The 60948-nt window shown below is 56.0% G+C and overlaps 7 protein-coding genes across 25 annotated transcripts in view; all 7 read right to left on the reverse strand.

Annotated features, from left to right (window-relative positions):
* S100A8 (S100 calcium binding protein A8) overlaps positions 1-1507 on the reverse strand; it is a 1517-nt gene extending 10 nt beyond the window's left edge. The window contains exons 1-3 of the mRNA XM_080825209.1: positions 913-1507; positions 322-484; positions 1-180 (exon numbers count right to left, since the gene is read on the reverse strand). The exon at positions 1-180 is cut by the window's left edge and continues 10 nt beyond it. Coding sequence (XP_080681335.1) covers positions 52-180; positions 322-462 — 270 coding nt within the window. The 5' untranslated portion in view covers positions 463-484; positions 913-1507 and the 3' untranslated portion in view covers positions 1-51. The remainder of the gene's footprint in view (positions 181-321; positions 485-912) is intronic.
* A 5626-nt stretch (positions 1508-7133) lies between these two features.
* LOC308356329 (protein S100-A15A-like) lies at positions 7134-11647 on the reverse strand. 8 transcript variants are annotated; one of them, XM_080825210.1, is made up of 4 exons: positions 11503-11629; positions 9600-9843; positions 8024-8139; positions 7134-7584 (listed from the first exon to the last, which is right to left on the reverse strand). In XM_080825210.1, exons 2-4 carry the CDS (start codon positions 9765-9767, stop codon positions 7476-7478), a joined length of 393 nt encoding a protein of 130 aa, XP_080681336.1. In that variant the 5' UTR covers positions 9768-9843; positions 11503-11629; the 3' UTR covers positions 7134-7475. The 8 variants fall into 8 exon arrangements, with proteins under 8 accessions (XP_080681336.1, XP_080681338.1, XP_080681337.1 ...); XM_080825212.1 differs by having other exon boundaries at positions 9600-9825; positions 11503-11579; XM_080825211.1 differs by lacking the exon at positions 11503-11629 and adding an exon at positions 11080-11184 and having other exon boundaries at positions 9600-9825.
* A 19112-nt stretch (positions 11648-30759) lies between these two features.
* On the reverse strand, positions 30760-31894 carry S100A6 (S100 calcium binding protein A6). Of its 2 annotated transcripts, none has more exons than XM_080824744.1 (3): positions 31810-31894; positions 31306-31464; positions 30760-30985 (listed from the first exon to the last, which is right to left on the reverse strand). In XM_080824744.1, exons 2-3 carry the CDS (start codon positions 31441-31443, stop codon positions 30851-30853), a joined length of 273 nt encoding a protein of 90 aa, XP_080680870.1. In that variant the 5' UTR covers positions 31444-31464; positions 31810-31894; the 3' UTR covers positions 30760-30850. The 2 variants fall into 2 exon arrangements, with proteins under 2 accessions (XP_080680870.1, XP_080680871.1); XM_080824745.1 differs by having other exon boundaries at positions 31608-31838.
* A 948-nt stretch (positions 31895-32842) lies between these two features.
* On the reverse strand, positions 32843-35132 carry S100A5 (S100 calcium binding protein A5). The gene is made up of 3 exons (XM_080824789.1): positions 35102-35132; positions 34674-34827; positions 32843-33134 (listed from the first exon to the last, which is right to left on the reverse strand). The coding sequence occupies exons 2-3, from the start codon at positions 34809-34811 to the stop codon at positions 32991-32993; spliced, it is 282 nt and encodes a 93-aa protein (XP_080680915.1). The 5' UTR covers positions 34812-34827; positions 35102-35132; the 3' UTR covers positions 32843-32990.
* Positions 35133-37898: 2766 nt separating this feature from the next.
* Positions 37899-40109, reverse strand: S100A4 (S100 calcium binding protein A4). The gene is made up of 3 exons (XM_080824945.1): positions 39949-40109; positions 38921-39076; positions 37899-38184 (listed from the first exon to the last, which is right to left on the reverse strand). Exons 2-3 carry the CDS (start codon positions 39059-39061, stop codon positions 38020-38022), a joined length of 306 nt encoding a protein of 101 aa, XP_080681071.1. The 5' UTR covers positions 39062-39076; positions 39949-40109; the 3' UTR covers positions 37899-38019.
* Positions 40110-41404: 1295 nt separating this feature from the next.
* Positions 41405-44622, reverse strand: S100A3 (S100 calcium binding protein A3). 2 transcript variants are annotated; one of them, XM_080824946.1, is made up of 3 exons: positions 44570-44622; positions 42203-42348; positions 41405-41757 (listed from the first exon to the last, which is right to left on the reverse strand). In XM_080824946.1, exons 2-3 carry the CDS (start codon positions 42341-42343, stop codon positions 41593-41595), a joined length of 306 nt encoding a protein of 101 aa, XP_080681072.1. In that variant the 5' UTR covers positions 42344-42348; positions 44570-44622; the 3' UTR covers positions 41405-41592. The 2 variants fall into 2 exon arrangements, with proteins under 2 accessions (XP_080681072.1, XP_080681073.1); XM_080824947.1 differs by lacking the exon at positions 44570-44622 and adding an exon at positions 43694-43711.
* A 5734-nt stretch (positions 44623-50356) lies between these two features.
* On the reverse strand, positions 50357-59959 carry S100A2 (S100 calcium binding protein A2). Of its 10 annotated transcripts, XR_013968060.1 has the most exons (5): positions 54948-55092; positions 53847-54014; positions 52446-52849; positions 51921-52022; positions 50357-51231 (listed from the first exon to the last, which is right to left on the reverse strand). XR_013968060.1 is itself a non-coding variant. In XM_080825035.1 (4 exons), exons 3-4 carry the CDS (start codon positions 53985-53987, stop codon positions 52697-52699), a joined length of 294 nt encoding a protein of 97 aa, XP_080681161.1. In that variant the 5' UTR covers positions 53988-54014; positions 58456-58630; positions 59055-59238; the 3' UTR covers positions 52380-52696. The 10 variants fall into 10 exon arrangements, 9 of the variants coding, with proteins under 9 accessions (XP_080681161.1, XP_080681160.1, XP_080681162.1 ...); XM_080825035.1 differs by lacking the exons at positions 50357-51231; positions 51921-52022; positions 54948-55092 and adding exons at positions 58456-58630; positions 59055-59238 and having other exon boundaries at positions 52380-52849; XM_080825034.1 differs by lacking the exons at positions 50357-51231; positions 51921-52022; positions 54948-55092 and adding an exon at positions 59699-59959 and having other exon boundaries at positions 52380-52849.
* Between the last annotated feature and the right edge of the window lie 989 nt (positions 59960-60948).

Genomic DNA, 60948 nt, shown 5'->3' on the forward strand with positions numbered 1-60948 from the left:
TCAACGTGACTTTATTATTTGGCAGGGCCAGCCCCAGGGCCCAGGGCCCCGCTACTCCCGGTGAATGTCTTCATGGCTGGCCACGCCCACCTTGATCACGAGTATGAGGAACTCCTCGAAGTTAATTGCACCATCACTATTGATATCCAACTCTTTGAACCAGGTATCTGCATCCTTTTTCTGTCGAATGAAGGAGAAAGAAGCCGAGTGTGAGACCTCGGAAGAACCTAGGCAGGGCTGTCTACACAGGGGGGCCCTGGGGACCAGGGGCTGGGGACTTTGTCAGCCAGAGAACCCCGCCCACACCCAGCCCTTCCTCACCTTCAGGTACCGAGGGCACTCTGTCTCTAACAATTTCTTCAAGTCATCCCTGTAGACGGCGTGGTAGTTCCCCTTCTCCAGGGAGTACTTGTGGTAAACGTCAATGAGGCAGTTCATGGCACTCTCCAGTTCTGTCAGCATGGCGCCCAAGAGTCTGCCCCACCTGGAACAGGGAGCACATTGGGAATCCCAAGATGGGGACAGTGCCTCTGCCCCCAGCAGAGTGAAGACTGAAGGGAGACTCAGTACCCCAAGTAAGGGCCTCATCCTGGCCTGCACCATTCAAATAACTAAACCCAGCGGGTGGCTGTGGCTGCGAGGGGAAGGGGTGTGGGAGGGGGAGGGTCCACACACACACACACACACACACACTCACACAGTGCCTGCCTTCTCTCCCTGTGTCCTCAACCAACCAACAGTGCCAGAGGACCCGGCTCTGTCTTTATCCCTGTCTCACTGACATCCTCCAGGAGCTCTGCGTCTTGCTCCAGACCTCCCTGAGCTTTCTCTCCCCTTCTCTTCGCCACCTCCGGCCCTCCCCGTGGGGGCCCAGCCCCAAAGCATGGGGCAGACTGAAGCCGTCTTACTTACCAGGTCACCCCGAGACTGAGTTGGCAGAAGACGTGCAGGGCTCAGTGTCCGCTCCCTTTTATAGCAGGCCGGCTTTGGCCCGCTGCCAGGACTCTGGGCCCTGCCGAGAGAGCCCCTCCCTTCCCAAGTTGCCACAGCCTCTGGTTTCCCAACCAGGTGAGTGGGGAAATCACTGCACAGAGCGAAATTTTCTGATGGGACATCGGGGAGCAGGGAAAGCGGAAAGAGGAAGGCCTCTGCCAGGCCGTCGTGCCCAGCAGGAGAAGCAAGCAAGGGGCCTCGGGGAAGACTGCTTCGGAGAGCCATTGGCATCATCTGGCTCGGCCCGCCGGGACGCCCGCCCTTGAGCCCTCCTTACTGTTGCTGCCACCGACCCCGTGCGCCGAAGGCGGTCTGTCATCTCTGAAATGCAGCCGGAGCCAAAAGCATCATTTGGGGCGTTTGCGTAAATAAGCACTTTCCTGCACAGCTTTCTTCAGATTCCTGGAAGGGTCCAAAGACCCATAAAGGTTAAGAAGACTTGTCCTAGCTGCTGGATTTTAGTAGAGAAAGCTGGCCTGTTTCTACAATTGGTTTTGTTTGTGTGGTTGGACTCCGTGGGATGTGTGCTGGTCTGTCAGGCTCTCTCCTGCCGCCCACACCCCTTCCCAGCTCTCTTGCTCTGGAAGCTGGGGGGGTGTATGGTACCCCGGGACACGGAGGCTGGGTTGGGGTCCCTGTGCATGCGGGAGGCCCTGAGTTCTGCATAAACATGGCAGGGACCCTTGAGCCCTCCCTGGGGTGACTGTGTGCCTCTGACCCCAGAAGCCTGGGCTGAAGAGGAACCCAAGTCTGTGGGGATCAGCTGGAGGGAAGGGGTTCTTTGGAGAAGCCAAAAGTACTCTGTGCCCAAGGGGAGAAGAGAAGGTGGCCAATTCCCCCAGGATTTCAGGAGGAACAAGTCCCCCAACAAGATGCCGCTCAGATTGACTGGCTTCCAGTACTCACGTCTCTGGTGCATCTCTCTTCGTTACAAAGCACAGAGAGCCCCAGAACGTGCCTATCAGGAAGGCAGAGCACAGAACCCGCCCAGTCTGCAGCCAGGGAGGCTGATGCCCGGGAACCTGAAGCAGCTCACCCAGAGCCTCCCAGTGCACATGTGTCAGGGCACCGAGCATCATGAGCCAGAACATGACCCAACAAGAACATGACTCTGCCGAGAAAGCTCTCCTCTCTTCTTCCTTCCTGCCTTCAGCAGATAGTTACCCTGTGCCTCTCCGGGACGTAAGCCATCATCGCCTCCTGGAGCAAGTAGATGGGATTAGCTTCCCTCTCCTTCCTGTTTCCACAGCCCTTCAGGCTTCACTGTATCATTAACTTTATAGCTGTGTGACTTTGGGCCAATTACCCTCTCTGTGCCTTAGTTACCACAATTATTAAAAAGAGATTAAAATAGAGTCTACCTGAAACCTACAGGATGGGAGAAGATATTTGTAAATCATACATCTGATAATGGGTTAGTATCCGGAACACATAAAGAACACCTACGACTCAACCACAAAATTACCCCAATTGAAAAATGGGCAAAGGACTTCAATAGACATTCCTCCAAAGAGGACATGCAAATAAGTACATGAAAAGATGCTCCACATCTCTAATCATTAAGGAAATCAAATCAAAACCACAATGAGATATCACCTCAGACTCATGCGATTGGCTGCTATCGACAAAAACAGAATGACAGGGGTGCCTGGGTGGCTCAGTGGGTTGGGGCCTCTGCCTTCGGCTCAGGTCGTGATCTCGGGGTCCTGGGATCGAGCCCCGCATCGGGCTCTCTGCTCAGCGGGGAGCCTGCTTCCCCCCTCTCTCTGCCTGCCTCTCCGCCTACTTGTGATCTCTGGCAAATAAATAAATAAAATCTTCAAAAAAAAAAAAAAGAAAGAAAGAAAACCAGAATGACAATTGCTGGGGGATTGTTGCAGAAATTGGGACCCTTAACACTGTTGGTGGGAATATAAAATGGTGCCACTGCTGTGGAAAACAGTGTGGTGGTTCCTCAAAAAGTTAGAAACAGAATTACTATATGACCCCGTCATTCCCCTTCTGGGTCTACATCCACAATAATTGACAGCAGGGCCTCAAAGAGATATTCATACAGCCGTGTTCACAGCAGCATTATTCACAGAAGCTGAAATGGAGAAACCAACCAAGTGTCCATCCAAGGATGAAGGAATAAACAAAATGCGGCATATTCACATAATGGAATATTATCGGCCTCAAAGAGGAAGTTCAGACACTTACTACAACACGAATGAACCTTGAGGCCATCACGCTACATGAAATAGAACTGTCACAAAAAGACAAGTATGATTTGATGCCACTTACATGACATCCCTAGGGTAGCAAATTCGTAGAGACAGAGAGTAGAATGGTGGGTGTCAGGGCCTGAAGGAGGGATAATGGAGACTTAGTGCCTATTGGGTCTAGGGTTTCAGTTGCAAGATGAAAGCGTTCTGGAGATTGGTTGCACAACAAAGTGAACGTACTTTGCCACTTCTGGTCGGCGAACGGGAGAAGAATTAGGCACAAACAAGTCAGCGGCAAGAGACTGGGAGCAGGGGACAACAGTCGAGAAGACGGCTGCCCGAGCAACTCCAGAGTCCCACTTTTTTTTTTTAACTGTAGGTGATCTTTTTTTTTTTTAAAGATTTTATTTATTTATTTATTTGACAGAGAGAGAGAGAGATCACAAGTAGGCAGAGAGGCAGGCAGAGAGAGGGGGAAGCAGGCTCCCTGCTGAGCAGAGAGCCCGATGTGGGGCTCGATCCCAGGACCCTGAGATCATGACCTGAGCCGAAGGCAGAGGCTTAACCCACTGAGCCACCCAGGTGCCCCCAAAGTCCCACTTGTATTAGATAGAAACAATAACCAACAGAAGAACCGATGAAGGTCAAACATGAGTCACATGTCTCGGGGACAAGCAAGAAGGAGGATAAAGTTTATAGTTAATCAGGCACATTCAAAGGACTCATCTAACTAACAATGGGCGCTTCTGGGAAGAGAAAGGAGCGATAATGGAAAAGGGAAGCAGGCGGTATTTCGTTCCACCCTGAGCTGACCGGGCGTTCCTGGCTGCCCGGCTTCGGTGAAGGGGCGGCGGTCCGCCCTGAGCAAGCCGGGTATCCCCAGCCGCCCAGCTTCACGGTCGTATATCGTCCTTCTCCCCAAAGACCTGTTGCCAGTGTATGTTTTTCTTAAGGCCATATCTGAATGTGCTTGGTAACTAGTAAAATCCTCCAGGGGCTATAGTTTAAGTAACATACTGTTCTGAGGGGCAGTAGCAGTACTTAACACAACTGAACACTTAGGTGGTAAATCTTATATTATACGTATTTGCCACAATTAAACATTTAAAACTTTTGGGGACGCCTGAGTGGCTCAGTGGGTTAAGCCGCTGCCTTCGGCTCAGGCAGATCATGATCCCAGGGTCCTGGGATCGAGCCCCACATCGGGCTCTCTGCTCAACAGGGAGTCTGCTTCCCTCCCCACCCCCTGCCTCTCTGCCTACGTGTAACCTCTGTCTGTCAAATAAACAAATAAAATCTTAAAAAAGATATTGATGATTTGTGAAATTTTCTTATTATGTATGATACTTGGATAAAAAGTGTCCACGAAGAATGTGTGAAGTACTTGGGGCAGTGCAGTGCCAGTGAGCGCTGGTGGGCATGTCCTCTGGCAACTGTCCAGCCAGACTGTGAGCCATCAAGGACCCAGACTGGACCTCCCGTCTCTGTCTCCCCAGGACCCAGCACAGTGCCTGGCAAACACAGTAACAGCAGCAACAATCAATAATAAGAACAAGTAATAGCAAAAAAACACTGGATAGGCTTCCACCATGTGCCAGGAACTGTTGTAAGGGCTGTCCCTACGTCAGCCCACTTAATACACACTATAAACTATGAGGTAGGTACTATCATAATCCCCATTTTACAGACGAGGAACTGAGGCCCACAGAGAGACACAACAAAGTGGCTTTTCTGAGGCTCTCCTTAGGATTAGTTCATGAGCTTGGGTTGGGGCTCACGCTGACCTGTCTTGTGGGGGTGAGGATGAGGTTGATGTAGATGATGTCATCCCAGACCCCTGACCCTTCAAGAGATGCCTCCCTTGGGACACTTGGCTCATTCAGTCAGTGAAGCATCTGCTTTCGGCTCAGGTCATGATCCCAGGATCTTGAGATAGAGCCCTGCATCGGGCCCCCTGCTCAGTGGGGAGCCCGCTTCTCCCTCTCCCTCTGCTGCTCCCCCCGCTTGTGCTCTCTCCCCCTCTCTCTGACAAATAAATAAGTCTTTTTTATAAAGAGAGAGAGAGAGAGATGTCTCCCTAGAAGTTAGTCCCCTGAGAACAGTCCCAGTGGAGACAGTTTTCTTTATCCAGAAATTAAGAACACAAGACCCCAGGTCCAGTGGCGGAGACCCAAGGCAGACAGAAGCCATGACCTCCTCCCAGCATCATGTGCTTATCAGTAGAACTTGCTGACCAGCAAGACCCTGAAAGTTGCCCCAGAGATGCTCCCCCTGGACCACCGGGTAGAGCAGGAGACAGGCTGAGTGACCTGGCAGAAGACGGCATCAAGAATTGGGTAAGCACTTCAGGGGAAAAGACAGAACCTGTAATCAGACCGGCGGACATGGGGCAACCCAGGGGGAACGGAACCTGTTCCTACCTACAGGAAAGAGTTCAGTCCTGGGTATGTGTCCCAATAGCCCAACCAACCCTGTGCCCAAGACTGAGGAAAAGAGAACACAGCGTTAGAGCCCGTGTAGAAACCCCTGCCCCCACCCCGGGAAAGGGCAGGAGATCTAGGCTGAGCCGCCCCTTTGCAAGCAGAGGTCTGCGGAACCCAGCAGTCGGGTGAGACAGGTCGGAAGGCTCTTCCCCTGGGCCTGGGGCAAGTGGGCAGCCTGGCTCACCGGCCACCTGTGCCTCTGGTCGTGACTCAGAGGCCCATGGGAGGCAGCGCTGACTCGGGAACTCGCTTCCAATGCACAGGGCCCAACCCCCAGGTACAGCAGGACACGCACCTCTGAGGGGCAGTGCAGACCCCAGGGAGCGTGCAGGAAGGTTGGGAGGGGGACAGCTGGGGCCCAGGCGAGTCCTGAGCGTCGGCACTGGCAGACAGCAAGTGTGCAAAGGGGATCAGTGGCAGGCCCGGCCCAGGAGCCGTGGTGCAACACGGTGCTTCAGAGCTCGACTGGCCAGAAACAAAGGCCCCAGCCCAGGCCACAGAGCGCTGCCCTGCTGCGGCACAAAGACCCAGCTGGGGAAGGGTACCCAGCCACGCCCTGTAAATGACACCCGCCCCCCAGATCTGGCACAGGGGCAACGGTGACTGCCCACCATTCTTGGAAAACTCCTCATTGCTGTCACAATACTCTGAGCACAGGGATTCCCAGACCACCCTCTGAGAAGAAACCTGCCCAGGGCCTAAAGGCAGAGCAGACTGACGCAGAGAGATTTGGCATCAGATCCCTGGATGCCCAGGGAGAGAGAGAAAAATAAACAGAAAGATGGGCAGGGGCAGGTCCCTGCTGGGAGGGGTCAGAGACCATAAGAGGACTTGGATGGTGAGTCACAATAGCCCCGAGTGGAGTAATGCCCACATCAGCCTTTATTAGTAAAACCCAGACCCAACCCTTCTCTCCTCCAGGAAGACTTCCCTGATTGACAGTAGCCTAGGTTCCACTCACGTCTCTTCACAATACAGGCTGGCGTGTTGCCCTTTGCCCTAGTCCCTGTCTCTGACTCAGCATGTTCGAAACCCACCTCACAATCTCTGCTCTCAGAGCACCGATGCCACCCGGCCCGTGCCAATTACCCACATCACCCTCCGGTCCTGCCTGGTACCTTCGCACCCACGCCGCTCCTCCTTTGCACCCATCCTACCCTGATTCCTTGGGTCTCCTCCAGAGCAAGGAGACCCTCCCAGAGGGTCTTTGTCCAGTGTCCCTTTGCCCTCCTGGCTCCTGTCCCGTTGTGTATGAGAGGTCAGCAGAGTACCGGTGAGGCCTGTCAGAGAGCCGGTTCCCCAAGAGAAGAGAGGCCCCCCCTCAGACTGGAGCTCTGGAGGCGGGGGGCTGTGTCCCCCGCTCAGACAGGGGCTGGAGGCGATGACCCCCAAGGGAGCAGCCAACCTCCCCTCTGGACCCACAGCAGATACCCAGAACTATGACCACGGAATTCCCAGCACGTTTGTGGGATGGCTTTATTCTCTTCCCTCACAGCTATGCATTGCACACGCGTGTGCACAGGGGCGTGCCCGTTCAGGCACATGTCAACAAGAGGGGCAGAGCTCTGCAGTGGCTCCGGCTCCAACTCCTGGGCAGCACCTGCGGGCTGGGCAGGCAGGTGCGTCTCTATCAGTGCAGGCTGGGCAGGCAGGTGCGTCTCTATCTAGTGCAGGCTGGGCCGGCGCGTCTCTATCTAGTACAGGCTGGGCAGGTGCGCGCATCTCTGTTAGTGCAGGCTGTGCTGGGCACAGTAGCAGGCGCACAGCCGCCGGTGGTACAGCAGGTGGTAGTCCGTCAGCAGGCGGCCCAGGACGAACAGGAACTCGTCGAAGCAGATCTGCTTGTCCTTGTTCTTGTCTGCAGCGCGGAACAACTCCGAGAGGTAGTAGGGCTCCTTCCGGCCCTGGGGAAGGGCACGGGGGTCAATGCCTGCCTGGCACTCCCCCCAACCCGCCCCACAGCCATTGGCCGTGCCTCCACCACCCTGCAGGGCCCAGCCGCTCCCAGCCCCGCCCCACCCCCCTCAGGCAGAGGCCAGGACAGCATGTGGGGCAGCATCAGACTCCAAGGAAGAGAGGGGACAGGGCCTCTGCAGGCTCCACGTGGGGCTGTGCGAGCGGACCGTGGGGCCTGGGCACCACTGGCCCGCTGCTCGGCCATTGCTGCGCTGTGCTGAGTGACCTCGGGCCTCCTGACGCCCCCGACCACCACTGGTGGCTGCTTAAGCCTGTCTCCTCAGCTGCCCTGGGAGCCGCCCAGCAGCGACAGCCTGGCCTAGGGGCTTCGGGATGGAAGGCAGTGCCCCCTCCTTCACGCAGGGAGCTCCCCAGGGCACGGCCCACCTGCCCCTCATGTCTGCATCTCCAGGACTACTGCAGGGAAACCAAGGGGTGGGATCAGATGTCTGCATGCTGGGGCATCTGCCCAGGAATTGTTTATGACACCGAGCCTGCGTCGCCTGTGGAAAGTGCTGCGTGAGGGAAATTCGAAGCCCTGGGTCCTGGGGCTGGCCAGCGCGTCCCAGAGCGGGCGGGCGGGAGGGCTGAGGGTCGGGAATGCTAGGGGGAGGAGCAAAAGCACTTGAGATGGAAGGGACAGCGGGAAGGAAGGTGGGGTTCGGCAGGCAGGCGGCCCGGGGAGGAGGAGGAGCCCCAGGCAGGGCCTCCGAGCTGGTTCCGGCAGGATTTGGCTGGGGGGTGTGGGGACCCAGAGTGGAGTCCTCTGGAAGCCTCTGGGGGAGGGAGTTGTTGCTGGGGGGGCCTGGAGGGGGGCCCTATCCCCGTGGGCAGGTTTGCACATCTATTCCCCCCCCACCGCCCACCACCATCTAACTCACCTAATCTTATCCCCTCTGCTAAACTGGTTGAACTGAGCCCCTGGGGCCTCCTGCGTGGGCGGGCTCTCCCTGGCTCCCCTCAGCTCAGCGCCCCCACCACCTCAGGCCCAGGCTGCTGTCTGTCTGCCCTGTGCCCTGTGCTTCTGTCTGTCCCCGAGGGCCCTGTTCCCTGGGCGGGGCTGTGAGCCCCAGGTGAGAGGGTCTGGCCGTCCTTGCCCAGCCCCACGGTACAGGTAGTTGGCCCTGGAAAGAAAGTTACGCTAGTCCCCTCTGTGACCCTCACAACGACACTCCAATAAACCCAGGGCAAGACCCTCCTCTGATGTTTCCCAGAGGTAGGTAAGGGACCATGCCAAGGAGACAGTGCTCCTTCTGGAAGGTGGTGGCCTCCAGTCGGGGCCCGGACCTGAAGTCCTCTGGAGAGGACGGTCCAGAGACCTCTGAGGCATGACACCGAGGGCAGAGGGCAGCAACCCAGACACTCCTGCCAGCCCTACAGCCTCCAAGGCGCCTGATAATATAGGGCCTGATCAGGGAGACGATGCGCAGGCCTGACAAGGTTTCCGAGTTCCCGAGCTGATGCAAGAGCCTCCGCTCGCCCTCCGGACAGCAGCTGGAAGGAAACGCTACATTTCCTCCCCTAGCTGGCTTCTGCCCAAACTGTCCTCACCCAGGCACGGTGACGGGGAGGTCTGTACTAGTCCCAGGAGAGGGGGCCTGGGGCGAAAAGGGCAGGTTTGGGACAGGATCGCTGACTGAAGGAGGCTGAGGCCAGACGGGAGACTTCAGACCCATTCTCTCAGGAAACTGGATGAGCAGAGGAATAAGCAGGTTGGAGTCGGGACTAAGTCTCACGGATCGACCACGTCTGGGCTGCAGTGGGGCCGGCAGGGAGTTTCAGGAGAGGGAGGAGGAGAAATAAAGCTGGGCCACATCCACCCTCCCTCTGCCAGGGACCCTGCCCTCCCAACTCCCTCACCGCTCCTCACCTAAGGAGGAATTCTCCTGGGAGACAGCTCCCCACACCTCTACCCTCACCACTGGCTTCCAACCCCACCACCCACCCTACACGTCATGCCCACCTGACCCCAGACCCCACACACCAGGCTCTCCATGAAGTGGGGTACATTGTCCATAAGCAGAGCCTTCAGCTCCTCCAAGGACAGGGTCTCCACATCCCCCTCCCGGGCGGCGTACTCATGGTAGCAAGCGATGATTTGGAAGAGGGATTCCTCCACCGGCGTGTGCATCACGGCGGCTGGGCCCTGGCCGGTACAGGAAGTGGCTCTGGAGATGTAGCCTGGAGCCCTGGGGACAGTGGTGGAGCTGAGGGGAGAGCAGCACGTTGGCCAGGCCAGCCCAGGGAAGATGGGTGCTTCCTCTCGCTCTGCCCACCTTCCTGCACCGTGTCCCAGGTGCCCTCCCTGCACTCCCTCCGCCCCCCTGCACACTCTGCAAGCGCGCAGCACAGGGCCCTGTCCCTCCCCTAGACCCTACTCGCAACCTAACAGTCACCAGAAATCAAGAAGGATAGGAACGCGGACTCCTTGGTGCAAGACAGCGCTTTCCAGTGGAAATATCGGTAAGCCCTTGAGAAGCCGAGGTCCCTGCTCCCAGACCACCTCGCACCACAAATGAAATACTCAAGTACGGACGCCGCCCTGCGCAACTGCTCTTTTCCTTCCTGCGCTGAGCGTACCGACAACCCAAGGCTGCCCACCTTTGCCGCGGCCACTGCCTTGCTGCGCGACCCTCAAAAGAGGTCTACTTGCCATTCGCTCGGTCCCCCACCCCCGAGTCGGGCCGGCCGACGTTGGGGCAAACAGCGGCACCTGCAACCTCTTGGGGTCGCCCGCAGCACCAACCCCGGGGCCCCACACGCAGATGGGGTCCTGACGCCCACCCTCCTCCTCGCCACACCCTGCGCAGCCGAGATCCCAGTTGTCAGGGGGCAGGGCTAGCCCGTCAGCTCGCCAGGCCCCTCCGGATTCCGTGCAGCCGCTGGTTCTGAGCCCCCCGGAAGCGCTGGGCAAAGCCCGTCAGGCGGGGCATCCAGGCCTAGAACGGGGTCCCCACAGTGACCTCAGGAGGGGTGGCCCAGCCGGAGCCAGACTCAAACCAACCGGGGGGCCACAACTACCCCACTGGGACAGCCGCGCACGGCAGGCGCCCCCCCACAGGCTTCCCGGGACCGGCCCCCACCCCCGCCGCTCTCGGGAGCGCTGACCTGGGCCGAGCGGACGAGGCTGCTCCGCCCCGCGGTGCCGGCCTGGGATCTGTCCCGGAGACGCCGCGGAGCTCAGCAGGAGCCGCTGCTGCACGCGGGGGGCCGGCCGGCAGGTCCTACCTCCCGCCCGTCCCGGGCGCTTCTAACGACGGCCGCCCGCGTCCGGACCCCTCCCGCGCGCCGGCAGCTCCCGAGCCCCGACCGCATTCCTGAGATGACGTCACAAGACACCTGCTTCCCGCGATTAACTCGGCCCGTTTCAGGGACCCGCCTTCCCTCGGAGCGCGACCCGAAGCGGCTCGGAACCGCGGGGCGTCTCGCTGGCCTCCCCGCACCTCCGAGCGGGTCCTCCCGGCTCCGGGGCGTGGCGGGGCCGGACACACGCAGCCCGCACGCCGTCCTCCCCCGGCCTCCGGTCCCCACGCGCCGTCGCCCGTCCCGCAGCCGTTCCGGAGCCCCGCAGGGCGCGGCCGCCTCGGCCGGGGCCGGGGGACGGCGTGGGGCCCGCTCGCGGGCTGAGGATCCGCGGAGCGGACGGCGTCGCGCACCGCACGACGCCCCGCGAGCGCCCCCAGCCCGGAGGCGGGACGGGGCGCCCGGGAAGGACGGCTCCAGCCGGGAGAGGAGCCGACGAACGTCTCCTCGGGGAGACGCGTCTGAGCCGGACTCGGCGGAAGGGCTCCCGGCAGGGAGAGGCGCGGCGGCGGCCGCCGACCCGGGTGCCCCCCGACCCGGGTGCCCCCCGGGCTGCACTTCACCCCTGCGCGGAAGGAGGCTCGGGGAGGGTGTTCCGCGGGCGCGGCGGCGGCGGGCGGTGAGGGACACGCGGCGGGAAAACCACCGCCCGCGGGGCGGAAGTGACCCTCCCGCGGGGCGCCGTGCGCCGGGGCCGCCGCCCGGGCGTCTCCCGGAAGGGGGCGCCAGAGGACAGGGGACGGCGCCCGGGCGGCCTGAGGGGCGTCGGCGGGAAAGACTCGGTCCTCTCCAGCCCGCAGGGGGCGCCCTCCCCCGCCCGCCGCCGCGCCTGCGCCTGCGCCTGCGCCTGCGCCGGCCGCGCGCGTTTCCGCTCCCAGAACGGAGGCTCGTTTCTGAGACGTGGAACGACGGGGCGGGGCCGCCCTACAGCGCCTGGTGCGGCGCGTTTCCTGGGCGGAGGGGCGGGGCGGACGAGCAGGCGGCGGAGAGAGGGAGAGGAGGCCCTCGGCTGAGCGGGGAGCTCGATGCGGGCTCGACCCCAGGACCCCGGGATCATGACCTGAGCCGGAGGCAGACCCCGCGCCGCCCAGGCGCCCCAGTCAGATATTTTCGTCGAACGCCTTTAATTTAGCCATAACTGCCCTGGGAATTTATCCCAAGAAAGCAATTAAACGGGTATTAAAAAGCAATACGGGGCGCCTGGGGGGCTCCGCTGGCTGCACCACTGCCTTCGGCTCCGGCCGTGATCCCGGAGTCCCGCCATCGAGTCCCGCCTCGGGCTCCCGGCTCTGCGGGGAGTTTGCTTCTCCCTCTGACCTTCTCCCCTCTCGCTCGCTCGCTCTCAAATAAATAAATGAAATCTTAAAAAAAAAAAAAAAAAAAAAAAAAGGCAGTACGTAGTAAAATGTTCACCACTGCCTTTTCTGTAGCCAAGAAACAAAAATAAAAACAAAAACCTTGAAACCACCTAAGTAATGGGTTTGGCAGACCGACACCTCCTCGGACCCTCACAGGGTGGTGACCTGTCGCTCAGAAGGAACTCCATTTCTACCCATAGGTTGTTCTGGGGGAGGAGGTCATGCTGCTCCCCGCTTCACCCTGGCGTTTCCTCAACCAGGACAAAAAGAGACCCTACATCATCCCGACGCACAGTGATGACCTCCTTCCTCAACTCTGCTATAACCACCCTTTTCACCTAATGCTAGACTGTGGGCGTCTTCCCACCCACCTAATCAAGCTTGGCCTGATTTCTAAGGAATGCCTAGTGATTATTTGTCTCTGATTTCTAAGGAATGCCTAGTGATTATTTGTCTGCATATATCGAAATATGTTTGATTAGTCCATTATCCGTAGACATTTAAATTAGTTTAAATTTATACATTTCAACCAACTCTTCCTTAATATTGATATTTCTTAAGAATTTTGCCATGTGTGTTAGGTGCTGGAGAGAAGGGGGATAGAAATGGACTTACATCCCCTTCCCCAGCCAGAGCTTCCCCTGGTGTGCCCTGAACCCCAACCCCCAACCAGAGCTGTCACCCACCTCCCAAATGCAAGCCCCTGAATGCCCAGCGCCATAGCTGCCCCCCACACACCCACACACAGGTGCCCCTGCTGTCTACTACTGCCATATGCAGACCCATGAGAGACCCTCTTAGCCATGACTTCCTTCTGCGGGGGGAAAGAACAGGGATACCCCAACAAATTTCCCCACCCTAATACAAAAGTCAATAGGTGCCTTCACATATGCATTAACCTGTATATGTCCATATATTTACCTTTACCTGTGAGACATGCTTTCCTGTGCTTTCACATTGCTGTTTAGTGAGTTTTCATTTCAATATTAAGAACTATCTTAAGCATTTCTTGTAAGTCTAGTGATGAGCTCCCTGTTTTGTCTAGAAAGCAAAAGAGGAAAAACCAGGACCTATGGCTTCATGGGTGAGTGCTACCAAACATTGAAAGAAGAATTAATGCCAATGCTTCTTAAACTCTTCCCAAAAAATAGAAGGAACACTTCCAAACTCATTTAATGAGGCCAACATCACCAGATACCAAAACTAGGCACAGACACTACAAAGAGGGCAGCTGGGTGTCTCAGTTGGTTAAGCTACTGCCTTCAGCTCAGGTCATGATCCTGGAGTCAGATCAAGTCCCACATCCGGCTCCCTGCTCCATGGGAAGTCTGCTTCTCCTCTGACCTCCCTTCTCATGCTCTCTCTCTCTCACTCTGTCTCTCTCTCTCTCTCTCAAATAAGTAGATAAAATCTTTAAAAAAAAAAAAAAAAGATCCTACAAAGAAAGAACTACAGGCCGATATCCTCGAGGAACATACATACAAAAATCCGTAATAAAATCCTAGCAAAGTGAACTCGGCAGCACATTAAAAGGGTCACGCCCCGTGACTAAGTGGGGTTTATCCCAGCAATTCAAGGGTAGTTCAGCATTCAGCATATGTAAAGTGAAGTTATAGCCCGTCAACATAATGAAAAAAAAATACATCATTATCTGAGTAGATGCAGAAAAGGCAGTTGACAAAGTTTAAAGTCGCTTCACGATTAAAACTCAACAAAATAGGTACAGAAGGACCTTAACACCACATATGAAAAACTTACAGGTAACTTCATAATCAATGGTGGAAACAAACTAAACGTTTCCTTCCAGGATCTAGCACAAGGCAAAGACGTCTACTCTTGCCACTTCTTTTAAACATGATACTGAAAGTCCTGGTACAGAAATTAGACAAGAAAAGGAAATAATGGCATCCATATAGAAGAAGAAGAAATAAAATTATCTCTATTTGCAGATGACATGATCATATATAGAAAACTCTAAAAACTAAACAATAATAAACCTGTTATAAATAATAAACAAATTCAATAAGGTTGTGTGATACAAAATAAACATACAAAATCAATGTATTTTACACAAACAACAAACTATCCAAAAGAGAAATATTTTTAAAAAGCAATCTCATTGGGACACGTGGGTGGCTCAGTTGGTTAAGCCGCTGCCTTCGGCTCAGGTGATGATCCCAGAGTCCTGGGATCAAGTCCCGCATCGGGCTCCTTGCTCAGCAGGGAACCTGCTTCTCTCGCTGCCTCTGCCTGCCTCTCTGCCTGTTTGTGTGCACTCTCTCTCTCTCTCTCTGGAAAATAAATAAAAAATCTTTAAAAAAAAAAAAAAGGCAATCTCATTCACAATAACAAGAAAAAGAACAAAATGTATAGTAAATAACTTACTCAAAATGTTCAAAGAACTTCACATGAAAATTATGAAAATATTGATGAAGAGAATTTAAAAAGACATAGACAAATAGAAAAACATCCTGTGTCCATAGATTGGAAGAATTAATATTGTTAAAGTGTCCATACCTCCCAGAGTTATCTATAGATTCAATGCAGTCCTTATCAAAATCCCAACGGCATTTCTTATGGAAATAGAAAACAATCCTAAAATTCATATGGACCCACAAAAGACTCAGAATACTCAAAGCAATTGTGGGCAAAAAGAACAACGTTAGGGGTATCACACTTGCTGATTTCACAATTCATTACAAAACTATGGTAAACAACAGTATGGTATTGGCATAAAAGCAGAAATGAAGACCAATAGAACAGACTAGAGAACCCAGAAATAAGTCTACAAGTAGGTCAACTGATCTTAGACAAGAATGCTAAAATGAGGAAAAGGTAGTCTCCTCAGTAAATGGTGTTGGGAAAACTGGATGCAGAAGAATGTGGAAGAACGAAGTTGGACCCTGATCTCACATCGTACACAAATATCAACTCAAAATGGAGTAAAGACTTGAATATAAGACCTGAAACCGTAAAATTACTAGGGAAGAACATAGGAAAGAGCTTCTTGACATTGGTCAGGGCAATAATTTTTTGGATGTGGAGACCAAAATCACAGCCAACAAAAGCAAAAATAGACAAATGGGATTACATTAAATTAGAAGCTCTGCACAGCAAAGGAAGCAATCAACAGAGTGAAAAGGCAACCAACAGAATGGGAGAAAATATTTACAACCATATATTTGATATCCAAAATACGTAAGGAAGTCATACAACTCAATAACAAAGCAAAAAAAATTTTTTTTTAATAATCCAACATTGGTGGGAATGTAAATTGGTAAAGCATTATGGAAAATAGTATGGAGGTTCCTCAGAAATTTAAAAATAGAATCACCTGATGATCCCGCAATCCCACTTCTGGATATACGTCCAAAAGAAATGAAATCAGGATCTCAAAGAAATAATCACTCCTATGTTCATTTCAACATTATTTAATAATAGCCAAGGTAATGGAAACAACCTAAATGTCCATTAAAGAATGAAGGAAGAAAGAAAATGTGGCATGTATATACAATGGAATGTCATTAGCCAAAAAGAAGGAAATCCTGCCGTTTTCAGCATGGGTGGACCTGAAGGACATTGTGCGAAGTGAAATAAGGCAGACGCAGAAAGAGAGACACTGCCTGATCTCACTGTACGGGGAACCTAAAGAAGTTGAACTCACAGAAATCCTAGATAAGTGCTTACCAGGGGCTGGTGGGGGGGGGGGATGGGGAAATGTTGGTCAAGGGATACAAAGTTTCAGTTGTGCAAATGAATAAATTCTGAAGATGTTATGTAAAACCAAGTGATCATAGTTAATACTTTATTGTGTACTTGAAATTTGCTAAAGGAGTAGATCATAAGTGTTCCCACCACCTTCAAAATGTAATTATATAAGGTGACTAATATGTTAATTAGCTTAATTGTGGCCATTATTTCACAATGTATTATGTATATCAAATCATCAAATTGTGCACCTTAAATATATACAGTTATTAACTGTCAAATATTTCTCAACTTAAAAGAAGAACAACACCCTATCTTCTAGAAGATTATAGTCTGGGGAAGCAGATACCTAGACAGTGTGCTTAGAGAAGAACCACAGGCTCGGTACCAAACAGACATCCCCACAGCCACCAAGGCACAGTCCTAGCCTTCACCGCCGTCCACTTGTGAAGACCAGTCCTGAAAGCAACACCTTGCAGCACCCACAAGCTACTACAGCAAAGGACTCGCTCTCTAGTTAGCTTGAGAACGACTCACTCAGAACTGGCCCTGAGACCCAAGACCTCAAGAGAATATGAGGCTGGGGGGAGGGGGTAGATTTCGAACAATTATTTTAAAAAGTAAAGAAATATGGCCACTTTGACAGAAAGATAATAAATCAGGCTGTGATGGTTAAATATTGAGGCTCCATTTGGGATTTTTACCAGTTCTCATCAGTGTTTATCTACTGTCTATTTTATGGGCCCATTTTCTCTTTACAGTTGGAACCAACTGGTATTGTAGTCAGTGGCCTCACTGGGATCTGGAACCACCAGTGATGGTCTGTGCTCCAGAGGCGTTAATAGATGCTTTAGAGCACTTGAGGGAATGTTTGACATGAAAGGGAGACAGTGATATTATTGCATTTTCTGAGTAACTTAATTTTTTTTGCCGTGTGGAAAATTAGAAGAGTTTTGGGGTATGGAGAGTGCCTGGCTGCTTCTGTAGGAACTGAGGAGATTCCTAAATATATAGGAATAACTACACGAGCACCTCCTGTGTGTGGAGCACAGACTGCACACCCACCCGGTCATCTCGCCTGTGTAAGGGTCGCTGACAAAGAGCCAGTGAACAACGTGAGGAACATTCTCCAGGCAACAGAGCTACTAATTGTGCAGAGGCGCAAGTCATACCTAGACTGTCTGGCTCCACGGCCCCTGTTTCTCTTCTCCTTTTTTAACAGTTTTATTGAGATATAATATCACTGACATGTATTTCAGGTGTACAACTTGAAGGTGTGATACATGTGAAATTATCACCACAGCTGAGCCAACTAACACACCCGTCACTTCCCATCATTACCATTGCATGTGCGTTTGTGTGGAAGATGCAGGCCTCATCGTCTGAGCAGATGACAAGTGTGCAATAGAGCTTGTTAACTATCAGCGCCGTGCCCGGCATCAACCGTGTCACCTTGCCTCTGCGTAACAGCATCCAGCAGGGGGAGGGGTCCTGCTGTTTTGGAAAATTGCTGCTACCAGGGCACACTCAGGAGGAAGCCACCCCGGTAAGGATAAGTTCAAGAGACGGAAGGAAGACAGCCGGAAAAATGTCAGTGAAGAGCAGAGAGAGAGGGAGGGAAGGGGGGGGTATCTCTGCGAGGGAAGCGGAGGCCAGACCAAGAAAGACTTTGCAAATTTGGAGTTTACTCTACATGGGATGGGAAGCCAATAAAAGATACACCATGTTCGTGGACCAGAAGACTGGTATTGTGAAGCTGTCATCTCTTCCAAAAGTCACCCATAGTTTCAGTACAATCCCTATCAAAATCCTAGTCGGGACTTTTGTGGAAATTGACAAGCTCATTCTGAAAAGCGGATGGAATTCAAAAGGCTGAGAATAGCATAGACGATTGTGCCGAGGAGGTGGAGGGGTCACAGGAGTAGATTAACCTAATGGCTTTATGACCATGGCTACCACAGCGGCTGAGGGGAGGCCACAGAGACAAGATCATCACGCAGCTTGGCGCCCCACTGCCCACTAAATGAGGTGCTCAAATCTCTGGTCTGCAGTGGATGGCCCAAGTTCTGGTCAGAACAGAACCAGAATCCTGGGAGCCCTCACCCCCCAACCACCGCCACTTGGGCTGATTGCAAGGGTGCAGTGGCGTCCAAGGCTCCACAATGAACAGGACATAATGTCAGGGACCTGCTCTGCCCAGACCGCCGTACGAAAACGAACACGTCACTGGACTGAAGTGACCGGTTTTAACAGAAAGCCAACAGGCAGCGGCACCCTCCTCTCAGTCCAATCCCTGGATACAAAGTTTCAAGATGGAAGAGAGAGACAAGAATGATCAGCTGGAGACCAGTGGCAGCAGCTGACATCTGACATCTGGACACTCAGCAGATGAGCTGAAAGCAAAGGGGCTTTGGCATAGGGTGTTACTATCAGCCTGAGCAAAAGCACTTGAAGGACAGGACAGGCGGCCTTCGCTTTGGGGACTTAAATGAAAACACAGAATAAAAAGGCAACCTATGGAGTGGGAGAAGATATTTGCAAATGACATATCTGATAAAGGGTTAGTATCCAAATATACAAAGAACTTACACAACTCTACACTCAAAAAACAAATAATCCAATTTAAAAATAGGCAGAAGAAATAAACAGTCATTTCTCTAATGAAGACCTCCAGATGGCCAACAGACACATGAAAACATGCTCAGCATCACTCAGCGTCAGGGAAATGCAAACCAAAACTACAATGAGAGTTCCCCTCACACCGGTCAGAATGGCTAAAATCAAAAACACAAGAAACAAGTGTTGGCGAGGATGTGGAGAGAAAGGAACCCTCGTGTGCTATTGGTGGGGAGGCAAACTGGTGCGATCACTGTGGAAAACAGCACGGAGTTTCCTCAAAAAGTTAAAAATAGAGCTACCCGGCGATCTAATAATCACAGTATTGGGTATGTACCCAAAGAACATGAAGACACTAATTCAAAGGGATCCATGCACCCCGAGGTTTATAGCAGCGCTATTTACAATAGCACAATTATGGAAGCAGTCCGAGTGCCCGTCCGCTGAAGAACAGATAAAGAAGGTGTGGTGTGTGCACACACAGGAGTGTTACTCAGCCGCACAAAAAATGAAAGCTTGCCATTTGCAATGACAGGGGTGGAGCTACAGAGCGTGATGCCAAATGAAATAGTCAGAAAAAGACAAATACCATATGATTTCACTCATATGTGGAATATAAGAAACCAAACAAATGGGCCAGGGGGGGAAAGGGGGGGTGGCAAACCAAGAAACAGACTCTTAACTACAGAGAACACAGTGATGGTCCCCAGAGGCGGGGGGAGATGGGGGAAATAGGAGAACAGGACTGAGGGGAGCACTTGGCGTGATGTGCACCGGCGACGTATGGAAGTGCTGAGTCAGCATATTGCACACCTGACTATAACACTGTATGTTAATGATACTGGAATTAAAACTCCATTAAATTAAAATTTCAAAAAACGGAAGAAAGAAAACACACCCAAAAACTGAACCACCTCATCCACCAGTGAATGATTCAGAGGTCTGTGTTCCTTGGAGCTGGGAGGTAACAGAAAATATATCATCAGTTTCTGCTCCCAGGCTTGGCACAAGCTCCTAAAACCCTCATCAATTCCCGGGTGATGAGAGCACTAGGAACATCTTTTGTTCTAATATTTAGTCTTTGACCCAGTCCCTACACAATGCTCTCGAAACCCTTGTAATTTACTGGGTGACCGGAGTGCCTTTTGTTCTAATAAGACGTATCTGGGTGGGCGCTTGGAGGGCCCCCAGGTGGGGGGGCTGGTCACCAGTTAAGACCAAGCCCCAGTCAGAAGCTTGAAACTTTCCCTCTCCATCCCCATCCTCCAGACAGGGGCTGGAAATGGAGTTAATGCTCCATCCAGACTATGTGACGAAGCCTCCGCAGAATCCAAAAAATTTGGGGTGCAGGAGCTTCCAGTCGGCGGACAGTCAGAGGTCCTGGGAGAGAGGCGTACCTGGACAGAACATGGCAACTCCATGCCCCTTCCGACATACTTCACCCTACACATCTCTTCCGTCTGGATAGTCGTCTGGGTCTTTATCATTTCCTTCAAGAAAGGGCAAATGTAAGTGTTTCCCTGAGTTTTGTGAGCCGCTCTAGCAAATTCATCAAATCCAAAGGTGTAGGAGTTCAGGGGAAACTCCGATTTGTAGCCAAGTCGGACAGAAGTTGTGAGTAACCCAGGGGCCTCCTGCTTGTGATTGGCATCCAGAGGGCGGAGGGGGCAGTCTGGTGGGACTGAACCCTTAACCTGTGGGATCTGGAGCTGTCTCCCGGTCGGCCATGTCAGAATGGAGTGAAGTTGTAACACACCCGGCTGGTGTCATAGAGAATTTCTTGGTGTGGGGTAAAACCCCCCACACGTGATGACTAGAAGCGTCAGAAGTTGAGTGTTCTGTGTGAGTGCAATAGTCATGAGAGAGTAAGGAAGGTGAGCAGGAAAGGAACCCACAGTGGGGAAGACCTGGGGTTTCTGACTCAGGAGGGAGGATTGTGGATTTTACCCATTTAGCTCACCTGAGAAGGAACGCCAGGAAAACCAGAAACTCTCTATAGTTTTACAGGTGTGTTTCACTTGGTATTATTATTTCTACTGTGTTACTTCTACTCTTGGTACATGAAGAGAAGCTACCAGAAGCAGCAGCTGAACCCAAAGAGGTGAGTCTAAAGGGGAAAACTGGGGGGCGCCTGGGTGGCTTAGTTAGTTCAATGTCTGCCTTCGGCTCAGGTCATGATCTCCAGGTCCTGGGATCGAGCCTCATGTTGGGCTCCCTGCTCAGCGGGGAGCATGCGTCTCCTTCTGCCTCTGCCCCTCCCCCTGCTCCCTCTGTCTCTGTCTCTCTTTCTCAAATGAATAAATAAAATATTTTTTAAAAAAGGAAAAATAAGGGGCGCCGGGGTGGCTCAGTGGGTTAAAGACTCTGCCTTCGGCTCAGGTCATGATCTCAGGGTCCTGGGATCGAGCCCCGCATCAGGCTCTCTGCTTGGTAGGGAGCCTGCTTCCTCCTCTCTCTCTGCCTGCCTCTCTGCTTACTTGTGATCTCTGTCTGTCAAATAAATAAATAAAAATTTTTTTAAAAAGTAAAAATAAAAATAAACAAAGGGGAAAATTTTTGTTGCAGACAGAAGAGACACTCTGAGCCAACAGACCTTTCCCTGACCCCTGGCCCACAAACCACCATGGATTACTGACTAGTCATGATTGTCAACGTCTCTACCCTCCTTCCATTTTACAGAGCATACACTTCACCTCACTTAACTCTCATAGGACCGGGGAAAGATGAGCTAATGTCCCTATTTTATATCTAAGGTAACAGTGGCACAAGGGGCAGGTGATGTGAGCGTAATTGTAATGACCTACAAACCCCTTTATCTGTGGCTTTGCCTTCCCTGGTTGTAGTTACACTGTCAACCATATTCACATAACTCTGATTACAGGATATTATCATAATTGTTCTCTTTCATTATTATTCTTGTTAGTGTCTTACTGTTTCCAAATCCATATAAATTAGTGCCTAGTTTATAAATTAAGCTGTCCTATAGGTGGCACAGAGGGAGCTACAGAGGGTGTCACCGTGTCTGTGCGGCTTCAGGCGTCCGCCATGAACAAGCGGGGTTACTTCATCATAAGGAAATGTCACTGCCGCGCAGAAAGCTGGTCCCCTGCCCCTGTTGCGGGTGCAGTCTCGTGCCCGCTGGCCGCGGGGACAGGTGGCAAATGCTCAGCAGCCTGACTGTGTCAGGGAGCTGGGGTCCTCCAGCAGACAGCGTCGTGGGTCCTGCCCACTCCCGCCTTACTGCTGGCCGGGCCCGTTAGACTCCCCCTCACACAGGTCAATGGCAGCGGGCGGGGGGGGGGGTTGAAATCCCCCTCCAAGCCAGATTTGTCCCTGACATCTGGATCTCAGTAGCTTGTGAAGTAGGCTGAATGGTCCGCAGCATGGTCTCACTTCCCGGTTTCCCTTCTTTGCTTCCCGGTAACGCTGCGGGAAGGAAGACGATCACCAGCTTTGCCTTCCCGTGTGTGAGACTGGGGAACCGGCCCGGGCAGGGACCGGGTGAGGGCAGAGCCACACACAGGGGCGGCGGGCATGGCTGAATGGCCCTGAGGGGACTGGGTGTTCCCTGGGTCCAGGTGAAGTTCAGGGAACGGAATAAAGTTTTGAGGAGAGCGTAGGGAAGTTCTGGAGATTCCAAGGGCTGGGAGGAGATGTGTGGGCTGAGGTGGGTGGCCTGTGCAGGGCGGTGTGACGTCGTAGAGTCTGATGGACCCTGAATTCAAGGTGCAGGGAAAGGTAGCAGTCAGACCTCGTGTCTGTCAGCACCGCAAGCAGGGCTAACACTCCCCACTGAAAACGCTGCCAAAAAGAAAGGCACAGAGCTCTGCGTCCCTGAGTATGACAGAAAGAAGAGAGTAGAAGCCCCATCTGTTGGACCTGCCACAGGCCGATGGTCACCTCCCAAGGGGAAGCCTTCACACACCACGTTCCCTGTGACCTCCCCGGTCTCTGGGCTCCGGTCTGGCGTGGGCTTACAGAAAGGCACCAAAGAGCTCAGTCGGTCCTGCTGGCCCCCAGCCTCGGGACCCCCATTATCTTGGACACCTTGCGAGGCCCAGCCAGAGGAGCCCTCCAGAGCCCGTTGAAGTTGAGGCTGGTTGCTGTTAAGGTCATGGGATGCAAGCGAAGCCAGAGGATGATGAAGCATTTGCTCTTGGGACTTGTAGGCTGGACTGTTCTCTTCCAGACCTAGACAGGCTGAGGCCAGAGTAGAGGCGACTACCGGTCCCAGGGCTGGGACAAGGGGAACATCACAAACATGCAGGGACTGGTTGTGAGGCCCCTGGTGTCTCTCTGAGCATCTTGAAGAGACCAGATTCCAGAAATCCAGGGGAGGCCGCAAACCATGGATTAAGTAGGATTAAGGGTTGTAAAGATAGAGGAGACTGGAAATCCTACACTCAGATCTGTCGTCAGTTGCCTACAAAGACATTCTCCCCAGTAATTCTGCGAATCACTCTGGATGTCACAGAGCCACCAAAAGCTGGGGCAGAAATGACATGAGAGATTATCTAGTCCAGCCCCTCAGAGGATGCTGAGGCCTGGAGGAAGAAAAGAAATGACTCCCTCCTGACCCCTGGCCCAGGGTATTCCCCTGGGAACAGCAGAGGGCAAAATTGGGGCACCACGCCTTTAATCTGGAAGAATCAAAGAGGCCAATGGGGAACCACAGAACCCTAAGGAAGAGGCAGGGAGGAGGGGACACATGAGAGGGGCGCATGGGGTGAAGAACAGTCCCCTTTTATGGTTCTCACCTCTGGGCCTGTCCCATCAACTGTTCATGTGACCCTGCTCTGGGCGGAGACTCACACCAGGACTCTGTCCAACCCTGGCCCACTGGGAATCCTGTGGGGTCGGACTCCGACTGGCAGATGGTGACAGAGGGAAGGAACAAGGTTGCTATGCCCCAGGAAATCATTTGGGGATTGCAGGTGGCACCAGAGTCTCTGATTACATGTCCTCTCTCACCGTTACTATTCAACGCAGTACTGGAAGTCTTAGCCTCAGCAACCAACAACAAAAAGAAATAAAAGGGGCACCCGGGTGGCTCACCCGGGTTGAGCCTTTGCCTTCGGCTCAGGTCGTGGTCTCGGGGTTTTGGGATCGGGCCCCACATCGGGCTCTCTGCTTGGCGGGGAAGCCAGCTTTCCCCGCTCCCTCTCTGCCTGCCTCCCTGCCTACTTGTGGTCTCTCACTCTCTCTGTCAAATAAATAAATAAAGTCTAAAAAAAGAAATAAAAGGTATCCAAATGGACAAGAAAAAGTCAAACTTTCACTATTTGCAGACAACATGTTACTCTATGTAAAAATCCCAGAACACTCCACTAAAAAATTGCTAGAATTAATATATGAATTCATCAAAATCACAGGATATAAAATCAATGTACAGAAATCTGTTGCTTTTCTATACACCAATAATGAAGCAGTAGAAAAAGAAATCAAGGAATTGCTCCCACTTACAATTGCACCAAAAACAATAAGATACCAAGGAATAAACCTAACCAAAGAGATAAAAGATCTATACTCTGAAAACTATAGAACACTTATGAAAGAAACTGAAGAGAATGCAAAGAAATGGGGGAAAATTCCATGTTCATGGAAACAAAGAACAAACATGGTTAATATGTCTATACTGCCCAAAGCAATTGCACATGTAATGCAATCCCAATCAAAATACCACCAGCATTTTTCACAGAGCTGGAACAAACAGTCCTAAAATTTGTATGGAGCCATAAAAGACCCTGAAATAGCTAAACCAATCCTGAAAAAGAAAAGCAAAGCAGGAGGCTTCATGATCCCAGATTTCAAGCTCTAGTACAAAGTTGTAGTCACTGGGGCACCTGGGGCCTCAGTCAGTTAAGCATCTGCCTTCAGCTCAGGTCATGATTCTGGGATCCTGGGATCAAGCCCTGTGTTGGGCTCCCACTCAGCCAGAAGTCTGCTTCTGCCTCCCCTCCCCTCACCCCCTCCTGCTCTCTCACTTTCTCTCTCTCTCTCTCTCAAGTAAATAAATAAATTCTTTTAAAACAACAAAATGCCTAGTCATCAAGGCAGTATGGTACTGGCACAAAAACACAGATCAATGGAACAGAGTAGAAAATCCAGAAATGGACCCACAACTCTATGGTCAACTAATCTTCAACAAAGCAGGAAAGAATATCCAATGGGAAAAAGACCATCTTTTCAACAAGCGGTGCTGGGAAAACTGGGCAGCCACACGTGAAAAAAGGAACTGGACCACGTTCTTTACCATACAGAAAAATAAATTCAAAATAGATGAAAGACTGAAATGTGAGACATGAAACCCTCAGAATCCTAGAGGAGAACGCAGGCAGCAACCTCTTTGACCTTGACTATAGCAACTTCTTACTAGATATGTTACCAGAGGCAAGGGAATCAAAAGCAAAAATGAACTATTGGGACTTGATCAAGATAAAAACTTCTGCACAGGGAAGGAAACAATCAACAAAACTAAAAGGCAGCCAACAGAATGGGAAAAGATATTTGCAAATGACATATCTGATAAAGAGTTAGTATCCAAAACCTATAAAGAGACTTATCAAACTCAACACCCCCCCCCAAAAAAAAAAATCCAGTTAAGAAGTGGCCAGAAGACATGAATAGATATTTTTCCAAAGAAGACATCCAGATGGGCAGATAAGAAAAGATGCTCAACATCATTCATCATCAGAGAAATCAAAATTGCAATGAGATACCACCTTACACCTGTCAGAATGACTAAAATTAACAACATGGAAAACAAATGTTGGTGAGGATGCAGAGAAAGGGGAACCCTCTTACACTGTTGGTGGGAATGCAAGCTAGTACAGCCACTATGGAAAGCAGTATGGAGGTCTTCAAAAAGTAAAATAGAATTACCATATGATCCAGAAATTGACTACTAGGTATTTATCCAAAGGATACAAAAATACTGATTCAAAGGGGTACATGCACGCCAAAGTTTATAGCAGCATTATCAATAACAGCCAAACTGTGGAAAGAGCCCTAATGTCCATTAACTGATGAATGGGTAAAGAAGATGTGGTGTATATATATACAATGGAATATTACTCAACCATCAAAAAAATGAAATCTTAACATTTGCAACAACACGGAGTAGGAGGACCCTGGGTTCACTTCTTGTGGCATGGCTACCAAGAGAACACCCACATCAGCATAAATAACCCAGAAAGTGACCTGAAGCCAGATGTAGACAAGAGGCTACAACGAAGTGGACCCACCCCCTCCGACATGCTCTTGGCAAGATCTCATCAAAGCAATGCCACAAGCCTGGCAGTGTACAAGCAGCCTAGACAAGGTCCAACATTCCACTCCAGAGGGAGTCCTGCTCCAGGGAGAGGGGAAGATAACCACACACCAGTCTGACTGTGACTCCAGCAGTGGGCTGGGGACAGACAGCTCGTCCGACTGCAGGCACCACCCACCAATAATTTACTTTTGGCAAACACCTGGTCTTACTCAACTCAAGCCCAAAGCAGCCCCCGACTGGCCATTAACACCACAGATACCAGACTCTGCCCACAACAGACAGAGAGCCATTGCAAGCTGAACTAAAGGCAAACACAGCTCCACCACAATAGTAGGGCACCCCTATAGCAACACACATAGGAAACACCCCTGAAGCACCATTTTGGGGTGAAAAGGAGACATTGCACTCAGGACCCCTTCTTCATAAGGCCACTACTTTCAATTGCGGGAGACGTAGCTGACTTTCCCAACACATAGAAACAGACACAATAGACAAAATGAGGAGACAGAGGAATAACCCCAAATGAAAGAGTGGAACAAAATCTGAGCAAGAAACCTAATCAAAATGGAGATAAATAATGTGTCTGATAACAAATTTAAAGGAATGATCATAAAGATACTCGCTAGAATTGAGAAAGGAGTGCAGGACCTCCATGAGACCCTCCACAAAGAGATAGGAGAGCTAAAAAAGAACCAATTAGAGATAATGAACTCACTAAATGAAAATAAAAATAGACCACCTGGAATAAATAGCAAACAAGAGGAAGTAGAACAGATCAGCAACCTGGAGGACAGAGTAATGGAAAGTAATCAAGCTGAGCAGATAAAAGAGGGGAAAAAGTACACGAAATGAGAATAGACCCACAGAACTCAACGACACTGTCAAGCATAACTGTTGCATGATAGGAATCCCAAAAGAAGAGAGAGAAAAGGGGCAGAAGATTAATTTGAAAAAATAATAGCTGAAAACTTCCTGAATCTAGGGAAGGAAAGAGAAATCCAGATCCAAGAGGCAGAGAGCCCCCAACAAAACCAATCCAAAGAGGTCTGCACCAAGACACAAAGTAAATAAGATGGCCAAAAGTGGTGATGAAGAGATAATTTTAAAAGTAACAAGAGAAAGGAAAGCAGTTACATACAATGGAAAGACCATAAGGCTATCAGTGGATTTTTCAGCAGAAACTTTGCAGGCCAGAAGGGAGCAGCATGATATATTCAAAGCACTAAAAGGAAAAAATCTGCAGCCAAGAATACTTATCCACCAAAGCTTTCATTCAGAATAGAAGGAGAGAAAGAGTTTCCCAGAAAAACAAAATTAAAAGGAATTCATGACCAGGAGCAAAACCAGCCATGTCCCCATCACACACATTGCCATCGGCCTGTGGGTCCCAAATTCACAATCCCACTGCCCTCCTGCCCATGTCAGAATGCACTGCCTGCCACCTGCTCAATGCCAAGTCAACACGTCTTCACCACAGATTGACAAGGACTCAAACTGACACCCTTGCCCTCAAATTCCAGCCCCTGTGCTCAAGTTTGTGCACAAAAGTGGACATAATTATAACAGCAGAATGAAGCAACCCGAATAGTGGCACTAATTCTGTGGAATACATATATAATGGATAAAAGGAGTGTGCTAGGCCAAGAACATCAACCAGCACATCAAAGAACAATACATGCAGCACGATTATGGTTACATCCTGGTTACAAAAGAAACAGACCCGGGAAGAATAAAACAAGACAAAAGCAGAGAGGATGACAAACCATAAGAGACTCTTAATCATAGAAAACAAACAGAGAGTTGCTGGAGGGGAGGGTGGTGAGGGGACAGGGTAACTGGGTGATGGGCATTAAGGAGGACACGTGATGTAATGAGCACCGTGTGTCATAGAAGGCTGCTGAATCACGGAACTCTACCTCTGAAACTAATAATACACGATGTGCTAATGAACTGATTTTTTTTAACCCTCCAAAAGTAATTAATTAATTAATTAAAATGGCCTCAGCAGAGGGGTGCCTGGGCGGATCAGTCGATTAAGCATCCAACTCGTGATTTTCACCCAGGTCATCATCTGAGGTTTGTGGGATCAAGCCTGGCATGAGGCCCTGCACTGGGTGTAGAGCTTAAGATTTTCCCTCGCCTGGGATGCCTGGGTGGCTCAGTCGGTTAAGCTTCTGTTTTCGGTTCAGGTCATCATCCTGGAGTCCTGGGATCGAGTCCTACGTCGGGATGCCTGCTCAGCGGGGAGTGTGCTTCTCACTCTGCCTGCTGCTTTCTCTCTCTCTGACAAATAAATAAATGAAATCTTTTAAAAAATATATTTTGGGGCTGTGGGGAAGCAGAAGCTAAAGGAGAACCGTCTTTACGCAGCCGGACCGCGCCCGTGCGTGGGCTCCCTTCGGCCTCCGCGGCTCCCCAGACGCTGGGGCTGAGCCACAGCAGCTCCGCCCTCGCCCTCCTGCTCCCTCCGGCGCGAGGTCGTTGGGTCCCTGGAAGAGGGGAAGGGGCTCGAACCCTCGTCGTCTCCGCGAACCGCCGTCCTTCCCCGGACCGGCTCGCGCAGGCGCGTCGCGGACGAAGTCGAGTTAGGGTTAACCGGAGCCCGAACCCGAACCCGAACCCGAACCCCGTAGAGCCCGGTCGCTGGAACCCAGAGACCCCGCCGCTGACGTTCCCGGGCGGGCAAATCCCGTCTCCCGGGAGCCGGGGCTGCGGGTCGCGCCCAGACGGACCCTCCCCGGGGCTTCAGGAAAGCGGGCGCCGCCCTCCTGCCGCGTCCGGCCCGCGGCCCGCGCGAGGGCGCCCGCTCCGCGCCCCGAGGTGCCCGCCGGGGAGGCGGCCGGGGCGGGGAGAGCCGGGGCTGGCACGGGGCCGGCACGGGGCCCTCCAGCCTGGGGGCCGGGAGCCTGCGCCCCCCCCCCGCCTCCCCTCCGCGCCGGCCCCAGGCCCCGCGGCGCAGGAGGGGCCGTGCAGGGGGAACTTTCTCGACTGCTCTCTTCGCGGCCCCAGGGAGAAGGAAGACGGTTCGGCAAAGTGGGGCTCCCGGGAAGTGGGGAGGACAGAGGGGAAGGAGGCTACGGTCTCCCTCCGACGTGCCCAGAACCTACAAAGGAGCGTGCCCAGCCCGGACGAGGCCTGGAGGAGAACAGCGACAAATGCCCCATTGCCCTTAGGACAGTTTATCCCCTGCCCCACACCCTGAAACCTCAAACGCAAACAGTGCATTCGGACGGTAATTCCATTCGTCATCCTCCCCGAGGGGGCTGAGAGCCCGGCTTGGTTCCCGTGGAGTGACTGGGCTGATTCATGCCGGCGCCGCAGGGATGGGCCAGATCCGGACTGACCGAAAGGCTCGAAGCCGCGCTTAGCCCAGCCCCCGGGACCCCACCGTGCCCCCATCCAGAGAGCCCCGTGAATCTCACGTTCCTGCAGCTGCCAGCTACTCAGACCACCGCCCCCAACGCAAAAGACAGAGACGGACTCTTCAAGTAGGGCCCCCACCTTCAGCTGGGCCAAGGGCAGCTGCTGTGGGCTCAGCCCTCCAGTGGCCTCTGTCCTGCCGGCTTGGGGCATGCCAGATGCGCCCTCTCTCCCTCCCTCCACTGCATAAGCGCCCCCCACCCCCGCCCTTCAGTCAGCACACCCGGAGCACAGCAGGCCTCTGTCTTCTGCCATGCTGCTGATGAGGCGGGAGGCAAAGGCAGAAAGAAATGTGGATAAAATGAATCGCCCTTACAGCCTGCGTCCCTACACGCCGCACCCGGTTGACAAAATACTGAGGCAGGCAGAGTACCACCTTCCCCAGGAAGCTCCCTACTGGCGCTTTGCTAGAGGGAAAAACCTTACTCAGCTGGGCAATAGCCCAGCACCTGGAGAGTCGCTTTAGCCTACGAAAGTCCTTCTGGAACTTCCCTTATCTTTACTTCCCCCAACCCAGAGGTGTACAATCAGTGGTTCCTCACAGTCCTGGGACAGCAGCTCTTTCTGCCCAGGGATCCTGTCCCCGTGCTTTAATACAACCCCCTATTTGCACCAAAGATGTCTCAGGCGGGGTGCCTGAGTAGCTCAGAGGGTTAAGCTTCTGCCTTCTGCTCAGGTCGTGATCTCAAGGTCCTGGGATCAAGCCCCTCCACCCCAGTCGGGCTCTCTGCTCATCGGGGAGCCTTCTGCCTCCCCTCTCTCTCTCTGCCTGCCTCTCTGCCTACTTGTGATCTCTCTGTCAAATAAATAAATAAAATCTTTAAACACACATACACACACACAAAGATGTCTCAGGAATTCTTTCTTGGCCGTCGGCTCCAGCCCTCACCAACCTCAACAGCATTCAAAAATTACATCACCAGGTCTATCTCTCCCCCACTCTGGACCCATCACAGCCTGGCTTGGGCATCATTTCCTTCCCCACCCCCATTCCAGAACCCTCTTTCCTAGGAACCACGTGAGCCTTCCTTAAGAAGCCTTCGTCCAGGGCAAGACCCTTTTCTATTTTTTTTTTAATTTTTATTATTTATTTATTTGACAGACAGAGATCACAAGTAGGCAGAGAGGCAGGCAGAGAGAGAGAGAGGAGGAAGCAGGCTCCCTGCTGAGCAGAGAGCCCGATGCGGGACTCGATCCCAGGATCCCGGGATCATGACCTGAGCTGAAGGCAGAGGCTTTAACCCACTGAGCCACCCAGGTGCCCACGAGACCCTTTTCTAACTCACGTGAAGTCACCTTACAAGCTAGCAGCAGTCAGGGTGGCCCCAGGTGTGGGGCATTGCCATGTCACTCCCAGAGGTGACCATGAGCAAACTGATGGCTGGCACAGCACCAAGAAGAGGAGGGAACAGAAATCACTAGGAAGCCAGGACACGGAGGCAGACTTGACCAAAAAAAGATATTTATTGAACAATTACCCACCACAGTATTTAACTTAGGCAGGCCCGCTCAAGGGTGTCTCCACCTCCTGATTTTTCAGCCCTTGAGGGCGTCATTGTAGATCAAAGCCAAGGCCCCCAGAAAGGTGACATATTCCTGGAAGTTCACCTCCTGGTCCTTGTTCCGGTCCAGGTCCTCCATGAGCTTTGCGATGTCAGCATCCTGCAGCTTCTAACGTGTCAGAAGGGAAATCCAGACTCAATGTGATGCGAACCTCGGGTTCTGTCCCTTGCCCCCTCCAGGCAACCCTCTCTCATACAAGTGACCCTGTGCTCTCCTTGTCAAAGACACCGGCTTTTTTTTCTCCACTGGGCTCCGTTCCTCACCGGCAGAGAGCACCAGGCTGAGGACTGGGAACTGACCCATGGTCCCAGTAAGCTGTGTGGGCTCGGTCCCCAGAATATGGGTGACTGAGCGTCAGATGCACCTGGCCCCCTCCCTCTCCTCACCCTGCCTCCGGAGGGGCGGGGGGGGGGGGCGGCCTCACTCACCGCGCCGATGGTGAGCTCCTTCTGGATCAGCTCCTTCAGCTCCTTCTTGCTCAGAGTGCTCTTGTCGCCTTCCCTGCCCGAGTACTTATGGAAGATGGCCACGAGGAGGCCGATGGCCTGGTCCAGGGGGCACGCCATGGCTGGGCACTGGGCTCAGAGCTGGGGGCGGAAAGGCTGGTCGGTGCCGAAGGGCCTCCCCACCCGCCCACGTTCACACTCCCCAAGAGCTCGGTCCCCACCCGCACCGCACCGGCGTCACCAGCAGGAGTGGGCTCGGGGCTTGGGGGGAGGGAGAGGCAGACCTGAAGGCCCAGAGGAGGGAGGTGGCCAAGCAGCGGGCAGGCCCACCGCCGAGAGCTAGCCTGGGGGCTCCAGAAGGCGGGGAGGAGGCGGGGGACCGCACACCCGGGACACACCCTCCCGCAGCCCGGGCTGCACGCGGGGGAGCCACCTGCCGCCCGGGGGCCGAGACACCCCAGGGCGCGCGGCCCCGCTAGGACTCACCGCTCGGCCGGGAGAGCGACCGCGGACCCGCGGGCCGCGGGCCAGCGCGCCTTTTAGCGGCCGCCGGGCGGAGGCCGGGCGGGTCAGAGCCCACCCCTCCCGCCGCCAGGCCCCCAACCCCGCCCCCAGCCCCCCCTCGCCGCCGCCCGGGGCCAACTCCCCCCCCCCACCCGGGGCCAGCCCCACCGCGCCCTCCGCGCCGCCCTCAGGCCCGCCCCGTCCAGGCCCGCCCGGCGCCCGCACCACCCCCACCCCCCCCCCGCCAGCCCTCTGCGCCGCGGCCTCGGGCTGTTCCGGTTCCCGGCACGGAACGGGGACCCCAGGGGAGACCGTTGCCAGCCAGGGACACCGAGCTCCGGGCCAGCGCCCCGGCCCACGGCGGGGCGGGGGGGGGCTCCCTAGAGGGTGTTTGGGGGCAACCCCCGATGAAGGAGGGGGAGCAGCCCGTGGACCGTAACCTGGGACGTAAAGGACATCTGGGACACACCCCCCCCTCCGCAAAAACAAATTCCCACCCGCCCCCCGTCCCTCCCCCCGCGCAGCCCGTCCCTCCCGGCCTCGTCCCCACCCACACGCCACACCCCAGCCCGGAATTCGGCGCGTCCTCGCCTGAGCCGCAGAGGGGAGTGAAGACGGCGGGAAGCCCCGGACCCCACAGACGCCTGGGGCGGGGCGGGGCGGGCTGCCCGGGGGGAAGCGGGCAAAGGAGGCTGAGCAGGGGCCTCCTGTGGCCTCAGACTGGCGTGTCCACCGCTGCCCTGGGGAGCCTCCCCCGGCGCCCTCACCTCCTCTGCCCTGTCAAAGCGCTTCCTCTTAGCTTTCTCCGGGAGGCAAAGGAAAGCCTGGCCCAGCTTCCCCATTTTCCAGAAGGGCAAAACTAAGCCCAGGAAGTTCAGTGACAGCCGCACTGAAGAAGGGCAGGGAGGGGGAAGCCCAGGACCCTAAACCCCGGGGGCCCTCAGCCCACTCGAGGAGACTTTCTCCCCTGTCCCCCCCCCACCACCACCCCTAGGCAAGGGGGACAAGACATCTTCAAAACCAGCCAGGAATGGAAAATCTTTATTTGCCCTGCTGGAAGGGAAGGCCGAAGCAGGGTCCATCCGGAAGGGAGGCGAGGGCAAGGGGCCAGAGAGGGGCTGTGAGAGGGGCTGCGGAGACCAGGGGAAGGGGCTGAGCCCTGGTCATTGACTGTCCTCCAGGAAGAAGTCGTTGTAGGCCATGCACAGTGTGGTGAGGAACACCGAGTACTCCTTAAAGTCGATTTCCTGGTCACTGTTCTTGTCCAAGCTCTTCATCAGGTCATCAATGCTGGTCTCCTTCATCTTCTTCAAGGGAGAGGGACAGGTCAGCCACCCCAAATAGCCCCACACCACCACCGCACGGTACCACCCACAGCCCGGGAAGTCAGCCTCAGGGTGACTCTCAGCTGGATCCTCAACACTGACGGTCTCAGCCCCCAGCGCACACCCAGCACCGGGCCTGGAGCCACACGGTGGCCCACCCTGAATCCAAGCAACCGTCCCTAGGAAAGCCGGCCCAACCTCCCCTTTCCACAGCACTTCCACCACCCAAGGAAATAGTGGTCTGGACGTTATCCAGTGTCCAACAGAAATGCCTTGGGGACTGTGTGGCACTGAGCATGATCAGACGTCTTCCGTCCCTGCAGAGGGTAGCTGAGACCTGGCCCAGACAGCATCAGAAGCCACCGTGGCCTTCCCTTCCTGGGAGAGCTTGCCACTCGGCTGTGTGGAGATGAGGCTGGGGCTCAGCCATGCTCTCGGGTGGGACAGGAGGAAAACACAGACGAGTTCTGCCCTCCCCTCTTCACTGCCCTCAGTTCCCACTTTTCCACAGGAGACACACATCAGGACAAATGGAGATGGAAACAGCTTCTCTGTGACATGGTCCTTGCCCCAGCCTTCCCCAGGCCCTCTGTGCCCTGTAATTAACCCCTGGGGACCCGCCACCCCTCCTTTTGCCCTCATTAACTCCAGGATGCAGAGAGCCTGGTGGGAAAGCCTGAGGGCAAGCTTCGTGAAACCCACACCTGCTCCTGTCCGAGGCCCAAGGGAGGCCCACCAGGGTTCACAAGGTGGCTGGAGAGGCCCCAGGACTAGACTTTCAAGGAAGAAGGAAAGACTCGGCCTCTTACTAGCTGGGTGTCTTTGGGCCAGTTAGATAATGTTTCTGAGCCTCTGTTTTTTCAAGCTGTAAAAATGATATCACTTCCTCATAGGGTTTCCCCTCGGTCAGCCACCTCCCACCTTCTCCACCTGGCGAGTCTGTCTCCTCCCATCCTTGTGTTCCCAAACGAGCAGAAGGACACTTTTTGTTCCCATGTCGGTGCCGGCTGAGAGCCCTGACTGTGCAGGGCACACAGGCGGAGGCCCGGCCCTTGAGCCTCACACAGCTCGAGCTGGGCGCCCTGGGGCCTTGTCCCCCACGATTCCTCACACAGGCTCTTCGATGGCTGCATGTGCCGTGCCCGGCCTCAACACACAAGGTTCCCCAACCTCTACGCCTTCACGCAGGCTGGAATTCACCCTCCGGACGCGGCCCTTCCTCCTTCCCAGGGAGACCCAACTCACCTCCCATCACAGAGGCCGCGCACCTGTTGGCCCAAGATGTCCACCTTCTTCCTTAGTCTCTGTCAGTCCCATTGGTCACCCTGCTCCAGGCTGAGAGCAGAGCACTGGGAGGGCAGGTGCGTGTCCCCTCGGCTGGTTCTCTACAGATGCAGAGCTGGGGCGTCCTACTTCACAGAAGGGGCCCCCCTACAGCGGTGTGGTGCTTCCTCTGTTCTCTTTCTCCCCCGCGGTGTGCGCAGGGAGAACTCAGGCTTTGGGCTGGGGGTAGTCACCTACCTCTCCAAGACACAGCTCCCTCCCGATCAGCTCCTTCAGTTCCCTCCTGCTCAGGGTCAGTTTGCTGCCTTCTCTCCCCGAATATTTATGGAAGGTGGTGACCATAGTGGTCAGGGCCTTCTCGAGAGGTGTCTCCATCAGTGAGCTCTGGAGGCTGAAGGGGGAGGGAAGGGTCACCATCCCCAGAAAGCCAGACCTGCGGCCTCCCCCATCGCTAGCCCAACCCCAAGGCAAACAAGGAACAGCCGGCGCCCCGAGACCCTCCAACCCCCACAGGAGCCCACGCACGCCCCTGCTTAGGAGATGCGGGAAAAGGGCTCTAGGGGCAGATGACCTCCCCGCGAGATGAACTGGTGGCAGGTGAAGGAGCCAAGAAAGGTCCCCTGGCCCATTGAGCTAGGGCACTCACTCCCCAGAGGCTGTCTCACCCCAGTCACCTTCCTGTGCCCGGGCGCCTGAATCACCCGAGAGTGGGGAGTGTCCCATTATGGAGGTGGAGGACAAGGCAAAGACAGTCCAGGCTTCGGAGAGGGGCTGGAGCTGGACCTGGGAGTTAAGATCTCAGCAGGAAACAGGGCAGAGTTTGCTGGACCTGTCCAGCTGGTCTCAGTCTCTGGCCCGCAGACCTGCACACAACCGGCACTAGGAGGGAAGGGCCTATCTCCAGGACTCCTCTGAGGGCTGGATCCAGAGGCTGGCTTTGAACGTGGCCCTCCAGGTCCTTCAGCGCGGCCACACCCACCCAAGGAAGAGGCCGCTCCCATGACTTAGGAAAGGTGCAACGCCCAAGAACACTGGGGGCGCCAGGTCAATGTGTGCGGAGTGCAGAGCAAGAGGGAAGGAGCAGCTCGCTTTCACCTTCGCCCAAAGCCCACCTAGTGATTCTCGAGCTGGAGCGTCATTCACCTCTCGCAGCCCCAAAGCCTCAGCATCATGCCCCCTCACACTCCAGGAGACTCAGCCGTGAGCACAGGGGAGGGGAGGGCCTCTGGGCGTCGGGGACAGCACCCCAGCTCTCTGACTGCAACTGCATACCCAGAGCCCCTCCCCGAGGAACTCCGACAAGCACAGCTCCGCACCCCGCCCTCCTTCCTGAGCCCATGTCCGCCCGGCATGCCGGGCCTTCCTTGGTGGTGGTCCCCAAGGCTGTCACGGTCCGGCCTCATCGCCCCACTTGCCCCACCGTACAGATGAGCAGGGAGGTGAGGAGGAAGGACTCACCAGGGAAGGAGCCAGCAGACAACCCACACAGCACAAACGGTCTCCCTCCCACCACTCCCTGCCTTTGTTCCCTTGCTCTGGTCCCCAGGAAACCAGAGGAGGGAAGGAGCCAATGAGAAGGAGAGGGACCTGAGAAGGCCCAGGTCAGAGCCTCCCGGGACGGGGCTGGGGAGAAACCTCTCTGCCAGTCTTGCCTTCCTGGTTTCCCAACAGAGGGAAACGGGGCGTGTTGAGTTCATTGAGGCACACACATCTTCAATTCCAGAAGCTTTATTTTCCCAACCAAAAACCAGCACTCAATCTGGTGGGACAACAGGGTGGAAGAGAAACCAGGAGCCCTGGAAAAAGGACCAGGAAACGTGGCCGAACACAGGGTACCTCCTCACACCCTAGGCCACTCTCCACACTGCGCCTCCTGTCCACACCAGGAACAGAGCAAACACAACCTGAGATGGGACTCCATGAGGGAGGATGTTCCCTGCTGAGGCATGGAAGTCAAGGTCAAGGTCATTAGCATGGAAGTCAAGGTCAAGGTCATTAGCAAGCCTGGGGTCGAAGCCTAAGATGCCTCGCTCGTCTTCACGGGAAAGTGTTGTCAGAGACGTGGGACAGAGGCCTGGGAATCGGGGACATGGAAGGGGTCCAGGAAGGGTAAGCCCAGGTGACAGAGAAGCAGGTTCAGGGTGGAATGGAGCAAGGGGCGGGGAGAGTTGCCTGAATCCGAGGAGAGACACTTCTACCACCAAGCGGTTCACGTGTGAGAACGGAGCTGAGTCAGACTGCACCTGTGGGCACCACATCCCCACAAGGCCTAGACCCTCCGCCCTGCGCCCACTCTGCCCCGCCCCAGCCCACCCACCCCACCCCACACCCCACCCCACCCCCCTGGGCTGGCAGGGAGAGAGAGAAAGAGAGAGAGAGAGAGGCAGCAGGGACTGGTCGCTGAGCAACGGGGGGAGTCTCGAGGCAGAGCGATGCAGGAGCATCCCTGGGGGAGGGCACTCCCTTAGAAGATGGGCGGCCAGGGCTCTGGCAGAAGGGGAGGAGGCAGGCTTTTTCCTGGACCAAAATCCTAGCCAGGCCTCTGCAGTCACACTCAGGGGAACATCTGAGTCACCTGCCCCACTGCTCTGACACTGGAGAGAAAAACAGGGTGTCATGAGAAGGAAAGGGAAAGCTTGAAAGGTCAAGGGGACCAAAACCCCTTGCTGCGGGCCATCACCCTCATCGCCTCCTTCTTAAAGGCCCCACAACCCCAGGCCAGGCCTGCAGGAGAACTTCCATCACCCATCAGACTTTAACCTGAAGGGACACGACATCAGGCCTGGTGTTTTCTGGGGGAAGAAAAATCTCAGTTCCATTGATCAGATCACGTGTCTGGAACTTCATCTCCAAAATTAGGGCCACCTCCCACCACTTCCCTCACTCGCGCCCCAGCTACCATCCTCCACTCTTCCCTTTGAGGTCCTTTTGTCCCTCTCTGAAGGACCGTGACCCTAACTGGTAACAGCCCTCCTCCCAGGGTCGCTGGTGACATTCTCAGGCTGCTGCGATGGGGTGGTCTCCTTCCACACGGCCTCCCTGACCTAACCACGGACCAGGAGGGACTCATCCATCCCTGGGCTGGAAACTAGGGCGCTGGAAGGGGCCCGCAGGGCAGGGCCCTGGTGATTCAGCTCCTTGCCCCAGGGCGCCCAAACTCCATACCAGGCCCCAGCCAGGAGCAGACGTGACCTTCAATCCCTCCAGAGGCAAGGCTGAGGTGGGAGGGACCAGTCTGCTGGCAAAGACCCCACAGCTGGGGCGCTCCAAGCCTTTGGGGGTTCTTTGCCCTGCCCTGGGCCCCATCAGCCAGCTCCATCCCGCGTACACAGTCTTCCACTCACCCCTTCCCCCACCCTCACTAGTCTGCTCTCCACGGAACCGCTGTCCACCGCCTGTGCTGCCCACCGTGACCCGTCCCTCAGCCCTCGCCGCAGCCCCAGAGCCTCTCAGACCATCAACCTCAAAGCTTCTGAGACTCTTTATTGAACTTGGTCACATCATGCACCCAACTGGCGGGGCCAGGGTGAGGTCTGGTGCCCTCTGCCAACAGGGAGGGTACCCCCACCCCCACGGGGGGCCTTCACTTCTTCCGGGGCTGCTTATCGGGGAACCCTTCAAAGAACTCATTGCACATCATGGCGACGCAGGACAGGAAGACGCAGTACTCCTGGAAGTCCACCTCGTTGTCCTTGTTGCTGTCCAGGTTGCTCATGAGCTTCTGGAAGGCGGCCTCATCCGTCCTCTTCTGCAGGGAAGAGGCAACACGCAGAACCACACATTCTGGCATGCAGCAAAGACTAGAGCCGTTTCCCATCTCCAGACGGGAGCTCAGGAAGGCACAGCCTTGCCCTGGGGGCCCCGCTTTGGAAACCCTGCTCTCAGGGGCTAAGCGGGGTCCACACAAGTTCACCCCAAGGGGACGTGCACGCAGCTGGAGAAGGGACCACCACGTCGTCCCCCAAGGTTCTTCCAAGAATCCAGCTAGACAGTGGTCACGAAGGTAACATCTAAACTGCGCAGAGTTTGGTATAATCGGGAACTGGGAATGCTCAGGGGCGTGGACATGTGTCTCCTTGACTGTGGCTTCACACCCACAGAGACTCCAAAATTATCCGTTGCTGGACTGATGGCAAACGTCCTGGTTTGTGGATCTCAGCTTTGCACTTTCATGACCTTAGGAAGTTGCTTAGCCGCTCTGAACATCTGTTCCCCTTTAGTTAAGTTGTGCAAAGCCCGTGGCGGGGTCTGGCCTGCACCCTACCTGTGGGTCCCAGCCCTCCTCCGGCTGGGCCCCCGGAAGTGAGTGGCGGGTGCCCACTGTGTTCCGAATCAGGCCCTCTGCTCGGACGTCCCCATCCCAGGGACAGATGCTGGCGGTAGCTACAGCTCTGCCGACACGCTGGTGCCCCCCCCCCGGCCCTGCCCCCTCCCCGTGGAGAGGGGGGCACACAGGGGAGTACTCCCAGACAGTAGCCACTCACCCCCAAGAAGCTGGGCAGCTCCCGGGTCAGCAGCTCCTTTAGCTCTGACCTGTTGAGCTTGAACTTGTCACCCTCCTTGCCCGAGTACTTGTGGAAGGTGGACACCATCACATCCAGAGCCTGCTCCAGGGGGCACGCCATGGTGGCGCTCAGGATCTGAGGGTGGGTCCCGGAGACAACCTTGTCTTCCCCAGCCCCACCCTCAGAATGCCCCACCCCACCCCCATCCCCAGGGGCCACTTGATGAGACTCTGCTCCCACCAGAGGGGGACCCAGGAAGGTGGGGCAAGCGCGTGCTTCAGTCCGCTGTCCGGGCTGGACTGTGGCCCGGGCTCTGGATTGCGGGCAGCCTCACTCAGGCTGAGCCTCCCCCACTGTCCCCCCCACCGGTACTCCCACGACCACAGCGGCCACACCCTGCCCCGTTCTCCCCCTCCCGGGGCTGCTGGAGGCCTGCCCAGGGGCCCGCAGCGGAAAAAACCAGCAGCCCGGCCCTGGAGTAGGGAGGGGCAGGGTGAGGTGGCAGAGGCAGGGATGCAGGGCAGGGTGCGGCCAGCTCCCTGCGGGGTGCAGAGCAGACGCCCATAGGACACAAGCAGACAAAAGGCCAGTTGACTTCAGTTTGCTTCCCACACCCGAGTGTGCACACACAGGCCCGTGCAACCCAGCAAACAGCAGCCGATGTGCAGACCCGCAGGTCACACACACACCAACACACACTCCAGCAATAGCATGTGCAAAGCCCAGCATCCCAGTGCCACCCGACTAGGTCGAATCCAGCCCCTGCACACTTCTTGTTTGTGGGTTTTTCTCTTGCACATGCATGCAGGCAGGCATGCGAATGCTCACGCACACACACACTCACACACACACTCACACACACCCCACTCCAGGGCCTCCACATCACAATCTCACGCTGGACCCCGTTAGCATATCTGGCCCCCACCAGCCACTCCTTCCTGTGCCCGGAGCCTGACCCAGGCCTCACCCTGACACCCTTGTGTGCCAGCCAGGAGACCACGACTCACCAGGCCAAGAGAGAAGAAGAGATGAGGAGGGAGGGTGCGAGGAGAGGAAGCGTGAGGAACACCCAGCGGTCTGTCCTATTTATACCCTGGCCAGGCCCTGCCCATAGCAGGGGCTGGGGAAGAGTGAGAGTCAGTCCTCCTGTGGGCCCCTCCACCAGCCCGGCTGGGAACCCAGCTTCCTGCCTGGGTAGGCACATTGCACAATGGGAGACCCACACAGCCCGGGGTCTCCATGGGGTGGGCACTGCACTGTGGGCTCAGCTCGGCCTGAATTTTCGGGAGCTGGAGGAAGTCTGTGCCCTGGGCGGGGAGTGGGGGGGCAGGGAGGAGGTGGTCCCGCTGGGCAGCCAGAAAAGGGGAGACAAGGCAGGTGAGTGATGAGTGAGAAAGTGCCCAGGAAGTGCGCACGGCTGGCTTGGCTGGTAGAGCACCCTGCTCTTGATCTCGGGACTGTGAGCTCAAGACCCACGTTGGGCAGGGAGCCTACTTAAAAAATAAAGTACTATAAAATCTTGAAAAAAAGAAATTGCCCTGGAAATGTGGCTGCCCAGGCACTAAGGAGGGGACCCCAGGAAGCCCTCGCTGCCCTTCTCCCCTCCTTCAAGGGCACTCTGCCATGCTGAGTGAGGTCCAGAGCAGGAGGGGAGTCTGGAGGAGGAACAGACCAACACCCAAAGGTGATGCTAGGACCACCCCAGGCACATCAGTGGACAAAGGTCCTGGGTGCGGTAGTGATGGAGCAGGGAGTAGGAGTCAAGTGTGGGGCTCAGGGATGGACAGCAGGTACCCAGAGGACGGGGGAGAGGGAGGCTATCAGGATGGGGTATCTAGAGTTGGGATGGTATTAAAATGAAGAACGCAGGTTGGGGTGGAAAGTTAGAGGAGAAATGGCACGAAATGGGGAAGGCAGGGATCAGGGTCACCTTCTCAGAGTAGGGTCTGACCTCAGGTTTACTGAGGGTCAGGAGTAGGGAGCTAAGGCCCTCCGCAGGTTATAGCTTCAGGGATGGTCTGTCTCAAGGTGTCCCCTCCCTTGGGCACCCCTCCCTGGCCAAGAGCCATACCCTGGTCAGACCTCAGACACTCTAATCCTATTAGCTCTGCTCTCTGGGCTCCCACACTCAAGCCCACAAGTCCGCCGCACCCCTGCTCCCCCACCCTCCTCCTCAGAACAGCCTTGCGGAGGCCTGAGCACCATCCCTAGGGAATCTGGGGCTGCCCTGGCATCCTCCTTGACAGCCCAGGGGAGTTGCTGCTTCAAAGGCCCCAGAGAGAGAAAGAGAGACACCCGAAGGCCTCCTGGACCTTGTCCTCAGAAGGATCCCCCCTCCGTGCTTCCGCTAGGCTGACTCACCCGCAGCCTCGTGCCCTCCAGCACAAAAGCCCCACAAAAGCCGGAGAGGAGTGAGCACTCTGCCCCCCACCCCCCACAAGCCCAAGAGTCGAGAGCCAAACTGGGGACACCGGTTCTTTATTAGACGTGCAGTGGACCCTCCGGGGTCAGTGCCTCATCCATGCTCGGCCACAGGGGGAGGCGGTGCTCTGGGGCTTTTCAGCTGGGACCCTGGGGAGGTCCCCTCCCGTCTCTAGCCCCCTGGGTCAGCCCGGTCTGGGCCTCGTGTCAGGCACCCGTGGGAGCAGAGCCTACTGGGAGCAGGGGGGCTCGGGGGGACAGTCCTTGAAGTACTCGTGACAGTAGGTGCACAGGCAGGCGAGGGCGCGCACGAACTCCCCGAAGTCCACCTCGCGGTCCTTGTTGGTGTCCAGGACGCTCATGAACTGATGGTAGTCACACTCCCGCAGCTCCGTCTGCGCGGCATGGGGGTGGGGGGGGCCGCAGGCTGAGCCAGGGGTGCATGCCCAACCCACCTTCCCCTCCTGGCCGGCCTCCCTGCTTCCCACAGCCCTGGGGGACTAGCCTCAGCCTCCAGCTCTGCCATCCGCCCGCGTCCGCACCCCGCAGCCGCCCTCCTCAGGTCCCACCGCTGGCTGCCTGGCGCCCGCTGCGTGCAGGGACGCTCCCCAGTGCACTCTCGCCGTCCTCCCAGCAGCCCTGCGAAGCAGCAGGTGTGGCCGTGCCCTGTCCCCTCGCAGACGGGGCCCTGGGCTCGCAGACGGGGCCCCTGGGACCCCTGCCGCATCCGCTCGCCTCCTCACAGCCTCACCCCACCCCACCCGCTCCTAGCGGGTCCCCAGGGCTCTCCCTGCAGTCCGGGCAGTGCCTCCCACGCACCGGCCCGCCCCGGGAGCTCACCGGGGTCCAGGTGGGCAGCTCCTTCCGCAGCAGCTCCTTGAGCTCCCCCTGGCAGAGCCTGTGCTTGTCCCCGCCGCGCCCCGAATACTCCTGGAAGGTGCACACGATGGCAGCCACCGCCTGCTCCAGGGGCCTGGCCATCCTCACTGTCAGAGGACACCGAGGTGAGACGCAGCCGGAGGCCCAGCCATGCCGAGGACGCTTCTCAGAGCTCCCACACGCTCCTGCGGCTTCCCTCCTCCGAGCAGCCCGCCCTGACCACTCCAGCCTCTTCTAACGTCTCTCCCTATGACCCCAATGTCCTTCTCCTGGACGGAAGTCTTCTTTCCCTACCATCAGGGCAAACTTCTCAGAGAGCACCCCACCCCCCAACTGCACCCCACACTGGGGATCCTTGAGGACCCCCTGGCTGTCTCCCTTCTCTCGACCCTGACACCCAGGAAGTGTTCAGGCCCACGGTGCCCCACCATGAGATAAAGCCTCCAGACCCGCAGGAAATTGCCCAAGGAGATACTTGCCCCGCGCCCCCGGCCTCCTCAGGCCCTTGGAGCAGCTGGGCTTCTCAGGGAGGGGTCAGGTCTGAGAGCAACCCCAGCACCTCACCACCACCCTCACTCATCCCTGCTCCCCTGAACTCTGCCTGGGACCCCCTGTGCATCAGGCCAGCCACACAACCTCAGGTGAGCCCCTGACACTGGGGGGCAGGGGCCCTACCTGTAAACTGGGCTTCATTCCACCTCTCAGGCCTGCTCAGGGAGGGAGCCAGCTCAGGGGTTCGAGGGTCAGTGATTTGCCCCACCTGAAGCTGTCTCCCTGCCCCCTGGGGTCTTGAGCCAGAAGGTTTTGCATAGGGACACCCCTTCTCTCAGAAGGGCAGGCTTTCCTGGAAGTGCCCACCTCCCCCAACCCCACCACCTCTGGGAGGATGCCTCCAGCCTGGGGAACCCCGAAGCAGCTAATCCCCTGTGAACCTAGGGCCTTGCTCCCCCAGGGGACAGGAGTGTGCAGCAAGGAGGCCGGGCTGCGAGGCGCTCTCCCGGGTGCCCCTCTGCTGGGCCATACGGAGCAGAACGACGGCAGGGCTGGGCGCCAGGCTCGGCCAGCGGTCTCTGTGACAGCCCAGCACGGGAGCTGGGAGTCTGTGCTTCCAGCAGAGGAAAGGGCCACACGCACAGGGACTCGGGAACCTCAGAGGGGCTCGGCGGCCCTTCTGGGCTCCTGCCTGGCTGGCACCACCCCAGGGGGCTTTTTCAGAAGTTGGGTGCCTGGAGCCTGAAGGGAACCCTCTCTTCCCTGTGAGGCCCCCACCCCTGCCAGAACTCCGCGCCGCACACCCCTAACCCAAACTTCCAGACCGCCCTTCCCTGTACCGAGGACCACTGAGCCCACCACAGCTGACTTCCGGCACCTGGCCGGTACCTGCAGTGCAAGTCCCTCTGCCCCCAGGCCCGGCTCCCAGTCCAGGGCAGAACCCAAGCAGCTGGCACTCACCGCGAGTGTTGGCTTCAGCTGTAGGAAGCGAGAGACGGGGCGTCCCTATTTGTAGTCTCCCAGCGAAGGAAGGGAGCAATTATGAGGGCCCAAGTAGGTCAAGCGGAGGGTGCCCCCAGGGGCTCCCCTGCCTCCTTCCCTGGCGGCCCTTATTATGGTCCCTTAGGTCCCACCCACCCATGCATACATCAAAGGGCCATTTGGGGCCACAGACACAACCCCCTTATTGCCCACCCCCAGCCCAGGGAACGGGGCCCGACCCCCGCCCCCAGCCTCAGTCGGAGGAGACGGGCTAGTCCGTCCCGTCCACGCCCACTTCTTCACTCCAGAAGCACACATGGCTTCGCCCCCAAAGAACCCCTGTGCCCGAGGGGATCCTGGAGAGCGTCTGCTCAGCCCCATTTGCAGGCGAGAACACGGAGGCCTGAGACAGCCTCCCTGCCTGACCAGGTCAGTGGTTCTTTGTCACTTTGGGCTGTGGCCTGCGCTCTCCCCTGAGGAGACCATCTGCAGGGCGTCTAGAGGACTAGGAGGGAGGCAGGCTGCTCCGAGGGGCCCTTCCCGGTCAGGCCGACCTCTCTGCGGCCCGCGCCCCACTGCCCTAAGCGCTGTGAGTGGGCTCAGACCCCACAGGCTCCCCTGCGCGTGCAGCCCCCAGGTCTGTGTCCTGTCCTCTGTTCCTTGAGGTCTGATGGGGTGGGGCCCGGGTCTCCTCTGGCTCTCAGCTGGAGCATGTAGCCCTTTGGGGCCCCAGCAGGACCGAGGCCGTCCCCCTTGTCCCCCTCCTCAGTGAGCCCGTCTTCCTAACTCTACAAACACCCTGGCTCGGCTCAGCCAGCGCTCTCGGGGTGTGAGGGGCCCTGGAGCGTGGCTCACCTCCTGGAGTTGGTTTCCCCGTAGATTTTGGTCTCCTCGCTCCTTACTGCCCTGTGAGCTCCTCATTGCTTTGAAACATGCTTTTTAATTCTGTCCAGCACTTGTTGTTGTTTTTAGTGGGAACAGGCCCTCTGTATCACTATGACTCTAGTCTGTCTCTCACATCCCCTTCCCCATTTCGTAGCCGGAGAACCCAAGACCCAGGAGAGTGTGTGGAAAGCGGATGGGGAGGTCAGCGCCCAGGCCTCGGAGGAAGCCTGTTGCTGGTGGAGGCAGCCAGAGAGCTCAGGCTGCCCTGACCCCAGCCCTTCCTCTGCACCCAGACTTTGTCCTGCATCATCTCCAAGGGGACACAGTCCCTGCGGGGGAGGGGAATGAGCAGGGGTGGGTAGGGAAGGGAGAGCTGTGATTAGCCCTGTTTTATAGGCAAGGTTACAAGGAGGAGGGGACAGAAGGGGCCCCAGCAGTTGCCTCCCTTCTAGGCCAAACACCTGTCCCTGTGACTGCACAGCTCTGCTCCCAGCCTCCTCCCCGCCACCCCCCCGCCACAGGTCACCCCACCCTCCCGCCTTCCCTTCCCTCGGTCGGTGATTAGGGGTAATAATGGTGACCACTTCCGAGGATGGCTGTGGGCTTGGAGGGGTTAATACATAGAAAGCTCACAGATAGACGGTGTCAGGCACACGGTAAGGGCACACATGTCAGCTGAGAGGCAGGTGACCATCCGGGGTCGCTCAACGAACAAGTGGCCACCCGAGAGCCATTTGTCGTTCCTGTCGTCATTTTTCTTTTAAGGATCTTATTTATTTATTTGACAGAGAGAGAAAGAGGGAGCACAAGCAGGGCGAGAAGCAGGCTGGAGAGGGAGAAGCAGGGCTCCTGCCGAGCAGGGAGCCTGACGCAGAACTCGATCCCAGGACCCCGAGATCATGACCTGAGCCGAAGGCAGCCGCTGCACTGACAGAGCCCCCCCAGACGCCTCACGTGTCATTTAAAGGCACCTGTCCAAGGCACTGTGGGCACAGTCGTAAGTAAAACACCCCAGGCCCGGCTCTGCGCAGACTGACAACCTAGTTGGGGACACAGTGGTGACAAGTGAGAGGACGCCAGGCCAGCAAGAGCCACGGTGCAGGGCCCAGGACAGGAGGCTGGTGGCCGGCGGGCGCTGCGTGTGCCTGTCTGGTCTCAGAGGCCCCAGCATCCCTCTGTCTGCCTGCTGCAGGGGAGGGGCAGGAGCTCGCCCAGGAGAGACGGCACTTTGGGGTGGGAGGACCCCCGCGGAAAGAGCCCTTCACCAGAGGTCCCCGCCAGCCCCACCACCCTCTTGCCACCCGACCTCGGACTTGCCCTGCGCCTGGTTTGGGCCTTCATTTCCTCGCCTCCGGAGTGCGTCAGAACCCCCGTGGGAAGGGGCTCTGTGCCCCTCACTGTTCCCGCCTGACAGCCCCCGAGACCCCTCAGTGCAGGCGTCCCAGAGAGGGGCGGTGGGAGGCGGGGACAAGGCCCTCCTCACCCAGTCATTTCCTGCGCCCCCCCCAGCGCCCCTTCCCGCAGCACTTCCAGAGACCACCGTCCGAGGCCCGAGGGGGCCACCACCTCCTTTCCCACGCCCGCTGTCCGCCGCGTCCCCTGCTTCTGTGCCCGCAGGCTCTCCCCCTCGCTGCCCAGCTGCCGGCGCCCGAGCCCACCGACGCCGAGGCAGGCAGCCCACCTGGAAGGTGAGGGTCTCTCCCTGGCCTGTGGGTGTCACTGTGGGAGCGGAGGGATCTGCCTTGACAGGACTCCCTGCAGCACTGACTTCCGTTTGCCTTCCCCCTCTCCCTCCTTCCCGCCCCTCCTCTCCACCGCCCCCATGGGCACCCCCAGGGCTGCGAAAGGCTCCTGGGAAGCTGTGTTGTCCTCTGAAGGTCAGCGTGGGGTTCTGCACCTCAGGGAGAAATGAGTGTGTCCTAGAACACGGCCACATTCCTGTGCTTGCTCCGAAAGGACCTGGGCCCAGGGGTCAGGGAGAGCACCCCCAATCCCAGAGCCCCATGGGGCTGGAGAACTGCTGTCAGACTGACCCACCTTCTGTCTCACCATCTAAGCCCCATAAGGGGGGGTGACAAGGGGGGATTTGATTACTGGGGCTGGAGCCACCGGGGCCTTTGCTGGGGATAGGGTCTGAACTGAGACCAAGGAGAGCCTGTGGAACGTAGAATACTACCTCTTTTGGCGGCCAAGCCAGTTATGCCCATTTCCCAGATAGGATCAGTGAGTCAGTGGGGAGCACATGTGACCTGAAGACAAGAGCACAGGGGGCCTCCTTCAGTCCTTCCCCTGTCTCCGAAGCCAACTTGGATGTCAGTATCTCTTTTCCTGGAGGGTTAATAGGCTTCCAGGGGTAGACCCTGAAGGGCAAAGGCCAAGGGAACGACGGTCCCGGCCCTGACGGGAGGGGTGACTGTCCCGCCGAGGGCCTCCCGGCTGCCACTCCAGGAGGACGGAGGAAGCAACCAGGCCCAGGCACCTTTGAATGGTGGTGCCATTTTCTGGACCTTTCCCCCCTCTGCCTCAGCAGAGACTTTGTGGCAGGACCGTTACAACCTGCTAGGGAAGTCTGGTGTTCGTCAGTCTGTCAAATGCGCAGAAGGAAAAGGAATCAGCCCCATTTAGGGGTGCCTGGGGGGCTCAGTCGGTTGGGCGTCTGCCTTCAGCTCAGGTCATGATCACTGGGTCCCGGGATCAAGTCCCACATCGGGCTCCCTGCTCAGCGGGGAGCCTGCTTCTCCTTCTCCCTTCACTGTCCCCCCGGCTCGTGCCCTCTCTCTGTCTCCGACAAATAAATAAACAAAATATATAAAATATTGTTTTAAAAAAGTGAGCCCCATTCAGCCCTAGCCAGCTGAGGCCAGTCTCCACCAGCCCACAGAGTCCAAGAGTGGGGAGCTCCAGAAGAAGCCAGGACCCATTGTGCGCGTGCAGACCGCCATCAAACGGGCCGGATCTCCCCGGGATTCATCCGGACACCAAGAACATCTGACTCGGCTCCCCCGGGGTCCCCTTCCTTCCCACGGAGCTGCGGCTTGGGAGGCGGCTGAGGAAGAGGAGGAAGACTGTCCCTCCGTGTCCCACGTCTTGGGTGTGAGGTGTTCCCTTACGGTTCCCAACCTCTCCCAGCCCCTGCCTCCTCGTCTGTGACGTGCAGTGGCCACCAGCACAGCCGTCCTCTAATCGCGGGGATTCTGGGAGACTGTGCTCCCACAGGCCCAGCAGAGAGCCCCGCCAGAAGGAGACGTCCAGGAAGGGTCACACTGCTCCCTCCCCGTTTCCTCATCTCCAGGGAGCCCAGAGGCCAAGAGACACCCAGGCTCCGTGAGAGCTGCCCTGGGCACGGTAATCGCTGCGACCACCACTCCCTGACCCTCTTCTGGCTCTGTCCCCTCCGGGGGGTTAGGGAGATGGGTTTCTCTCATTGCTGGGCCTGCCAGGTTGCCGCACCAGCCCCAGGTGCACCATTCAGCAGAACAGTGAGAACAGGCATGTTGTCCGGGCGCTTCGCGCTGGGGTACCGTCCATCTCCGGGCAGCTCTAGTCTCTAGTCTGAGGCACCGTGCCCCAGAGTGCTCACCACGCAGCCGAGTTTCCCAGGGAAGTAAGAAAGCAATTTAGGAAAATGTTGTCTATCGCGTGTCTGGCGCCTATCCCCCCTTTCCTTGTTATTGAAACTCATTCTTGGGATGCCTGGGTGACTCAGCAGGTTGAGGGCCCAGCTCTAGGTCTCAGCTCAGGTTCTTATTACAGGATCCTGAGATCGCCCCGCCCTGGGCTCTGCTCCCCCCTCTCCCTCCACCTCTGCCCACCCCCCCCCCCCGCTCCCGCACACGTGCGCTTGCGTGCTCATGCTGTCTCTCTCTCTCTCTTTCTCTCTCTCTCTTTCTCAATCTAAATAAATAGAATCTTTAAAAATTTTTTTCTTTCAAAGTGTCAACATGCTCAGGTGAAAATCCCTGGTTGCAGGGGCGCCTGGGGGGCTCCGTGGGTTAAAGCCTCTGCCTTTGGCTCAGGTCATGATCCCGGGGTCCTGGGATGGAGCCCCGCATGGGTTCTCTGCTCAGCGGGGAGCCTGCTTCCTCCCCTCCCTCTCTCTCTGCCTGCTTGTGATCTGTCAAGTAAATAAATAAAATCTTAAAAAAAAAAAAAAATCCCCGGTTGCAGCTTGACTAGCCATACTACATCTCTAAAACCAAAGAGATGCAAGAAATCCCTAGAGAGGGTACTTTTTAATGACATAATAATAATTATAATTGTTACAATTATTGCCATAATAAAAAGGCAAAGTCTGAGGCAAGGCTTTTTGCACCTTCCAGACTGGAACATGGACAGTGAAATCCGGAGGTGCGGCAGCCGTCTTGTGATCATGAAGCAGCATGCACGAGGGGGAAAGCATATACACTATAGGTTACAGAGCAAAAAAGCACAGAAAAGACACTGAGTGGTACGGCATCTCTGCGCCCCTAAACCAACGCTAAACTGCCCACCCCAGACTTATTATGTAAGACGATTAAACACCATGGAAATAACCTTACCTGCACCTATAGCTGAATACATGCCAGACTGGTAGAGAATTTTACATCTGAACGTGGAGTCCTCAAGTAAAAGAATCTGAAACAAACAATTGGCCAGTGCAGGAGGGAAGACAGAGAGATACGTCCCGGCTAGAAAGCCGAGGACCCTTGCTATGAAATGACAAAATATTCGGTCGAACTGTCCTTTGAGGTATCTTGGGATGCCGGCCAAATCAGATCCTAAATGTTGCGACAGAGGAAGTGGTAGGAAAGGTTTAGAAAGTTAGCGCGAGCTGGTTCCTTGCAAGAGGGGGTTGCTGCTGTTAGAGAAACCAGGCAGGTGCCATTGGCTTTGGAACCAGGTAATAAGCGAAAGCCAGAAGGACCTCAAGGGGGTTAGCAGTAATAATTTGGAGGGCAGTGAGGAAATTGTTCCCGAAGGCTGAAGAAAAGGTGACCCCTAGGGACACCTGGAAGACTCGGTTAAGCGTCTGCTTCAGCTCGGGTCATGACCCTGGGGTCCTGGAATTGAGTCCCACATCTGCTCAGCAGGGAGTCTGCTTCTCCCTCTCCCTCTGCTGCTCCCCCTGCTTGTGCTCGCTCTCTCGCTCGCTCTCTCTCTCTGTCAGATAAATAAATAAAATCTTCAAAAAAAAAAAAAGAAAGAAAAGATGAGCCCTAGTATGTGGTCGTGGGATGTCTGGGAGCATTACGGTCCATGGTTATAGGAAAATAGGACTCGCGGACCCAGCTGAGATGTTTAGACGGAACACTGAAAGTGCCTACTTCTTCTGATGACCCCGACCAAATATGAGAAGAAAGAGACAACCTGAGAAAGAACTGCTCAGGTTTTTTTTAGAGGAATTATAGAGGGTCCAGAAAGTCTTTACAGCCAGCACATGGTTCTCAAAGTAATAAATGGTTTCAGGACAAATGTCAAACCCAGGGCCTTGTCAATAAAGAGGGACTCAGGATAGAAACGAAGTCAGAGGTATAGACTTGGAAAGATTTAAGGGCAAGTCTCACAGATTTTCCCAGATAAACAAGTTGGCTTCTAATAATTTTAGGATTGTGCCGCTCAGACGCTTTCAGACCAGAGGGCCTTGCTCCCACCTCCCTGATTCTCAGTCTAGGTAGGAGGGACCAATCTTAGAGAGATTTGTAAATGTGGCATTTGTATAATTAAGTGAATTATAAGCTGATATACAGGAAGCCAACATTTTTTTTTAGATTTCTTTTTAAAGATTTTATTTATTTATTAGAGAGAGAGAGACTGAGAGAGAGAGAGAGAGACAGCCCTCAATATTTTTTTTTTAAAGATTTTATTTATTTATTTGACAGACAGAGATCACAAGTAGGCAGAGAGGCTGGCAGAGAGAGAGGAGGAAGCAGGCTCCCCGCCAAGCAGAGAGCCCGATGCGGGGCTCAACCCCAGGACCCTGGGATCATGACCTGAGCTGAAGGCAGAGGCCTTAACCCACTGAGCCACCCAGGCGCCCCAGCCCTCAATATTTTTAAAGGAATTACATAATCCAGGGCTGAAAGGGATAGAGACAGTTCAAAGAAAAGAAGCTTTGGGTTGTCAACTTCCTTTGGACAGGGGGAAGCTACAAACACAAACATTTCTTATGGAAAATAAAAGAGTTAAAGAGAATGAAACCAACTGCCCAGAGTCTGGACCCAAGAAGAACCACACACAGGGAGCAGAACTGGGCCCTCGTCAGGAATCTGGCGGCATGTGTCTGACTCAGTTTCAGGGTTGCTGTGGATCAATGACACGTCTGTGACCAGGAGTGTTGGTCCCCTGTCCGTCTCACCTCCGTGCACCAAATGTGCTGTTCGTGGATCTTCAGGGCAAGGGAATTGTTCTTGAGGGGCTGGAGTCACGGTCACCCAGATTGGGGCCTGGCAGACATCACAAGACCCTGGGTCTCACGCTGATGCCTTAACAGGGTGAGACATGGCGGGTCTTGGGAAGGAGGTAACTTCGTTCTGCACGTGGCTGCTAGAAGTCAGACGATGGCATGCAGCCTCTACGATGGCCTCTGTCGATTTTGTGCTACTGCCTCTCGCGTGCAAACATGGAGCCTCACTCGCTTCCCCTTGAGTCTGGGCCTAACGACGTGATCGACAGAATGCAACCTAAGTGACATTCTCAGATTTCTGAAATGAATCTTAAGGTGCCCCACAGCCCCCACTGGGACACCTTGGGCTGCTCCCTTGGGGGCCGCTCCCTGTCAGAACCTAGCTGCCATGCTCTGAGAAGCCCAAGCGACACCGAGGGGTCACGGTAGGGGCTCCAGACAGCTGCAGCAGAGCTCCTGGCTCCCAGCTAACCACCGGCACTGGCTGCCGCGCCCACCGAATACGCTGCCTTGGAAGCTAAATGGATTTGAGCTTTCAGATGACTCCAGCTCCAACATGTGTCTGCAGCTGCTTGAAAAATCCTAAATGAGAACCCCATTGACCAAATGCCGTCTCCTTATAGGCCCTTGACAGATAATAAATGTTTTAATTTACCAAGTGTAGGGTGATTTGTAATGCAACAATAGGTCACCAGAACAGCATCTCTAAGTCACTGAGCCAAACCTCAATTGTGTATCTCACACTTCTTTTATAAGGCATTTAAATCCTAATTTATTTATGCCATTCTTAGTCGGGTTACCTGTGCCTTACAACTGAGTACGTTCCTAACTGGTAGAGAATTTGGTAACTAGAAGTGGGATCCATTAATAAGCGAGCGAGAGAGACTCTAACATGGGTAATTAATTGAGGAGAAGAAAGAATAAAATACGAAATCTCACCTTTGGTGGCTGGAAAGTCAGTGACCTTGTTAGGAGGTGGCAAAGCGTTTGGTCAGGCTGTCACCTGCTGGACCACACGGTGCAGAACAGATGGCAACCTCGCTACAGGTGTAGAGAAAATGGTAGGGAAAAAATCAGGATGCTGATATGAACTAACGCCTGGTAGCTTTCAGCAGAGACCCACAAGAGAAGAATGAACTCAAACTGGAACCCATCTGAAAGCAGGTATCAAAAGAAATACAACTTTGCTAAAACAGGGCCACTGCCTGTGGCCTGCAACCTGGTAAGTCTTCAGTGAGAAGATCTGCTGGGTTGTTTCGATGCCTTCTGCCTCTTAAACAGACCCTAGTAGCACTGACGGCTCACAGTATGAACGTCAAGGTCTGTCCATTGTTCTGAGTATATCCTTCCTTCTTTGTTAGCATTTTCTATTTTTATGAAATGACAGTGATGGTGGATGGTATTTGCCTTCTTTAATATCTTTATTTGGAAAAAAAATACTAGCAAACTATCTCAAATTTTTACCGGTATTTGAAATGCCAAACTCTGGGACTTGAGGTGCAGCTCTGGTCTTGGGGAGATTTCCAGAAGAGTCAGAGCCCAAAGGGGTGGGATCTAAGGATGCTCTTATTGTCCAGCAACCCAACTCAGCCAGCCAGGGGATGGGCATCACTGAGCAATTAAAATATGATCAACAGAAACGTTTATTGGGTACAAAAGGGGTAGCTAGAGTCCTCGTGGGTCCAGGAGGGCCGTGGCCAAGCAGGAGCCCCGCTTCACAGCCGGTCCGGGGCATCCTGGAAGAATTCGTTGCACATGATAGTGACCAGGGCCAGAAAAACAGCATATTCCTGGAAGTCCACCTGCTGGTCGCTGTTCTCGTCCAGGTCGCCCATCAGCTTCTTCAGTCCCTCCTCATCCACCTTCTCCTGAAAGTGAGACAGAACGGCTCAGAGGCTGCTCCCCACCCCACACCCCTACGGGTCAGAGCCCAGCCCTCCCTTGGCACTGGGCAGTGGGCGAGCGGTGGGCAGGGCGCCCCCTGGGAGCTACAAAGAGGCCCCGTGAGTGAGGACAGGTGGGCATTCACCGGGAAGGTCTCCAGCTGTCCCTGCTGGGAGCAAGGAGCACCCAGGTCCTCCCTAGCCCAGCAAGGTGGGCATCACTCTCCCACTTCACTGATGAAGAAACTAAAAATTTTTGAATTCAGAAAAGACATTTTATTTATTTATTTATTTATTTATTTAAAGATTTTATTTATTTATGTGACAGACAGAGATCACAAGTAGGCAGAGAAGCAGGCAGAGAGAGAGGAGGAAGCAGGCTCCCTGCTGAGCAGGGGCAGGGGCGGGGGGGCCTCGATCCCAGGACCCTGAGATCATGACCTGAGCCGAAGGCAGAGGCTTTAACCCACTGAGCCACCCAGGCGCCCCAAGGCAAACATTTTAATACCAGCCAAAATGAAACCAAATTAGAAAAGCTTAACCAAAAAAAAGCATTAAAGAAATAAAGGGCAAGTTCAAAGCCTGAGACTGTTTTAATTCTTCAGGGGTCAATACAGGGCAGGGGAGGGGCAAACGGAAAGCTGACGGCATTTCTCTGCCACTGCCCCAGGGCGCACACGTGTCTCCCAATGCCACTTCTTAGTTTGGCATATAACATGGAAAGTAAGAGCGAGAGAGCTGTGTGCTCTTGGACCAGTCACCTCCCCTCTCTGTGCTTTGGCTTGACCCAGGCAGGGTATTGGACAGATGGACAGCTGTCCATCCTCTGGAGAGCCACAGGGACAGCAGAGACAGGGCACGCCCACATGCCTGGGCCCCAGCCACCCCCCCCCGCCCATGAGGTCACGCCCTATGTCTGCTTCACCAGGCACCCCCCCCCACACACACATCGGGACCCCCCACCCCAGCCAGCCCCACTCACCCCAACAAAGCTGGGCAGCTCCTTGTGCAGAAGCGCTTTCATCTCCCCCTTACTCAGCTTGAATCTGTCACCCTCTTGGCCAGAGTACTTGTGGAAGGTGGCGACCATCACAGCCAGCGCCTGCTCCAGGGGACTGGACATCTCGGATCTGGGGCCACAGGGGTGGATCTGGGTGGCAGGTGATGGGGACATTCAGCCCAGCCCACAGGACACTCTGCCCTTGTGCCCCAAAGTGCCCCTCCAAACCCCTCTCTGCCTCTCCCCTGAGACCATTCCTCCCTAAGGAGTCGTCTCCCCCAGACGAGGGACCCCTAAGGCCAGAGGAAGTGTCCGAGTATGTTTCTTCCACTGGCGCAGGGACTCTCAGAGGAGAAAGCGGACCTTCCCACACACTGGAGACCTCGGAGCCGAGGGCGCTCTCTCCATCCGACAGTGCAGAGGTGAAGGCCCCTGAGCGACCCTCCCCACCAGGAAGGATCCTATGGGGATTGGTACTAAAGGAATGACATGTCCTGAGCCCTGGGAACGGCAGGACAGAACTCAGGCCATCCTTTCCACGGCTCTGCCTCTGAGAATGCTCTGAGCAGCTCCCAGGGGGCTTAGGGGGAGTGCTGGGGTGAGGCCCCGTGTACCCGGTGTCGGCGGTAAGTAATGTCCTGGGCCCACCCCGCTAGCTCTGCCTTCTCACCCGGGAAGAGAAGGGAAGGGGCAGAGGGCCGGGCACCATGCAGCTCCTCAGGGTGGGGACCCAGGCAGGCCCACACACTTGAGATCCCTGGCTCTTGTCCCTTAAGTCCTGATGGATTCCAGGACTTTGGAAAAACAAAACCCAAGACTCTCGTTAAAGCACCACACTCCACACCTCCTATTCCTGGGCCTAGGCCCCCAGAAGGGTCTCTAGACTGCGATGCCCAGACCGTGAGACCCAAGAGAAGGCCTCAGAGCAACCTGTACACTGAGACCTCGCGGAAGAGCCTGGAACAGCCCTCAGTTGGGCACACAAGGTCCCCCAAAGGGAGAGACCCAGAATGAAAAAACTGCAGACGAAGACCGAGACCACGGGCACCCCCAACCAGCCCTCAGCAAGACAGAGGCACTCACCAGACCAGACGACAGGGAGGCTCTGGAAGGAAAGCAAAGGGCCAGGCGCCCACACAGGGGTTTATATGCCTACGCACTGGCCCCCAACCTGGCATTTGAAGGAAATCAAACCTGCCCTAACCTGATCAGCCAGAGCCTGGCCTCCCGCCACCCCCCGCCGCCACCCCCGGCCGCTCCCTGCCGGCCCGCCCTCCCAGAGACCTCCAGCGGCCCCGCTAGCAGAAGGCCGAGCTGGGCGGGGGGCGGGGGGGGGGGGTCCGGTGTCACGGGGAAGGGGTGGCCTGGGCCCAGGGGGAGGGGCAGTCATCCCTGTTTGCGGGCCTCAAGTCACAGGCTGGGCCAGGCTTGTCTGACACATACTTGCGAGCCACAGCTCACTTGTGAGTCAGAGGCTCCAGGCCTCCAGGGACTTCCCAGGCCTGTGTGTGTGTGTGTGTGTGTGTGTGTGTGTGTGTATCCCTGCGTCCATATGTGTGTGTGTGTGTCCGTGCGTCCATTGTGTGTGTGTCCGTGTGTGTGTCCGTGCGTCCGTGTGTGTGTCCGTGTGTGTGTGTCCGTGTGTCCGTGTGTGTGTCCGTGCGTCCATATGTGTGTGTGTGTCCGTGTGTGTGTCCGTGTGTGTGTGTCCGTGTGTCCGTGTGTGTGTCCGTGTGTGTGTCCGTGTGTGTGTGTCCGTGTGTCCGTGTGTGTGTCCGTGCGTCCATATGTGTGTGTGTGTCCGTGTGTGTGTCCGTGTGTGTGTGTCCGTGTGTCCGTGTGTGTGTCCATGTGTCCATGTGTCCGTGCGTCCGTGTGTGTGTCCGTGTGTGTGTGTCCGTGCGTCCGTGTGTGTGTCCGTGTGTGTGTGTCCGTGTGTCCGTGTGTGTGTCCGTGCGTCCATATGTGTGTGTGTCCGTGTGTGTGTCCGTGTGTGTGTGTCCGTGTGTCCGTGTGTGTGTCCGTGTGTCCATGTGTCCGTGCGTCCGTGTGTGTGTCCATGTGTGTCCGTGCATCCGTGTGTGTGTCCGTGCGTCCATGTGTCCGTGTGTGTGTCCGTGTGTCCGTGTGTGTCTGTGTGTCCATGTGTCCGTGTGTGTGTCCGTGTGTCCGTGTGTGTCTGTGTGTCCATGTGTCCGTGTGTGTGTCCGTGTGTCCGTGTGTGTCCGTGTGTCCATGTGTCCGTGTGTGTGTGTCCGTGTGTGTGTCCGTGTGTCCGTGTGTGTGTCCGTGCGTCCGTGTGTGTGTCCATGTGTGTGTGTCCGTGTGTCCGTGTGTGTGTCCGTGCGTCCATATGTGTGTGTGTCCGTGTGTGTGTCCGTGTGTGTGTGTCCGTGTGTCCGTGTGTGTGTCCGTGTGTCCGTGTGTCCGTGCGTCCGTGTGTGTGTCCGTGTGTGTCCGTGTGTCCGTGTGTGTGTCCGTGCGTCCGTGTGTCCGTGTGTGTCCGTGTGTCCGTGTGTGTCTGTGTCCATGTGTCCGTGCGTCCGTGTGTGTGTCCGTGCGTCCGTGTGTGTCCGTGTGTCCGTGTGTCCGTGCGTCCGTGTGTCTGTGTGTCCGTGTGTCCGTGTGTGTGTCCGTGTCCGTGTGTCTGTGTGTGTGTCCGTGTGTCCGTGCGTCCGTGTGTCTGTGTGTGTGTCCGTGTCCGTGTGTCCATGTCCGTGTGTCCGTGCGTCCGTGTGTCCGTGTCCGTGTGTCCGTGTCCGTGCGTCCGTGTGTGTCCGTGTGTGTCCGTGTGTGTGTGTCCGTGTGTCCGTGCGTCCGTGTGTCCGTGTGTGTGTCCGTGTCCGTGCGTCCGTGTGTGTCCGTGTGTGTGTCCGTGCGTCCGTGTGTGTGTTCGTGTGTCCGTGTGTCTGTGTGTGTCCGTGTGTGTGTCCATGTCCGTGTGTCCGTGCATCCGTGTGTGTCCGTGCGTCCGTGTGTGTCCGTGTGTCCGTGCGTCCGTGTGTGTGTCCGTGTGTCTGTGTGTGTGTCCGTGTGTCCGTGTGTGTGTGTCCGTGTCCGTGTGTCCGTGCGTCCGTGCATCCGTGTGTGTCCGTGTGTGTCCATGTGTCCGTGCGTCCGTGTGTCCGTGTGTGTGTCCGTGTGTGTGTCCGTGTGTCCGTGCGTCCATGTGTCGGTGTGTCTGTGTGTGTGTCCGTGTGTCCGTGTGTCCGTGCGTCCGTGTGTCTGTGTGTCCGTGTGTGTCCGTGTGTGTGTCCGTGTGTCCGTGTGTCCGTGCGTCCGTGTGTCTGTGTGTCCGTGTGTCCGTGTGTGTGTCCGTGTCCGTGTGTCTGTGTGTGTGTCCGTGTGTCCGTGCGTCCGTGTGTCTGTGTGTGTGTCCGTGTCCGTGTGTCCATGTCCGTGTGTCCGTGCGTCCGTGTGTCCGTGTCCGTGTGTCCGTGTCCGTGCGTCCGTGTGTGTCCGTGTGTGTCCGTGTGTGTGTGTCCGTGTGTCCGTGCGTCCGTGTGTCCGTGTGTGTGTCCGTGTCCGTGCGTCCGTGTGTGTCCGTGTGTGTGTCTGTGTGTCCGTGCGTCCGTGTGTGTGTTCGTGTGTCCGTGTGTCTGTGTGTGTCCGTGTGTGTGTCCATGTCCGTGTGTCCGTGCATCCGTGTGTGTCCGTGCGTCCGTGTGTGTCCGTGTGTCCGTGCGTCCGTGTGTGTGTCCGTGTGTCTGTGTGTGTGTCCGTGCGTCCGTGTGTCCGTGTGTGTGTCCGTGTGTGTGTCCGTGTGTCCGTGCGTCCATGTGTCGGTGTGTCTGTGTGTGTGTCCGTGTGTCCGTGTGTCCGTGCGTCCGTGTGTCTGTGTGTCCGTGTGTGTCCGTGTGTGTGTCCGTGTGTCCGTGTGTCCGTGCGTCCGTGTGTCTGTGTGTCCGTGTGTCCGTGTGTGTGTCCGTGTCCGTGTGTCCGTGTCCGTGCGTCCGTGTGTGTCCGTGTGTGTGTCCGTGCGTCCGTGCGTGTGCGCGCACACCCGCGTGCAAGCTGTCTTCGGGGACTCACTGGGGGCAGTTCGAAGCGGGCCGCGAACTCCGCTCCGTACGGTAGCCAGGGAAGCACCTTCCCACCTTGCGCGGCCGCTGTGGGCGGGAAGGCGTCGGGAAGGAGCCAGGGAAGGGGGGAGCCGGCCGAGCTGGGCTCACCCCGCAGTCGGGCGAGCCCGTCAGGGTGCGCTGTAAGGACGCCCCTGGAGGGTCCAAACGGAGAAGGCTTGGGGGGCGGGCCAGTGCGCAGGGGCTAGACAGCTCCCGGAGCAAGAGGCCCGCGCAGGGGCAGGCCGCAGGCACCGCCCTCCTCACCCCACCCCTGCAGGCCCCGCCCCGCACCCGGAGAAAGGCCCGCGCTGCAGCCGGTCAGGACCCCGCCCGGGGCGGGGTTTTTAGAGAAGACCGGGCTTGGGGCTGCCCGCTGCCCGGCGCCCCTGCCAGGCGCCCCTGCCGCCGCCCTTTGTCTACCCCCACCAGTCTGGGCACCGCCCTTCCGGCCGACGTGCTCCCTTCCCCCTCCAGATGTCCAGCAGCTTCCTTCCCTTCCCCCAACGCCCCAGGGCTAGGTGACTCACCCCCTGTTCCAAGCCCAGATGCCCAGGCAGTGACTCAGCCGCGCTCGCCTACTCCCTGAAGGCCCCAGAGGAGCTTGCAAACACCAGCCCACCCTGGGAGGGGAGGGTGCTGGCACGGAGACCCTTCGTGGGCCCCTCTGGGAGCTTGGCATCAGACACCACAGAGGAGCTGGGACTGAGAAAGGACAGGGTCAGACGAATGCCAGGCTGCTCTCTCCTGGGGCCGCCTCGGGGCTCGGGCAGCCTGAACTTGCAGATGGGGCCGGCCCTTGGAGCCCCGGGGTCCCCAACCTTCTCAGGCACACCCCCCACCCCGCCATGCTACTGCACCTCCCCATCAAGCCCTTTTTCCTATAGAGCTTGAAACAAAAGTCCTTCACCCCGAGGGTAAAGCCCCGTGGGCGCCATTCATGACCTTTTGCACTTCTTCCATTTCAATCAGGACTTTGGTGAATGCCTATGAGGCACAGGTATCACAGTGGCCCCCATGGCTCCTCCCCAGGCCTGGAGGTGAGGTGCTTGGACTCTGGCACCCACCAGCTTCCCAACCCCTCCACACACACCCTAGCCTGGGTCCCTGCGCCTTGAGCATACCATACCTGCAGCTGGTGCTCTGAGACCCACTGCTTGTGCTGACCCCTGCTCCCCAACTTGCTGCCTGTTGAAATCCCAGCTCTCCTTCAAAGGCCCGGTAAATGCCACCTACTTGGTGGAAACTTCCCCAGGCCCAGCCAGACCCCCTCTCTATCTGCTCCATCCCATCCAAGGACTCCTAGCGCATCTGCCGTGGGCAGAATCATTCCAGTGCGAGTCTTCTCTTGCCTTCACCCCCACACGGTGAGCTCACTGGGCAGGGACTGGGTCTTACTGGTCTCTGCACGAACAAAGGTCTCACGCATAGCCTGTGCCAACCACTGTTTATGATTACTGAGCACAGCAGGGGCGCTGGGGAAAGTATTCAGGACCCAAGGGACCCCCTCACCTCCCAAATCACAGCACGGGTTCTGTCACCAGATCATAACTTCTCCAGATCCCGGGAGTGGCCCTTAGACTCTGGGCTGGAAAACAGCTTCCGGAAGCTGCAAATCCCTGAGGAAACACCCGCTCCAGCCTGGGGCCTGGGGAGGGAGAGAGCCGAGCAAGGGCCCCAGCAGCAGGGGTGGAGGTAGTGGAAACTGGGAGAGAAGGTCGGAGAGCCACAGAAACAGAAGGAAATGAGAGAATGGAGAGAGCCGCTAATTACCAGGGCAGCACTTGGAGACCTGTCGGTCCCCAGGAGCGGAGGCGCAGATGGAGCCCGTCAAGCGGCCAGATTCCTGAGATGGGTGCAAATCCCATCAGTCTGCCACTAACTCACAGTGTGGGTTGCGCAACGCCCTCCCCGTCTGCAGAACAGAAGGGGAGCGTTGAACAGAATGACCCCAGAGTCCAATCCCGGTCCACATTCTCCAAGGGGCACAGCTGGGCCATGGGCACATCCCTAGCCGTGACTCTGCCTGTGCCCAGCTTGGAAGGCTGGGTCAGGGCTCCCTGTCCACGCTGCTGCCTGGGCCAGAGGCCTGCCCCCTGGTGGTTGAGACCTGCAGTTGCCGGTGGGTCCCACCACCCCACCCCACCCAGGCCCCAGCTCCCTACCGCCTGGTCCGCAGCCCTCCACCCCTCTGCCCCTGACTCAGGAAGGAAGAGGCAGTGCTGACTCACCTCCAGGGGGCCTTCCCACACCCACACCCTCACACCTGCCTGACACGTCAGCTGTTTCCTGGACAGTCCCTGTTAAAAGCCTTAAGCACCCGGGCGGGAAGAGCAAGGTGGCGTAAGTGAGGGGCCGAACACTGCCAAGCTCTGCCCACACACCCCTCTCCTCGCCCCAGGGCAACACAGCAGAAAGAGAAACGGCCCCAGTGTCGGGGCCCCAGGCTGAAGCCCTGGCGGTCCCTCTGGTTCACCAGATGACCCTGGCCAGGTGCACCGCACCTTTGACCTCCCACCTTTCCACCACAAGGATCCCTTTTATTAGTCCTCTACCCACAAAAAAAAAAAAAAAAGTATTTTGAAATATTTTCTTTTTTTTTTTTTACAATTTTATTTATTTATTAAGAGAGAGTGAGTGAGAGTGAGAGATGCCACCTCCTGACGAAGAATGAGACACAAAGAGAGTGGGGGCAGGGGGTGACAGTCATTCTCCTGTGGGCTGTCAGGAGGGTTAGGGTTGTCAGGAGGAGGCAGAGAGAGACCACAACTTGGAGGGGCAGTGGGCAGACGGAGAGGGAAAAGCAGGGAGCCTGACTTGGGGCTGGATCCCATGACTCCAGGATCATGACCTGAGCAGAAGGCAGACACAACCTGATGAAGTTCTAGAACCTAGGTGAGGTTCGGTGGGCTGCGGTCCGGAGCCGATGACCAAGAAAGAATTCTTGAGACATCTTTGGTGCAAAATGGTGGTTTATGAAAGCACGGGGACAGGACCCGTGGGCAGGAAGAGCGGCTGCCCCG

Source organism: Martes martes, assembly GCF_963455335.1.
Source record: "Martes martes genome assembly, chromosome: 15".
Lineage (NCBI taxonomy): Eukaryota > Metazoa > Chordata > Mammalia > Carnivora > Mustelidae > Martes > Martes martes.

Coding starts and splice junctions, on each gene's coding strand:
- S100A6 (XM_080824744.1), bottom strand. CDS start 31,443: ATGGCGTGCCCCCTGGACCAGGCCATCGGCCTCCTCGTGGCCATCTTC. Junction 30,986..31,305: donor AGGAGCTCACCATCGGCGCG/GTGAGTGAGGCC, acceptor CTGACACGTTAG/AAGCTGCAGGATGCTGACAT.
- LOC308356329 (XM_080825210.1), bottom strand. CDS start 9,767: ATGCACACGCCGGTGGAGGAATCCCTCTTCCAAATCATCGCTTGCTAC. Junction 8,140..9,599: donor TGTGTGGGGTCTGGGGTCAG/GTGGGCATGACG, acceptor CACTTTCCACAG/GCGACGCAGGCTCGGTGTCA. Junction 7,585..8,023: donor GATGCAGACATGAGGGGCAG/GTGGGCCGTGCC, acceptor GCCCTTCCCCAG/GGCCGGAAGGAGCCCTACTA.
- S100A3 (XM_080824946.1), bottom strand. CDS start 42,343: ATGGCCAGGCCCCTGGAGCAGGCGGTGGCTGCCATCGTGTGCACCTTC. Junction 41,758..42,202: donor AGCTGCCCACCTGGACCCCG/GTGAGCTCCCGG, acceptor CATGCCGCGCAG/ACGGAGCTGCGGGAGTGTGA.
- S100A2 (XM_080825030.1), bottom strand. CDS start 59,212: ATGGAGCAGATAGAGAGGGGGTCTGGCTGGGCCTGGGGAAGTTTCCAC. Junction 53,995..59,054: donor TCTCAGAGCACCAGCTGCAG/GTATGGTATGCT, acceptor CTGTGGCCCCAG/ATCCGAGATGTCCAGTCCCC. Junction 52,850..53,846: donor AGCTGCCCAGCTTTGTTGGG/GTGAGTGGGGCT, acceptor TCTCACTTTCAG/GAGAAGGTGGATGAGGAGGG.
- S100A5 (XM_080824789.1), bottom strand. CDS start 34,811: ATGGAGACACCTCTCGAGAAGGCCCTGACCACTATGGTCACCACCTTC. Junction 33,135..34,673: donor GGGAGCTGTGTCTTGGAGAG/GTAGGTGACTAC, acceptor TCTCCCTTGAAG/AAGATGAAGGAGACCAGCAT.
- S100A4 (XM_080824945.1), bottom strand. CDS start 39,061: ATGGCGTGCCCCCTGGAGCAGGCTCTGGATGTGATGGTGTCCACCTTC. Junction 38,185..38,920: donor AGCTGCCCAGCTTCTTGGGG/GTGAGTGGCTAC, acceptor TCTTCCCTGCAG/AAGAGGACGGATGAGGCCGC.